Source organism: Protopterus annectens, chromosome 1.part0, assembly GCF_019279795.1.
Source record: "Protopterus annectens isolate FY-2018-M chromosome 1.part0, PAN1.0, whole genome shotgun sequence".
In the NCBI taxonomy this organism is placed as follows: Eukaryota; Metazoa; Chordata; order Ceratodontiformes; family Protopteridae; genus Protopterus; species Protopterus annectens.
In genome coordinates this window covers 944,973,318-945,045,406 of record NC_056725.1, presented here as the reverse complement: position 1 = coordinate 945,045,406, position 72,089 = coordinate 944,973,318, and positions in this window count along the sequence as shown.

The window sequence follows — 72,089 nt, the reverse complement described above, 5'->3', positions numbered from 1 at the left end:
ATAGCAAAAAAGATTATTTCTTTTCCCTGTGGTTGAGCATTTTTTTCTTAATTCATGAGTATGATTGGTGAACCCAAAAGGTGGAACTGCTAAAAGGGTCTTATCCTTGTGTTATCCTATGCTTTACTTAACAGCTGACATTTGTTACCACTTGAATTTATTGCTCTTGATGTGCCTTTGCCATTTTTTTTTCTCAACATAAACACATCTGTTCTGTTTTATGTTCATTAATTTCATTACCTAAGTGAAGTTTCTAATGAGTAATTTCATTTACAGGAAGGATTTGGGTTGTGCAGCAACATTAACCAGAAATCAAAGCACATGACATAGAAGTAAACAAAATTCACAATTCAAAAATCAGAAGTACATTCAGAATATGATCATAGATATTACATAGCAATGCCAGAATGTACACTGATGTGCAGTGATAAAAGACCATAAGCTGAAGTCAGAAGCATGCGTATGGAATTCAGTGTCACTTTTATTTCATAACTAATGTATAAAGCAAATATAAGACTTACACAGTGCAAAACAGTATTAAATGTATGTTATACAGAAAAACAAATAGTTAGAATCCAGTATCCTTCAAGGAGTGTTTAGAACTTGTGAAATATAACCATGATAGTGTTTAATATAGGTATATTTATACAGTTACTAGCATGTCAAATTATGGAAAATGATTCTGGGTGGCATGTGGTTGATTGATAAAGGTACGTGTTTTAGTATGTGTGTTTATGTGTATGTGTATGTGTGTCTGTTTATGTGTTTGCGTGTGTGAGTGTGTGTGTAGGTGTATTTTTGTTATTTGCTAGTAATTACAGGTGTGGGGGTAGTCACATTCTTTGATTTCCTGTCCTTGCCTATTTAAGTGGTACAGTGTGAAATATTTTCTGCTTAAAAACCTCAGATTTGGCCGGCTAAGAACTTGCTATATTCAACTGGACGTATAGGAGAATTTAAGTAACTTTATCTGCTCTTTTTTTTCAAAAAAATACAGTATTTAAATTGATTTTAACTGTGTGGAAGGAATATTAGCTGAACTGGAAGTTTTCACTCTGCTCTTCAGTTAGTCCCACCCTCCCTGTTTTTGTTTTGGTGTTAATCTTAGTGGCCTTGCAACTGCCTGCCCCTCTTGTAAATTTGTGTTTGGATACTCCTTCTGGGCCCATCTCATTTGCTCACTCAACTGAGTGCAGTGAGATCATATTCTGATTTCAGGCACTCCTACTGTGTACAAAGAGAGCATCTGGGAAACAGAAAAAAAAAATAAGCTTGTTTCCTGCCTTTCCTGTTAAGTGGTATAGACTATTTGTAGGCTTCTGAGCCTGCAAGCCCTTCTGTGTTGGAGGGAAGCCTTCTAGCTTAGTTTTTTTTCTCTTATAACTAGCCAGTTTTCTAGTTTCAGCACTCAAATCTGTTTCTTTGATCTCAGCACTTGTTCAGAAAAAAAAAAAAATTAATCTGCTTTTACTGTACTTGTGTTTTTACCTACTTGTTTTACTTTTGCATCATCTTAAAAGTACTCAATTGTATTTATTACTGTTTGGTGTAACTCATTCTAAGCCTTTTGGTTTAAACACTTGGGCTTCGGACCAGTTGTTTTGCATTGAGTGGGTTTGTGGTCTGCACTGTAGTGGCAGAACAGGTAGCTTACATCCTTCTAGGTTGGGAACTGCTGATTGAGGGCTCAGTGTCTGTTATTCTAAAAGTGTATTAATTCTGGTTTAAGCACTTGGGCTTTCAGGCCAGTTATTTTACAATAAGAGGGTTCGTGGTCTGCACTCTTGTGGGAGGAGAGGCTGGACTCTGCCCTTCTGAGCTGGAAATTTCTGGTTGAAGGCTTATAGTGCATGCATATCTGAACTGCTTTTTACTGAAGTTGGTGCGCCTTATTTTCTGTGGCATAGACTGGATTCGGGCCTGCTGGATCTAGCTTTGTTTGTGTAACTTGAGCACTAATCCAGGCATTCTCTAAAGTATTCAATTGTATTTATTACTGCTTGGTAGTAACTTGATTAAAGTGTAGCTATCATTCTAAGTCTTTTGGATTAAGCACTTGGGCTTCAGACCAGTTGTTTTACATTAGGAAGGTTTGTGGCATGCACTGTGGTGGCAGGACAGGTAGCTTTCATCCTTCTAAGTTGGGAACTGCTGATTGAGAGCCCAGTGTCTGTTATTCTTAAAGTGTATTAGTTCTGGTTTAAGCACTTGGGCTTCAGGCCAGTTATTTTACATTAAGAAGGTTTGTGGTCTGCACTCTTGTGGGAGAAGAGGCTGGACTCTGCCTTTCTGAGCTGGGAATTTCTGGTTAAAGGTTTATAGTGCCTGAATATTTGAACTGTATCTTACTGAAATTGGTACACCTTGTTTGCTGTAGCATAGACTAGATCCAGGCCTGCTGAATTTAGCTTTGTTTATATGCTTGTTGTTTGTTTGCTTGTTATTTCCCTGGGACGCTAATTCCACCTAATACGCGGCTTCTCAGAGCTTCTGTGGATCACTAGTGATATCTGCATTGCTTACTGTACTTATTTCCTTGTTTCACTTGAAAGAAAGTTACTGTTTGTCATTTTTGCATTTAAGTTACCTGTAACACATTGCACTTAAGTTACTTGGCACTTGCTCACTAAAGCAATTATATAAGTCAGCACTAAAAATTAAAAGCAATACACCCTCACTCCCCACTGGCCCTGGTTTTCAATTATTAAGGAATTCCCATTATTATTCTAGCATGTCCAAAGGTCAGTTGTCAATCTCCTCTCCGGTCCAGCTAGTGAATCTGGGAATCTTGAGGCAATGTTACAACTGCCTCATGTACACAGACAACCCTCTCCTCCTCCCAACAAATTCCAACACATGTAAGAGATGCAACCATATAGCCAAACTGGAGGCTAAGCTCTCTCAACTCAGTACTGGCATAACCAGTCAGGAGGAGAAGGAAACCACATTCACTACAATTCCAGTCTCACATAGACCTACCACGACAGCAAGCCAAACACATAATCACACAAAAACCTACTCGGAGGCTCTAAATAAAGATCTGCCGAAGCAGCAGAGACCTCCAAAACAGACACCCAAGCAGCAGCTACCCCAAAATGAAACACATGCAACACATATCTCACAAAGCCAGTGTGCCAAACAGTCACAGCCCTTAAGACTAAACAACACACCTGATACACTTGTAATAGGTGACTCTATCGTCAGGCACACTGACGTCCCGCTCACCAGGCTGAACAAGGAGAGGGTCACGGTGAGCAGCCTGTCAGGCACTAGGATCCGCCACAAAACACAAGCACTCAGGTCACTCCAAGGCAAGTACAAATATGACTCAGTCATTGTCCATGCTGGTGTGAATGACCTAAGACGTACCTCCCTGGACTACATGAAAAGAGACATAAAGGAGCTCTCTGAGCATGTAACCCAGGCCGGTATGACCCTGACCTTGAGTAGCATCTTACCCTCACCAAGAATGATGCCACAATATGAAGACAAGATGATCAATTTCAACAATTGGCTTAAGTACTGGTGTCATTCAAAGGGGATCCAATGCCTGTCAGCTTGGGATGATATGCTCGACAAGCCATGATGCTTCGCTAGGGACGGCTTGCACCTGTCACCTCTGGGCTTTCGGATATTGGCAAAGGCTCTTACTATCCCCATAGTGCCTTTTTTAGGCAAGGCTCAAAAGACAAACCCACCTCCATAGGTATCACAAGGGATAAGAAACTAAGAGTAATGCTACTCAACGCCAGAAGTCTAAACCTCAAGATGCACGCACTCAAAACTCTCCTTAGCATGGAGAACATTGATATCTGTGCAGTAACAGAAACCTGGTTCAGGGCTCCCGAGAGCACCCCAGCACTAACAAGTTATACCTTATACCATGCTTTTTGGCCCCAAAACTTGGACTGAACCACAAAAGGAGGGGGAGTATCGATATTCATCAAAGATACCCACACCTCCAGGTTGGTGGCAAAGCACGAAGCATCAGAGACTATCCATGTGCAATTAACAGTGGGTAAAACTGCCTTCCAGTTTATAGCCTGCTACAGACCACCCTCCCAAACCCAGGAACCCCATTCAGCCTTCCTGAGAACACTGGAAAATATGAAGGTCTCTCCAAATACCATTATATTGGGCGACTTCAACTACCCAAACATAGACTGGGAGCATTACTCTAGCTCCAACACCCTAGCCCAAAGGTTCCTAGAATTTATAAACTCAAATGCTATGGAACAACTTGTTACCACTCCCACAAGAGGGGAAAACATACTGGACCTGATCATCACCAACATGGGGACTCTATGCTCCAGACCAGAAGTGTATCCCTCACTGGTAAGATCAGACCATAAACTAATCTCACTGGATATTCACATCCCGACCCCACCCCTGCCCATAAAACCACAGTGAAAAACTTCTCTAAAGCAAATTTCACACTCCTCAAAACTGAGGTGGAATCCTTCAAAGCCCGGGCCTGTGGAAAATACGGCCCAGACCGCAGAATCCTTTATAAACACATTCTATGAACACCTTCAGGAATGCATGGATCATGCGATCCCAAATAAAACCGAGACCCAATCCTCCAAAGGCAGTCGTCTTGTCTGGTGGACCCCAGCCATAAACAAACTTTACAATAGAAGGAGGATGCTACTAAATGTTAGAGCAAAATCCCAAAAGGGAAGGCATCACTGATCAGTATTAGCAAAAACTACGGGCACACATAAAATTGTCTAAGGCTAGCTTGAGAGAAAAATTGCACAGGACACTAAGGATAATCACAAGGCTTTCTTTAGTAATGTTAGGAACCTGGGTGGTAATTCCCAGATATGCTCAGAATTAGTCCAAAATGACAAAAATACACGAACCCACAGACATTGCCAACATCCTAGCTGACAGGTTCAGCGCAAACTTCTCCCACACTCCCCACCAAAAGGGCAAATATCTATCCCAGCAGAGTGCTGCCCCCCTGACATCTCAGATGCTCAGGTAAGAGCCGCCCTCTCCAAAGCAAAAAACACAGCATCAGTGGGACCAGATGGTGTCCCGGGCTGCGTCCTACATGAACTCAAGAAGAGCTAAACCCAAACATAAAACTATTGTTCAATCTCAGCCTTACTACAGGATTTGTGCCCAAAGAGTGGTGTACAGCAACAGTGGTCCCTCTCCATAAAGGCGGCGCCTCAACGGATCCTGGAAACTATCGCCCCATAAGCCTGACTAGCTTGGTCTGCAAAGCTATGGAAAGGATCATCATGGACCTCATAAATAAAGATATTGGGGACCTACAAACACTGGATCCTACCCAGTTCGGCTTTGTTAAGGGCAAATCCTGCCTCTTAAACCTGGTTGATTTCTTTGAAACAGTCACCAAGGCCATTGACGAGGGGAAGGTGGTCCACACAGCCTACCTGGACCTAGCAAAAGCCTTTGATACAATACCCCACTCGGGCATTATAGATAAGCTCACCAGCTTAAATATAAACCCCTATGTCACTAGATGGATTGCAAACTGGCTCAAGGACAGAATCCACATGGTTAGAATTGCTGGAGCCATGTCAGACTAAAAACCAGTTGCAAGTGGTGTCCCACAAGGCTCAGTCCTGGGACCTCTCTTGTTCGGTATATATTTCTTGGAGGTACAGGCCAACACGGAAGAACTGTGGCTGACCAAGTCCGCAGATGACTGCAAACTGGGCACCATAATCGACTCTTCAGTCGACACAAGCATCCTCCAAAAGGGCCTCATAGAAACAGACAACTGGTGCCAGAGCCATGGCCTCAAGCTAAATGCCAAAAAGTGTATAGTCATCCCCTTTGGCAAAAACAAAGTGCCCACAAATTACCACATAGGTGGTAATCCATTAAGTACAGAAGAAGTAATTAGGGACCTGGGGACCCAAGTTGATAGCAATCTCTCATTTGACAACCACGTGGCCAAAGTGGTTAGAAAAACATTTTATATAGCCCACCTAATCATGAAGGGATTCACTTCTAGATCAGGGGACGTCATTGTGCCTCTTTACTCATCCCTCATCAGGCCCATAATTGAGTACAATGCCCCTTTTCGGATGTACCTTACCAGACACCTGCAGCAACTGGAAAGACCCCAAAAGTACCTCACCAAGAGGATCAAAGGGCTCAAACAGATGCCATATGTTGCCCGGTTAAAGAAACTCCAGCTCTACTCAGTGGCATACCGCCTGTTCAGAGGCGATCTGTGCCTGACGTATAAAGCCATGTCCAACCCGGAATTAATGGACATGCTGCACCTCAGAAAATCCAAATCCCATCGAGCTACGCGCTCGAGAGACTTGAACCTCAGCACTGAAATAAATAGGACATGCTGGAGGGACAGATTCATAACCCAGAGGCTCCCTTCACTCTGGAATAAAATCCCAGTCCAGGTTAGGCAGAGCCCCTCACTGACTCTCTTCAAGAGGAATCTTGATGAGTGGATGGGAGATCGTAGGTTTACCCCGGGTATCACTTCTGTGTCACTGTTAGACAGAGGCACAGTATACTAACCTCGAAAAAGGGCATAGCAAAATAAATTTAAAATGGGTGGCGAAAGCCAAACACATTCTGGCTAGGCTTATAAATGCCCTAGGGCAGATAGCCTAGTATGAACCTATGAACCTATGAACCTATGTGAGTGTGTGTGTGTGTGTGTGTGTGTGTGTGTGTGTGTGTGTGTGTGTGTGTGTGTGTCTGTGTGTATGTTGAGTGCTCAATCTGTCTTGTGTAGTGGCAGTGCTATGGAAAGGACTTTTTTATGGTAAGCTATATTTTAGGATTAAGGGCAGGGGGCGTGGTTAGGGGTAGCACACATTACAAAGGTTGAGCAAGGGGCAAAGTCCCCCAGCCTGCCTCATTAATTCTTGGTAACCCTAACCCTGTCTCTGCCTGTAACCCTAATGTGTGTCTTACCTTCAAAAATTTTACAAATATTAACTGAATGTGTGGTAGGGTTATGGGTAGCATTTTGGACAAAGCAATCTGGTTCCTTTTTCAATGCTCTGTCTGTTGCTGTCGATGGTTGATGTGTTTCTGTTGATGCTGTGCCATTCATTTAACATGTCAACCATTCATAATATATTTATGTATAGCTATCTATCTATCTATCTATCTATCTATCTATCTATCTATCTATCTATCTGTCTGTCTATATATATATATATATATATATATATATATATATATATATATATATATATATATATGGGTCCCTATCTAATCGTCGACAATTCATTTCACTGACACTCATTTCGTCGACAGTTCATTTCGTCGACAGAAAGATGTGCACCCTTCCCCAATGTTGTGCAACCCTGGAGTTGATATATATAGTTAGGGGGGGTATGTGTGTGTATGTGTGTGTGTGTGTCTGTGTGATAAATATATATGTTTTTTAATCTATATCTTCAAAGGTATATTCCACAATGTGCCTATAGAGGGAAGTTAAAAAAAAACACTACATACTTGAAAGAGTGTCATAATTCTTTTTCAGTTTCCTTTTTAAAACATTTTGCAGTTGATCTGTCTGGAAGGATTTCATGCAAAGTAGCCAGCTGTTTCTGTCATGAGAGCTAGTTGAATAAATCACAGAGACCGTGGTCAAAGAACAAGGAGTCAGGATTATCGTGTGTTACCTTTTAGGACCCAGTAAGGAGTCAGGATTATCTTGTGTTACCTTCTAGGACCCAGTAAGGGCAAAACTCTCACCTACACTCACAATATAGAAGAACAATGAATGAATTGCAGTTCTGAGCACTACCATGTGGACATGGAATCCAGATGAGAAAGTCATAACTTTGAGGAGGGTGAGAATAGTTTACAGTTTTTATTATCAATAGTTGGGCATGGAAGCAAAAGGGACAGAAAATAAATATACAGAAAAAGAGAAAGAATTATTCCTAGGCAATTTGTTTAGTATGGTGGATTAAGATAGGGTCTTCGTTCATAATTTTGTGTGTTCAAGACATGGAGACCAAGAAATTCACTTTGAAAATGAAGTCAAGAGGTGAATCTTGGTACCCATGTTGAGAATACATAATAATGGGTAATGATCTGTGACCTGATCATAATTCTTTGTAGTGCATAGAGCTTTATCTGCTCCATGTACTGCCAGTTACAGAAAAATGTAGGACTGTGTTTTACTGACTTTCAAAACCTTCGAAAACTAATAAAGCACCTAGCATTGTCAAATAGACAGCAGGCAGAAACAAAATGCCCTATTGTATAACGAAATGCTTTAAAAGCTGTTAAGACACTTTGCTCTGAAGTGATGTTCTAACAATTATTAAAAGCTCATTTACTCTCTGCTGCTGTTCTTTTCTGGGTGATACAATCTGCTATTTATCCTTATAGTGATACCTGATCTTAACAGCACTTAGGGGTGCTTTATTTATTGATTGATTGATTTATTGCTTTATTTACTTATTTATATTTATTTACTAGTGTAGTGCAGTGATCAATATTGACCAATGTCAGGCTCAGCCTGGGTGAAATAAAAAAAATTTCACAAACAAAAAAGGTAGAAATGTAGGCAATAACAGAATAGTTCAGATGAATTACAAAGAAAAAAAAAAAAAAAAATATATATATATATATATATATATATATATATATATATATATATATATATATGTATTCCAGTGAACAAGCATAGTACAATGTACAATAACGTAAAGTGCATACATTAGTGGGTTGATCTTCAGTGAATCTTGAGAGAGGAAAACAGACTCAGAAAGAAGGTAGGTTAAGTGTTATGTCCTGCTTAACAAGCAAGTTTGTCTTTTTCCTGATTTCAGAGGGTAATTATGTTGCTTCATACAGTACAAATAGTTCTGCTGTTGTCTTTTGTGTAGTGAATCATATTAAGTACCATTGCACAGTTCATTTGTCTGCTAAACATGGATAATCTAATAGACTGCAAAGTGCTTATTATCTAATGCTATATATATATATATATATATATATATATATATATATATATATATATATATATACATATATCAAAAAGACAAATATTTTTAATTAAAAGAATATAACCTCTGCTTCAAAATTCTGAATGTCACATCTGAAAGTATAAACTATCAGTTGGGTGAGACCAAGAATGCAACAAGAGCAGAAAATAAAATAAACAAATAAAATAAAAATACACAGGATAGTGTTACAGCTGCTAATATACAACAACGAAGACAAGAAATCTAAAGAAAAGGGTTATATAGTACTACTGAGTTCATGTGATGTTTGACATACTAAAACAAGTTATTTAAATTATGGTGGAATCTTTATATTAGAATAGTTAAGCAGGGATGTATGAGGGTGGGACTAAGGCATGAGCGTGTCTTCTACATCTGTGTGGCTACATTTCCTTTGTATTTCTTACTGTTTCATTCTTCTGCATCAAATATCTGCATTTGCAGCTGTACATCTTTCTTCCATTTTTTCATGTTTTAGATTTGTTTGGCTTCTGAATGAGACATTTGGAAATGTTCATCTTTGTGATTTTAATATCAGAATTTTCAAGATGGGTGACAATGAATATTAAGAGGAACAACTAAAATGCTCGGTAAAAGTCATGCTAACTAATTACATGCCAAAAACAAACTGTTTAAACTGGAGCAGAAAAAATACTTTTCTTTACTATTTTATATATTTTATGGCAGCAAGCTCATCTTTGTAAATCATAAATCTAATATTACCAGTATTGAAATAATTAGGTCCATTTACATTATATATGTGATAAAGGAGCTCATTTTTTGATATATTAATGAATGAATTCATGGGATCTGTAAATTAATATATCATGTCCAAGAAGAATTGCTGGCCAGATCATTTTGATCAATTTCAAATGGGTCTTGAATGGTCTGTTTTAATAAGACACCACATGAATACATCTCAGCAGAAGGTTGTAGTCAAACTTTTCAAAATGTAGATAGTTGATTATACATATTTATTTCCATTGCAGGTTATAGTTCTGTCTGCAAAATACAGACAGACTGAGACATCTGAAACAAATCTTTAGGTTTTAATCATGTCCAACTAACTATTCATTTTGAAGCGAAACAGGCTCTAAAAATTATGACTCCATAGTTCTCTAATGAATTAAAACCTATATAGAACTTCTGTTGGTCTTATGGGCTTACTCGTTACCCCTAGTGAACACTGTTTCATGCATAACCAATTAACTACCATTGACTCATATGTCAGTGTGCTGGAAAATAGCTTGGTTATAGTTGTGCCCCTTCTGAATGTTAAGCAAAAGGCAGAAATCAGCAGTTCTATAGCAGAGAACAGTTTGCAGTTGACTCAATTAAATCTGCATATTATTTCAGTGCCGTCGTAAGATGACAGAAAGAGAATTGTGTATCTGTGCACACGGAAGATGCAATTAAATGACTTATAAACAATGTCAGTGTGCAATTGACATCTAAACCAACAATAAAACTTAAGCAGAGTAGCAGCAAACAGTTATGGCAGCAGAAACTGTAGAGATTTCCTGAGTCACCATATAACTACAGTGCTGTGATCACAAAAAGCTACATTAACCCCTGTGAAGGTCTGATAAATTAATTAACTGTGCTATTGAGAGGCATGCCCTAAGGGTGGTAATGTACTCAAGCAACTCCAAGAGTCATAAATTTAACTATCACAATTTTGCAGAGTAGACCAGAGGGAAAATGGTGGTAACAATCAAATTCACAGTACTGTTATAATGAAAGAGAAAAAGAGGCCGAAGTAAAATGCTTACTAGATTTTTATATTATGACAATAATGAAAGTATTTATAAAATCCATACAATATTACTAACCCATTTAAGTATAAAACAAGCATTTATTGATTCTGATCGTGGTTTTCATTTAATGTAGAGTGCAGCAGTAGTGAATAAAGATATATATTAAACAAAATAAGAATATACAAAGCTGAAAAAACATTGAAAATATGATGTCATTTATAAACTATACAAGTATCCTCCCCAAGGTTTTGTTAGATATTATTTATAAAGAGATGAGATTTAGCTGTGTCACTACCAATACGATTTTCTCAACCTTTGTGAATGTATATATTTTTCCTATAAGATGAAATGCTAGGACAGCTTCACTGGTGAATTAATTCAGTAGGGGGAAACTGCTTTGCTTAAAAATGGATGTTTGGACATGTGATGAATTTAAAGTGGTGTGACATATGTCTTCATATTTGTGTGCCTTAACCACTATTGCTCAAGTAAATTATTAAAAGCGATAATACACGACTCAGAAAATGATTGCTGAGGGCAAATAATCATATTATTTCTAATAAACTGTTCTTGGGTTTCAGGGAATTTCTCTCGACCTGTGCTAATCACCCAAAGTGGGTTAGTCAATTAGGCTAACAGGGAGGAGTTCTAATTCAGAACTGAATTATTACACTGAGAAAAATCTCATTAACAGATTGGGCACAGCATTGTCAGACCCGAAAACAATAGCGGTCTCACAAGCAGCATACACATCATGTTAGCAAAGGCATCTCTTACACACACACACACACACACACACACACACACACACACACACATTCATACACATACAGACATTAAAACCCTCACATCTCCATGGCTTTGATGAGGCTCCCTACTGAAATGTCAGCACTCAAAATTATTTTTTTTTGGGGGGGGGGGGCAATTCAGTCTCTGTGTTTTGGGAATCACTCTAGTGGGGCCTGACATTTCAAATGGTTACCTTTTGCTGAACTTGCTTATACTGCAGATACTCCCATAGAACTGAACAGATGAACACCATTTTTTGACAGTTTTCACTTTTTCCTCCTGGAGCAAGTTAAGAACGATAACATTTCCAGATGACAACACATGGCTAATTAACATTAACCTCTCCGAAGATTGCTGCATTAGTATGCAACTTCACCTGCTACAGAGCTCCACATAGAGACCTGCATGAACTGAAAATTGCAGTGGTAGAACAGTCTATGAATTGGAAAGGTTAGTCATGATGCAGAAACCTTCCCAAATAAGGCTTTTGCATCAGATAAGCCTTTCTGAATCTCATAGTATTCCTACAATGGAAAAATGGAAAACTGCCATATTCATTGTATTCTGTAGAAAAGACCTGTGTTGTCACATACCATAGTTAAAATGTTGTGTTCACCAGAATAAATGGTGAGTTGACAGTTTGGAAGTGTGCCATGTACTTGTCTTACAATTTTAGCACAATCACTTTGTTAATAAACATCATACACCTGTTATTTACTTGTATCTGAGAGGTAACACTGCTCACAGCATGAAGATATTGACATAACCAAAAAAAGATTGCATACTATATTATCAGCAACCGTACTAAAAATGACAAGGCTATAGTAAAAAGTTTGGTTTTACTACACCTCATTTCTGGCTTTCAATGTTTTAGGGAGAATGGGTTTCCATTTTTCTGGGAAAATATACTGAGAAATTCTAAAATGATGACTGTAGATATTTAATGGAATTTGTCATTTTAAGCTGTTGTACACATTCACCATAACTTGCATTTATTCCTGTAGTTATTGCCTATAAAGCTGCCCGTTTGCTTCACTTGTTCTTTTGCACACAAAGGTAGTGATACCTACTGAGGCTGCAGAGAAGTAAGAAAACACAGTATAGTGAGGTCATGTGACATTGCTGCTAGGTGATGAGAGTGTGCCATGCAGTATAGAGAGGTCATGTGATATTGCTGCTAGGTGATGAGAGTGTGCTATGCAGGAAAGCAAGGGGAGAGTCACCTCAGGAAGAAATTAGTGACTTTGGGGAATTTTATAGACTATTAGTTTCCCAAGATAGTAGATTTCTGTCTTCCCAAGTTAAGGATCAAGGAAGAAATTCCAAAGGAGTTTCACAGGAAGTCACGTATAAAGGATGAAACCATACTGTAAGCTATCTTTTCAGTAGAAAGCCTGGAGTTGGGTGTAGCTAGACATACTCGGTATACTCAAATCAGGACATTTGTCAGCATCATTCATAAACTTCAAGGAACAAAGAACAAGGAAGGTTTACAACTGTCTTAACTAGTGGCTACTTCACTGAGCTATATAAAACATGCTTATCTTATAGAAGTGTATCTCTAAAACCTATGGTTGTTGGATGCAAAGGCTGAAAATAGTATGTCTTTTTTAGAAGTGTATAAGGCAACATTTTCAGGACTGAATAAATTTTTATAAATGATAAGAGGGTGGTGAGGTCAACAGCATGAAATTATGTATAAATATACATTTCTATTGATAGATATGGACTAATGTGGTTTTGTGGAGGTGAGACAAATGTTTGAAAACATTAATAGAAAAATGGTGATACAGACGAAAGCACAATGTAAGAAAATACTGCTGTTGTGGAGGGGGGTGGTCTTCATGCAGAAAAAGCATTCAATAGAGTAAGCTGTGATTTTATGAGTAGGGCAATGGGAGCATTTGCATTCCCTGACAAAATTATAAGTCTGTTTAGGAGGACAGAGAGATCAGAGGCAAAAATTAAAGTAACCAGAGGAACCAGGCAGGGGTGTCCTCTTTTCCCTTTGTTATTTGCATTATATTTAGAACCATTGGTAAAGAAAATAAGGGATTCAGAAATTCAAGCACATAATTGCTATGGTAGTCAAGAAAAGATGGCTTTATTTGCAGATGATATTATTTTGTACCTGATAAAACCATAAAAGGACATTTCAGTGTTGTGGAACATTCTGAGGCAGTTTGAGGTCTTTTCGGGATACAAAATTAATAAAGATAAAACAAAGACAATAGCTGTAAAATATGCATCCACACACAAAGTGGTTCGGCAATACCAATATTTATGAGGACATGATAAAATTAAGTACTTAAAGTTATGGATTAAAAGGATTCTGTTATGACAGCTAAGGATATGTTGGAAGACAGTAAACAAAAGATAATACAAAAACTGAGAAATTAGAAACTCTGTTTTATGGATACAGATAGCAACATAAAAGCAGTGAAAAAGCTTTTAGTCCCTTTAGTTTTATACACAGGTCAGGTATATTTTTATTAACCAGAGAAGAAGTTGTGGATAACAATTAATAAATAGTTGAAGGATTTTTTTTTCTGGGAGGAGAACACAGCAAGAGTCAACTGGGATAAGCCGATCCTTCAATAGATCAAGGTGGTTTGAGATTACCTGATTTGAAGGGGTATTTCAGAGCTACACAGCTAAGGCTCTTATACACAACACAAGTAGAAAGCTATAATTCAAAGTGGAAAGGGATGATGATGAAATGGGGGAGGGCTGAAAAAAATAAGGAGAGACTGGGATTTTGGATGCATATCCTTAAGGAGAATAAAAATAACCATAAAGAATATTATATTCATAAGTAGCAGAAAGTATTCTAAAAGCTAAGCCAATACGGAGATGGAGAAAGGAGACTCTACCATTAGAGATGACTGCAATTAGGGGTACAGTGAATAGGCAAAAGGGGGCTGGAATTTGCTGGGAAAAATGGCAAAGTAACCAAGGTATTGGGAAAAAATAATTAGAGAGGGAAAGGTAATAGAATGGGAAGAGGTCAAGAATTTATTTAGACAGCAGGCTAGAAATTACCTTTCCTGTCAAGAATTGATATCAGAGTATTGGCAAAGAAAAAGAAATGGGGGATCCTAAGTGAAAGACCAACACTGGTTGAGTTGTTAGTAGAATCCAGAATAGAAGGTGCTGATAAAAAAGGGATAATTAGTAGGGCAAACAAAATATTTCATGATAACTATAGGAGTTAATCACAGGAGGTTAGAAAGGATTGGGAAGAGAGACTGGATAAATAATTCACAAATAAACAATGGGGGATATGTGTATGGTTCCCAAATATGCAACAAAGTCTAGGAGATTTAGGATATTTGTTTGGAAGTGTTTGCATAGGTATTTTTATACCCCAAGCAAACTTCAAAGAATTTTACCTCAGGTAGATAGGTAGATTGCAAATGGTGGAGGTGGGATGGGGAGATGTAAATGGGAACATATTTCAGGGGAGTGTAATGAGCTGGCAGACTACAAATTCCCTGCAGACTACTCTGTCAAAAATATTGGGTGAGCAAATTGGTGTAACTAAGGAAATTATTTTTTGAGCTGTGATACTGTATCAGAATTGTCTAGACATAGGCCTTGCTGAGTCTAATTATGGTGGCTGCCAAAAAAGCAGTTACTAGAACATGGAAATCAAAATATAAATAACTGTACTAGAAGTAATGAATATAGTAACAGAGATAAACAACTGGAATTCAGATCTTTAGGAAAGAGTAGGAGCAAATTGCAAAGAAAGAAATGGGAAATGAAGAAAAAATAAATGCAGAATAATGTTTTGGAGGAGGAATGATGTTTAAGGGAAGATAGGAACTGAATGAGCTATGTAATATTTGACTGACAGATTATACTGATTATAAGTGATATATAATATTTACAGATTAAAATGTGTCAGTATGATTTGTTTTCATTTATACAAATGTATGATTACCTATGACATAAGCGATAATTTAATAAAGATGTTTCTTGTTTAAAAAATACATAAATGTCTGGTTTCACCCTCTGCTTCTTGTGTTTGGGACTTACTTTGTTTGTGGAACCAAGAAGGTATAGACACATTTTAGAGCAATGGTTGGCTGTGTTTTAAGCAAAAGCTGCACACTGCACAGATGAACCTGTGAAGGTGACATCCTATCTTGTCAGATTACTTACTGAAGTAAGACTGTACTTTCGTTTCTATGTTCCCCATTTTGCAAGACTGCACTATTCTTTTGTTTGAACCCTGTAAATAAACCTTGCTTATACTTCATGTTGGTGTCTGTAGACTGCTCTGATGCTTTGAACTGCAAACTATATATATATATATATATATATATATATAATATGTATGTGTGTGTGTGTGTATGTGTGTGTGTGTGTGTTTGTGTATAGTATATATATATATATATATATATATATATATATATATATATACACACACACACACACACACACACATATATATATATATATATATATATATATATATATATATATATATATATATATATATATATTATAGAGTTCTGTTCAGAATTTCAAAGCTCAAAACTTCGAATTTCATATGATCGAAGATCATATGTTCAAAGTTTCAAAACTATAAAATCCTGAATGAAGATTGGCATACAGCGTGGACAGGGAGATTTCCCTTGTCCTCGCTGCAGTGCAATTTTGGAGTTGGTATATTTAAGTTGTGGGGGTGTGGGGGGCTGCATACACATGTTTTAGTGTGTTGGGTGGTTTTTTGGGGGGGGGGGTCACAATTCCGAGATTCCAAGATATCGAGATTCTGAAGATGATATTCTGAAATTCGAGATTTTGGGATTTTGAAATTTCATTGTGAATCCATATTTTATATATATATATATATATATATATATATATATATATATATATATATGTATATATATATATATATATATATATATATATATATATATATATATATATATATAGGGTTTACGTAAAAACAGCAAAGGACTTGAATGTTGATGTGCATAACATCAACTAAAAATCATAACAAAAAACAAATCAGCATCCTAATGCACATGATCAGAGATATAATCTTGGTTCATGCAACTTTAAAACAATCCTTTTTGAAGGGGGAATAAATCCCCCTGCACCCAACACACTTTGCTACTTTTATATTCTAAGTCTGAGATTGCGCAGTACCAGTGAAAGGGGATATTCCCATGTCAACCATTTGTTTTGTTGACCTAGAAGTGTTGACAAAACAGATGTTAAACTTATGACACTTGACAGTATTCAAAAAACTGATGTGTGTGTGTGTGTGTGTGTGTGTGTGTATATGTATATATATATATATATATATATATATATATATATATATATATATATATATATATATATAGTTATCTATTTATATATATATATATATATATATATATATATAAAATATATATGTATATGCATTACAAAATTGTAACGATCATAAGAACAGCAGAAAACCTCTTACAATCATTGTTGCAATATTAAATATTTCATCTGATGAAAATGGAATGCCTTTATTTTAAAAAACTGTAAATCAGTGTCCCTAAATATCTTCTGTCTAAATGTATAGAACAGCACCGTGATTGTCATACAACACTAATATGGACACCAAAAATAACGCTCATCATACTGATCACCGCTAGTCCATCAGTGATCATATTTATTACTGTGCGAGTACTGTAAGCTATATGAGTTATATCCTGCTTAGGATATAATACCCAGTTAGCTTGAAAAGCTTCAGGGCACCTTCCACATGCCCAAACATTCAGTCAGTTTGAGGTAAGATGACTAAAAAGAGAGGTTTGGACAGCAACCTTTCAAATCATTCCTGCTACCAAAGAGAGCGCTCCACTGCGTGCTTTCAAGGATTGATGGCTGGCTTGTGCTGTTTCATTGCATCCCGCTCATTTGATAGCAGCTCTTCCTTATGGTGAAATTTTATGTTTGTCCAGAATATGCAATGATGAGACATTTTGAGTCAAGAAATCAAGAGATCAGCTGATATATTTTTAAGAAGGGAATATGCTCCCATTATGGTGAGTGAGGCAGAACTTAAGAGTATACGATGACTTTGGGAAACATAAAAGAAATCTGATTGGGAAGAAAGGAGGTACTGTACAATTTTGAGGTACTATAGATAAACAGCACAAAAAAGAGCAAGTGTACGTTGTGTCTATGTACAATATTAGAAGTGAAGAAATTATAAACATGGTTAAATATTAGTGGAAGTTTTTATTACAAGACAAACTTCTGGCAAGCATATTACCTGTATACCCCTCTCTGTCTTATGTAAGGGGTAAAAGTACAAAAGACATGTTAGTTTCACCTAGGATAGATATAACAACACTCCCAAAAAGTTTAGGCACTTTTAAATGTGCTAAGTTCTTAGTTTGTGCACATATTATAAACTCCTTTGGGTTTATTAATAATGTCAAATTTATGTCTAAGGGTTCATTTACATGTGAGACCAAGGGGTTGTGTATGCTTTACATTGCCCCTGTAATTTGTTTTATATTGGAGAAATGAAAAGAATGTTCTGAATTAGAGTTATGGAACACTTAAGGACAGAAAACCCCAAAGGGAGGAGAAAGTGATTTCTGCACAATTTGAAATCGCACATGATAGTAATTATTTACTGCTGCAGGAAAGTATTTTGGAACAAATTAACTGTTTTTGTGAAAATGAAAAACTGTTGAAGGAAAAGTTTCTGTATAAGGAATGTATTTATATTTTAAAGTATAATACATTAATCCCTATGGGACTTTATAATAAACTAAACTGGAAATGCTTGCTTTAAGTATAAGTCTTGTTTTAATTGTATAATTGGATAATGGCATGTGTTTATTGATGGTTAGGATGTATAAAAGAAGTGTAAGGTGGTTAACCCAAGGCATTAGAAGTGAATAAAATACTTGTTATTTTATAGCTTGGCTGTATGAGTGGGTCATAGCTTTTGGATCTATTAGTTGTACAAATTTGCAGTGTGGTGGTGTAGTTGCAATCTTGTTATGGCTTCTGATCCAAATGTGGATGTTCCTTGTTTGTTTAGAGACGAGTCCACCTCTGCCTTAGGAGTGATTGTGGTGTAGGGTCCCTGGTAGGGTCCCAGAGAACATTGGAGCAGTGGCTGAATGGTTCACAGAGTATTTCTGCATTAGCAAACCAGTCATAATGCGGGACAGCTTTTTGATGTTTTTGTCAACGAGAGATTTAAATGTGCACCTAATCCTTTTATGTCTGTGGGACAAACTTTAAACACCATACCGACAGACAAAAGAGAGTTGTGTGAAAAAATTGAGAAACTGTTGGAAAAAAAGAAATGAGAGTTTATTTTAATATATTGGGGTTACAACATTATATTGAACTTAATATTACCCTAGAGGTTCATAAAAAACCCGAGTACTCCGTTTGATGAGAGCTGCCCTTTAAACAAACAGTTTAGATAGCATGGGATAGCTGCATCTCATAAGTGTGTGATGGACTGGTTGCACATTTTATTAGGGAGAGATCAAATAAAACACAAGAAATTAAAACAGGAATTGGCAACTCTGTCAAGTACAATCACAAACTCTTTAGGTGCACTTAATGTAAATAATTTAATGGACAAAATGAACACCAAATTGACTGCTTTGAAAGTTGAACTGGTACAGTATAAAAAACGAAATTGGTGAGAAATGTTGGCGATTACAAAGGGGCCGAGCCTTTGTGGCATTGTCTAATCACCAGCAGAGAAATCAACAGAGAAGAAACGGAAGTTTGAAGAGGTTGCATTCAGTGTCATTTGCTTCCTTGGAGGGAGTTAATCAGAGTGACTCACAAGATAATGTGGATGGGGAATTTCCACGTCTTCCCCCTCCACAACAAGCCGAGGATTATCAACGGCATTTTTGGAGTGGTGGTGAACAACAGCAACAAGGACAGAAACTGGGTAGGAACAATACAAATGGCTCCTACAGAAGGGACTTTAAAAATGGACAGTATAACAATAAGAAATTTAAATGGTAATAGGGGCAGTGAGTTTGAAACTGTAAATTTTGCTGTAAATTAGTCTAATTGTGATTTGACACAAGAGCAATTTACAGTATTGAATTTAGGCCTTACATTTTTTCCAACTGTTATTCCTAGGGCCTATATAGTCAAGCAAGAAATTTTTAAACTTGTACGGAAGCTACATCTTAAGTGTTATTTTTCCAATAATATGGATTTTAGTATTTCTTGTTTAGAAAACCAAATGTCTGATGATAGTTTTTATTCATGTTGTGAAGAAATGGAAGAAGCTTTTGCTGATTGTGTTAAGACAAATGCATATTGTGCACTAGATACATCAAAGATTCCTGTTTTGAATTAGTTTATTCCCCCTTTCCAAAACGAAAGTATCTCACACTTTAGTTCAACGACTAATTTTGGTGGGGAGAACATCTACAAGAAGGTTTTGGGTGATAAGGGAAATATCAAATATAATTTAACATTTAGAGAGTGGGAGTCTTTATAAGAACTAAAGAATAGAAAGGATTTAGTGATTAAACCGGCCGACAAAGGCAATAAAATTGTAGTAATGAATGCGGCACAATATCATAAGATGTGTATGGACCATCTGATGAATCAGGAAGTCTATGAAGTTAGTGAGAGAAAATCATTCGAAAAGCTATGGTTGAATATGAAAATTTGTTGGAAAACGTTACTAGAAAAGATGTAAAAGAGAAATTGTCCAATAAAAGTAGTGAAATGGTCATCTTTTTTTGTTTGCCAAAAATACATGTATGATCCACCAGACAGACCTATTATTTCTGCACGCAGATATTTTTCCCATAACATAGGTTTGTTATTACACAGGTTACTACTTCCCTATGTACAAAAACGTCCTCATATATACAAGATAGTTTTGATTTTTGAATAAAATTTCCCTAGCTGTGTGGAATAAAGAAATGTACTGGGTGGTTTTGGATGTGAAAAGTTTGTACACTTCAATTAAACATGCTATATATGCTATTTCCCATTTTTTTGGGAGATAACCCACTTTCCACCTTTATAGTTGATTTAGTGGATTTTTCTTTGAAAAATAACTATTTTTCTTCTAATAATCAGATGTTCAGACAAAAACAACTGACAGCCATGGGGGCAACATTTGCCCCCATGTATGCTAATTTATTTATGGCATTTTTTGAGATTATATATTTGTTCAGACAGGACTTTGTGAAAAAAAATGTAAGTTTTTATTTTAGATACACAGATGATTTAATTTTCATCTGTGAAGGTGGGCAGGATAAAGTAAGTAATTTTGTTGCTGATTTGCACTGCAACCCATTTGGTCTTTCCTTTGATTGTTTGCAACAAGGCAATAGAGTGGTCTTTTTGGGTCTTGTTTTAGAGGTTAGATAGGATGGTTCCATTGTTTTTGGAGTGTATAGGAAGTTTGTAGATGGCAGTCAATACATCCGTGCCCCCAGCTGTCATCCTTCTCATTTGATAGCAGCTCTTTCTTCTGGTGAATTTTTACGTTTGTCCAGAATATGCAATGATGAGAACTTTTTGAGACAAGAAATCAATAGATCAGCTAATATGTTTATAAGAAGGGGATATGATCCCGTTATGGTGATTGAGGCAGAACTTAGAGTATACCATGGCTTTGGGAAATATAAAGGAAATCTGATTTGGAAGAAAGGAGGTACCGTACAATTTTGAGGTACTATAGATGAACAGCGCAAAAAAGAGCAAGTGTACTTTGTGTCTATGTACAATATGAGAAGTGAAGACATTGGAAATATGGTTAAATATTTTGCTTAGGATAGATATACAAAGACTTCCAAAAAGTTTAGGCACTTTTAAATGTGGTAAGTGCTTAGTTTGTGCACATATTATAAACTCCTTTGGGTTTATTAATAATGTCAAATTTATGTCTAAGACCAAGGGGTTGTGTATGCTTTACATTGCCCCTGTAATTTGTTTTATATTGGGGAAATGAAAAGAATGTTCTGAATTAGAGTTATGGAACACTTAAGGACATAAAACACCAAAAGGGAGGAGAAAGTGATTTCTGCACACTTTAAAATCGCACATGATAGTAATCATTTATTGCTGCAGGGAAGTATTTTGGAACAAATTAATGTTTTTGTGAAAATTAAATACTGTTGAAGGAAATTCTTCTGTATAAGGAATGTATTTATATTTTAAAGTATAATACATGAATCCCTATGGGACTTTATAATGAACTAAACTGGAAATGCTTGCTTTAAGTATAAGTCTTGTTTTAATTGTTTAATTGGATAATGGCATGTGTTTATTGATGGTTAGGATATATAAAAGAAGTGTTTTTCATTTTATAACTTGTATTTCAAGAAGGTGGTTACACCGAGGCACAAGAAGTGAATAAAATACTGGTTATTTTACAGCTTGGCTGTTTGATTTGGTCATCACTTTTGGATCTATTAGTTGTTATACAAATTTGGAGTGTGGTGGTGTTGTTGCAACCTTATAATACTCAGTTAGCTTGCAAAGCTTCAGGTCAAGCATTTTGTTAACTCTATAATCTTTCTACTTCTGACAAGGATGGCAAAACAATTGATAAGTTTGTGGAAAAAAGTCTATGCTTCTGCAAATTACATTTTTACAACTTTGAATTGTCAGTCTCCTATGTTTAAGTTTAACCCAGCCACTGAGGATGCACAAGCCAGTGCATTTCTTTGTGCCGGTCCCAAGCCCGGATAAATGGGGAGGGTTCATCAGGAAGGCTATCCGGCAAAAAACCTCTGCCAAATTATTTATGGGAGAACATTTCATATTTCCATACTGGATCAGTCAAGGCCAGGGCTAACAATGACTGCCACCAGTACTGTTAGCCAACACGGTGCTGGCAGAAATTGGGCTACTGTTGACCAAAGGAGAAGAGGAGGAGGAAGCATGCCTGAAGGCAGGAAGAGAGGAGGAAGGTTAGGAGTATAGTAGTGTGGGTAGAAACTTTGAATGTTGGCAGTATGACTGATATAGGGCGAGAGCTAGCTGATATGATGGAGAGAAGGAAGGTTGATATATTGTGTGTGCAAGAGACCAGATGGAAGGGAAGTAAGGCCAGGTGTAGAGGAGGCAGGTTAAAATTGTTCTATCATGGTGAGGATGGCAGGAGAAATGGGGTAAGGGTTATCCTAAATGAACAGTATGCCAAGAGTGTTTTGGAGGTGAAGAGAGTGTCTGGTAGAGTGATGTTTATGAAGCTTGAAATTGATGGTGCAATGATGAATGTTGTTAGTGCATATGCTCCACAAGTTGGGTGTGCGATGGATGAGAAAGAAAAATTTTGGAGTGAGTTGGATGAAGTGGTGGTGAGTGTACCCAAGGGTGAGAGACTAGTGATTGGAGCGGACTTCAATGGGCATGTTGGTGAAGCGTACAGAAGGGATGAGGAAGTGATGGGTAGGTATGGTGTTAAGGAGAGGAATACAGAACCTCAGATGATTGTGGATTTTGCGAAAAGGATGGACATGGCTGTGGTGAATACATGTTTTAAGAAGAGAGAGGAGCATAGGGTGACGTACAAGAGTGGAGGAAGATGCACACAGGTGGATTATATCCTATGTAGGAGGGCCAGTCTGAAGGAGATTGGAGACTGTAAAGTGGTGGCAGGGGAAAGTGTAGTTAAGCAGCATAGAATGGTGGTCTGTAGGTTGACATTGGTGATCAAGAAGAGTAGGAGGAGTGTGAAAGCAGTGCCAAGGATTAAATGGTGGAAGTTAAAAAAGGGTGATTTGAGGTGGATTTCAGGGAAGAGTTAAGACAGGCACTGAGAGGCAGTGAAGAGTTACTGAATAGCTGGGTAACTACAGCAGAGCTAGTAAGGGAGACTGCTAGAAAGGTGCTTGGTGTGACATCTGGACAGAGGAAGGAGGATAAGTAGACCTGGTGATGGAATGAGGAAGTACAGGAGAGTATACAGAGGAAGTGGCTGGTGAAGAAGAAGTGGGATTGTCAAAGAGATGAAGAAAGTAGACATGAGTATAAGGAGATGAGCCACATGGCAAAGAGAGAGGTGGCGAAGACTAAGGATAAGGCATATGGAGAGTTGTATGAGAGATTGGACACTAAAGAGGGAGAAAAGGACCTGTACCAATTGGCTAGACAGAGGGACAGAGCTGGGAAAGATGTGTAGCAGGTAAGGGTGATAAAGGATAGTGAGGGAAATGAACTCACAAGTGAGTAGAGTGTGTTAAGTAGATGGAAAGAGTACTTTGAAGGGCTGATGAATGAAGAGAATGAGAGAGATTGAAGGTTGGATGATGTGGGGATAGTAAATCAGGAAGTAAAACAGATTAGCCAGGAGGAAGTAAGGACAGCTATGAAGAAGATGAAGAATGGAAAGGCTGTTGGCCCAGATGACATATCAGTGGAAGCATGGAGGTGCTTAGGAGAAATGGCAGTGGAATGTTTAACCAGATTGTTTAATGAAATTTTGGAAAGTCAGAGGATGCCTGAGGAGTGGAGAAAAAGTGTTTTGGTACCTATCTTTAAGAATAAGGGTGATGTGCAGAGCTGCAGTACCTACAGAGGGATAAAATTTATCAGTCACAGCTTGAAGTTATGGGAAAGAGTTGTGGAAACTAGGTTAAGAAGGGAGGTGATGATTAGTGATCAGCAGTATGGTTTCATGCCAGGAAAGAGCACTACAGATGCAATTTTTGCTCTGAGAGTGCTGTTGGAGAAATACAGAGAATGTCAGAAAGAGTTGCATTGTGTCTTTGTGGACTTAGAGAAAGCATGTGATAGGGTGCCTAGAGAGGAATTGTGGTATTGTATGAGGAAGTCGGGAGTGGCAGAGAAGTATGTAAGAGTAGTACAGGATATGTACGAGGGTAGTGTGACATTGATGAGGACTGCAGTGGGAGTGACAGATATGTTTAAGGTGGAGGTGGGATTACATCAAGGATCAGCTCTGAGCCCTTTCTTATTTGAAGTGGTGATGGACAGGTTGACAGATGAGATCAGACAGGAGGCCCCTTGTACTATGATGATTGCAGATGACATTGTGATATGTAGTGAGAGTAGGGACCAGGTTGAGGAGACCCTGGAGAGGTGGAAATTTGCTTTAGAGAGGAGAAGAATGAAGGTCAGCAGTGCTAAAACAGAATATATGTGTGTAAATGAGAGGGAGGGAAGAGGAATGGTGAGGATGCAGGAAGTAGAGTTGGTAAAGGTGGATGAGTTTAAGTACTTGGGATCAACAGTTGATTAATGGTGAGTGTGGAACAGAGTTGAAGAAGAGAGTACAGGCATAGTGGAATGGGTGGAGAAGAGTGTCAGGAGTGATTTGTGATAGACGGGTACCAGTAAGAGTGAAAGGGAAGGTCTATAAGAGGGTAGTAAGACCAACTATGTTATATCGGTTGGAGACTGTGGCACTGACAAAAAGGCAGGAGTCAGAGCTGGATGTGGCAGAGTTAAAGAGATTTGCACTGGGTGTAACTAGGATGGACAGAATTAAGAATCAGTATATTAGAGGGTCAGCTCAAGTTGGACAGTTTGGAGACAAAGCAAGAGAGGCGAGATTGCATTGGTTTGGACATGTGCTGAGGAGGGATGCTGGGTATATTGGGAAAAGGATGCTAAGGATAGAGCTGCCAGGTAAAAGGAAAAGAGGAAGGCCCAAGATAAAGTTTATGGATGTGGTGAGAGAGGACATGCAGGCAGTTGATGTGAAAGAGCATGTTGCAGAGGACAGTAAGAAATGGAAACAGATGATCCACTGTGGCTATCCCTAACGGGAACAGCTGAAAGAAGATGATGATGAGTCTCCTATGTTTAAGTTTATTCAGACTAATTGTGAAAAGTGTGAGGAATGTTTTAACTGAAGTTCCCTCTTGTCAGGAAAAGTGTGCTCTGGGTGATTTAGTTTCTTCAATTTCTCAGCTCATCACTAGTTCCTTAAAGTGTGTATTTGATTCTAAAGATACTACATCCAGGATTGCTTCCATTTGTACTGTTGAGGTTTTGCCATGCTGTGTGCTCAGAATCTTCCAGAAGGTGCACAAAATGAGATTTTAAATTCCCCATTGGATCCAGTTTTAGTTGTTGGTCCCTCTCCTGCAGATGAAATGAGAGTGGTATGCTGATACAGGGACTCTGTCAGATTTTCAGCACTCCTTCTCCCAAATTTCCAAGGGATTTCTGCTCCCTTTTTCATGGCAGCTTGACACACAGGACCTTCGACCCTGGCAGATGGTTGGATTGTCAGGCTGGGGGGGGGCTGGGTCTGCAACAAAAGCCAACCTCTGTATATTAAGCTAGCATGTAAATCAGCTCTCTGACTCTGGTCTAATTTATATATATATATAAATGTGATGAAATGAATGTAAATAATGCACTGAAAGGCTTTTTTTTTTTGGAAAAACCTGTTTGCTGTCTTTTTGCACATCAAAAGAATTTTATATTCTACACATCTCCTTGGTGCTGGACTATTTTGTGTGTTAGATTACATTTTGGTTTGGTCCGTGTACCATTGCATCTCTCTAAGGTTGCAGCACCGTTATTTGCATATATCCCATTTGCCTCTGATTTAAGAGGTTTGAGTGGTCACTCATTTGAAGATCCACCTTGGCTGGAGTTGTCCTTTAGTTTTTACAGATTGATTCTCTGTTCCCTCCTCTCTTGCAAAACATGCTTTCTCAAGGGGGTGTTTGAAACAGTTCTTGTTTTCCAATTAGGAAAAGGGTTTTATTCAAGAAAATTTTTGCCACCAAAGAAAGAAAATGCTTTGAGATCAGTTCTCCATTTTCCTTCCTAAACCAACAAGTGTCAGTGGCCAAGTTTAAAATGCTTTCACTTCACAACCTAACATATTAATCCCCCTTCCTAATTTTATTTTCTTGGTAACCTTAGAATTAAAAGTTGCTTATCACCACATTCTAGCCATCCAGACTTCAGACAATTCTTAAGGTTTTTATATGTCTGGATCACATTGCAAGTTCTTTACCTTACCCTTTGGGTTATCCACTGCTCCAAGTGTGTTCACAAAGTGGTTTGTTCCAGTCATAGTCCATTTCAGGCTGCACGGTATCCACATTTTTCCATATTTAGATGATATGCCTAATCTTGAAGACTTTTTTCAAAGTTTCAAGAATCACTGACTTGGGTGAGAGATCTCCTATATAGTCTGTGATTCAAAGAAAACATTCAAAAGTCTTTTTTGACTCAGTTACACAGGATTGTGTTTCTGGGGTAACTGCTAGACACTTCAGTACAAAGAGGTTTTCTTCCAAAGAATAAATAGATCTACTGTATATTTAAATCTATTTCATAAGTTTTCCACTCAGACTTTGGTAACTGCGGGGGAATACTTCAGGATTCAGAGTGTCTTGGCAACTATGATTCTCATGATACCGCTGTTAAGACTCCACACAAGAATAATACAGTGTTACCTTAAGTCTCTTTGATCCCGGCACCAACACATATTATCTTTTCAGATTCTTGTTATGGGATTTGTGAGAAGAGAAATCTCTTTGTGAAGACATCAAATATTCCTGAATCCAGGACTCCACTTCTCCCGCCCTGCTTCAAAGCAGTCAGTCACCACAGACAGTTTGGACTTTGCTTGGGAGGCAGTGTCTAGGGGGTTAAAAGTGAAAGGTATCTGGGACAACAAAGACAGGCACAAGCGCATAGACATAAAAGAGATATTTGCCCTTATCAATGCACTCAACTCTCTGTGTCACCTTTGGTCCCCAGGACTTCTTCAAGCTGTTACAGATGCCACAGTGATTTGGTATACAAACAAGAAGGGGACCCAGATCTTACCTCCTATGCAGACTAGCCATGTTAGCATGGGATATAGCTTTACAGGATGATCTCAGTTTACAGCCATTCTACATTCTATCAGAGAAAACATGCGCAACAGACAAACTGAGCAGAACAAAAGTAGACCATCATGGATGAAAAATGGACTAGGGGACCTCCCAAGTTTTTATCCATCTGTAGGGAGTTCCTCAAGAAGACCTTTTTGCCTCCTCTCTGAACAATCATCTGGCAAAACTCTACTCCAGAACTCCATGCAAGTAGACCTGGAAGACAGATGCCTTTTCTTTTCCTAATACAGGAATGTTCCTGCACACTTTTACACTCTTTCCACTGATATCCCAGGTACTGCTGAAGATTCAGAAGGAACACTCCTAGATCATTGTGTGACTCTTTTCTGCTACAGACAACAGTGGTTCTTCCTTCTTTTGGAATTGGCTAGGGGCAATTACCACAAGCTTCCTCACAGACTGGATCTACTCACAGAAGAACAGAGGTTTTTGAAACATTTCAACCCCAAACTATTTCAACTGACTGCTTGGATATGTGCAACAGGTACTAATGAAGGCAAGAAAGCTTGCTACTAGAAATTTATATATTAGCAAATGAAAAAGGTTTTCTAGTTGGTGGCAGCAGCATAACTAGAACCCAGTCAGAGGTCTTGTTTCTCTGGTTTTACAATATTTATGTGAGCTACTTTCCTATCGCCTGTCTTACCCCTCTGTCAAGGTTCACTTTTTATCCATTTCAGCATGTCTGTCCATGGAACCTGCTCTTTCAAGACATTATTATTTCAAAATGTTCTTGAAATGTGTATTGCATAACAGAGATCCAAGAAAACTGGTGGCCCCTCCTCGTGATCTTAATTTTGTATTAGAAAAGCTAACACATTTTACATTTGAACCATCTCATCTGGTTGACTTGAGGCTCTTAACATGGAAAACAGTTTTAATGATTGGTATGACCTCTGCAAAATGGGTATCTGAGATGCAATCTCTTATAGTGGGTCAACTTTATCTATTTTTTTTCAGAGACAGTCAGGGTTTCTTTGAGGAATAATCCTTATTTTATACCTAAAGTGTTATCTGAGTTTTCTTTAAGTCAAATTCTGTTTCTTCTCTGAACTCAAAACTGAGGGAGAAAGGTCCATTTCTTATATTTGGAGTTAGGGTCAGGCATCTCCAGTATACATGCATGCTCTACAGCCCATTCATTTCAGCCCAGGAAGCTTCATCATCCTATTCTTCCTCCCTCTGGCAAGAGTCATGTTGTATAGAGCAGGTCAGTTTCTGGTCCTGAGGGATGGCCTACCCATCCTTCTTTCAGGTGACTTACTGAGTCATATGTTTTGCTTGGTTAGGTGGAAGAGGAGGCTTGCATGCACGTCTACATGCCTTCTACTTTCCCTGGCTCTAATGATCATTGCTCCTCATTAACACTATGACCCAACCCGTTTTTTACAAGTAGACTATACTCCCAGGCACCATCAGGTATCTCCAAGTTCACAGGTCGAAGAGCACCCCTCTGACCAAGGATGAATATCATCTTCCTCTGCCTGGCATCTCAGATGCAAATGTCACTTATAAGACATTAGCTGTCTGGGCTATGGTCAAGGTTTTATTCCTATATACTATGGGGCTTGAGAAGATGATCCTTTGTCTTGTCAACTTTCATGGCTCTCCCATAATTATATGAGACAAACTTTACATTACCTTGTCCTCACACCCGACAGAAGAGTTTGTACTGGTCAGTCAGTGAGAAGGGATGGACACTATCATTTCTTGATTGCTACTGATAGAGATGCTGCTGTTGGATTTTCACCCCATCATTCCTCAGCATACTGAGCATCATCAGTCAGGTCAGTGTGCAATGGGTATAGTGAGGGAGACATGCTGTCCCTGCAGTGATGGATCTCAAATGTCTTGCCCACATTATTGGATGGTGTGTGCCATGTTACCAATCTGGTCCTTATTGAAACTGTGATGTCAGACAGGCCTCAGCATATTCCTCATCCTACCCCATTTGGGAGGCAAACAGATGAATGCCCCATCCATCGTTTTGCTCCCTAGTTGGTTCCTCAGGAACCTGAGCTGCTAATCAAACCCAGATGCAAACAGCCACAGTCAAGGTTTCATCCCTCTGTGTCATGGACCGGATTTCAAATGTGAATGTATTCGAGGTGCTAATAATACATTTTGACTCACTCTAGTAAATGAAAGCTGTCAACATATATTGAAAGCTCCAGACAAATGAGTACATTTGTGCATCTCCGTGGACGCTATCATATATTGCTCATGAAGCTGTGTTTGTTATTGTTCAGATAAGGTTTAGTTTTCTAAGTTGTTTAGCTATCACTTTTCCTCCAAGCAACATTCATATATATGAATAATTGAAAGAATTATATAAACTACTATTGTTATATCTCTGTGTAAGATTAGGAATCAAAATGTAACTTTGTTATTCAATTTTCTATTGTAATATGACACCTCTAGAATAAAATGTATGAATCTAACATTGGAAAGGGGCCAAGGACATTGCTGCACTCTAATACAATCTATAAAATTATATAAAACAATATGGAAATAAACAGAGTGCAACCTGCAAACACAGAGATTTAAATTATAACCATTTATGTTGTGTGATTTTTAAAATACTGACAATTCTGCAAATTAACTCTGTGTAAACTGTTGTTATCTGCAAACCATAACAAACTGTAGATTTGCTCTACTGTATAAATTAGCATAATGTACCCTGTTATGGCTGAAAAGAGACTTTGGACCAGGTTACCCACTTGGATAGCAAACAAAATAAGTAAATGAATAATAAAATTACTCACAATATCTTCAGTACATTGCTGGCATGACAATATCTTATAAATACAAGTAACAGAAATTTCATGTTGCTTTGAAATAAAAATTTGAACTAATGGGATTAATGAACAATTTTTACATTTTGATAAACATACTGAAAATTGCCTTTGAGAAGACACTTTTTTCATTTAAAGACAATGGAGAGTAATACTTCTGACAGTTTTCAGTAGGTAGTTTTATGGTTATATTTTACTATTGTAAAAAAAGGTGCAGAATGATATTCTAGTTTTGTGGTTTACTTATAAATTTAGTTAGTTTAGCCTTATTTAGTATAGATTATTAGATTCTGATTCATTTTTTCCTTATGATGTCACTTGATCATCTGGTGTCTTCTAATTTAGGCAAATTTCAGTTCTAGAGAAGTAGTTATATGTCAGAATCTATGTTGTGTGAATGGGTAATTGGTCATATGGCTAGACTTCAGTGGAATGGTGAATGATGCACAGAGTGGTGATAAGTGCATGCTGGTGAAGGTGGTGATAAATAAAAGTATGAAACATTTTCTGGACACTCAGTTTCAAGTGTGTGTGTGTGTGTGTGTGTGTGTGTGTGTGTGTGTGTGTGTGTGTGTGTGTGTGTGTGTGTGTGTGTGTGTGTGTGTGTGTGTGTGTGTATAAACACACACACACACACACACACACACACACACACACACACACACACACAGAAAGAGGGACAGATATACAGATAGGCAGCTAACATATACATATATATATATATATATATATATATATATATATATATATATATATATATATATATAAGTGTGTGTATATTTTTAAAGGTAGAGAGTCTCTGCCCATCTGCTGATGCTGGATGCCAGGATAGACTGTTAAGGATAAGAGTAGGTTGGAAAGGACACACAGCTGTCATGTTATGTGTATGTGTACATTATTTTGGCATACATTCATGTTTCAGTCTACATTCCCACAAGACATCTCTCCTTACCTGCACACCAAAGTCCTTTTGTCTGTCAACTGATGCTCTTCTACCTTTCTTCAGAACACATTTGATCAATGGCAAAAAACAAAACTCCAGTGACCCCCCCCCCCCATACACAAACACAAACAACAAATGACACTTTTCCATCCACTCAGACCTAACCTTTCAGCTTGTCACTATGCACTGATATCATGAGTATTCCACAGGGAAATGCATACAGTGTTCATCATTTGTGCTTCAAATCTACTGGCTGTTCTCTTCTGTTCTAGTAAAGGAGCTACACGCATCCATTTAGCCCTGTCAGCTAACTAAGTAACAAAAAATAAATTCAAATCCATCATATACAAGTGAAGTCTGCTCCCAGCTCACCAAGTTAGCATTTTTTGCAAAGAGTGGAAAGATGTGTTTTGAGTATTTCATAGCCAAAAGATCACAAGGTGAGATGTGAGTGAATTAAATTGGAATTACCGGAAACATGGTCCAGAAGTTTTTCACTCAACATGCCATTATACATTCAAGACAGTGCTAAAAATGACTCCCCACTGAAATGCTGAAACTCACAATGCTAAGCCCCAAAATGTAAAAAAAAAAAAATAAGCGTGTTGTATATTGAACATTGTTTTTCTCATTTAAACTTGATTTTGGAGTTGGGAAGTCCCCCTGCACCTCCTGTGTGTGAAGGCAAGGCCTTCCCAAACACTGATATATATATATATATATATATATATATATATATATATATATATATATATATATATATATATATATATATATATATATCAGCCTTGAGATTAACATATCATGGAGAAATGAGACTATTATGAGAACGGCCAATCTTGGACTTAGTATATATAAATCCAAAATTTTGGTAATTCAGTCTGGGATTCACACTATCATGTACCATCCATTGATCTAGGTTGCTTTTAAAGAGGGTCAGGGAGGGGCTCTGTTTCACATGAATTGGAAGTTTGTTCCAGAGAAGTGGAAGCCTCTGGGAACTGTATCTATATCTATAGTATGATTTGTTCATGTCAGAGGCTATGTTAAGATCACTGCAGTTAATGACCGTTGTATAGTTTGATTTACAAAAATGTAGCATTTCCATCAGAACCGGATCAGAGACTGCCCTATAAACCAGGCACAGGTCACCCCTTATCAATCTGTAGGAGACAGAATATAGTGACAGGGCTTTCAGACTTTCTGCACAAGACTTGTTTTTTGTACCCTGTAATTTCTTGGTGAGAAACCTCTGTGGTCTCCCCAATTTTTGGATGTGTCTGGTGAGGTACATGCAAAAGGGAGCATTGTACTCAATATTATTCTCAACATCCTTAGATCTTGATGTGATGTGTTTACTTATGAAATGTGCCACATAGAAGGATTTCCTTATTACTGTGGATATGCGGTAGTCAAAGATCTGGTTGCTATCAATCTGAGTATCCAGATCGTGTACCACTGGGTCTACACTTAGGGGTTTTCCATCTGTGATGTAATTAACAGGCTGTTAGCATTCCCAAATGGAATAATAATGCATTTTTTTGCATTTAACTGTAATCTGTGGCTTTGGCACCAATCATTTGTCTGCATTAACCCTGTCTGCAGTATATTAACATCATTGGGGGACTCAGTGCTTGGTTCCAGTTTGCTATCAAAATAAATTCCAAGCAGTAAGGGGTCCAGCACAGAACCATGAGGTACGCCACTAGTGACTGGTTGCCATCTGTGATGTAATTAGCAGGATTTTAGCATTCCCCAAAGGAATAATAATGCATTTTTTTGCATTTACCTTTAATCTGTGGCTTTGGCACCAGTCATTTGTCTGTGTTAACCCTGTCTGCAGTATATTAACATCGTTGGGGGACTCAGTGATTGCTCCCAGTTTGCAATCATCAGTGAACTTGGTTAGCCACAAGCTGTTCAAGTTTGCCTGGACTTCTGAGAAATAAATTCCAAACAGTAAGGGGCCAGGCACAGAACCATGTGGTACACCACTAATGACTGGTATTTTGCTAAAGGTGAAGTCACCCTCTTTGACAGTATGTGTCCTTTTAGTGAGTCAGTTGGCTACTCATCTGGTAATGTAGGAGTTAATTCCCAATTGAGAGAGTTTCTATATGAAATCTGAGTGGGGGATTGTGTTTGTCAAATGCCTTGGCTAGGTCAAGATAGGTGGTATGCACTGTCTTTCCCTCATCCAGAGCCTTGGTATCTTTCTCGAAGAAGTCAACCATGTTTTACAGACATGATCTACCTTTAACGAATCCAAACTGGATTAGGTCTAGAATTTGGAGATTAACTATGTCCTTGTTAATAAGGTCTATAATGATTCTTTCTATGGCCTTGTGGATGAGGCTAGTCAAGCTTATGGGCCTATAAGTCCCAGAGTTGGTTGATGGTCCCCCCTTGTGCAGAGGAATTATTGTTGCTGTCCTCATTCTGCCGAAACATAGCCAATTCACAGGCTGTGGTCAAACAGGGATCCAAGTGGATCTGTTAGGTCATGTGTAAGTTGTTTAAAAGGCAACCTGTGATGCCATCTGGTCCCAAGGAGAGCACATAGATGACCTGCTTTTTTGAGAGATAAAAATTGTTTCAAATTTGCCAGCTAGCAGGTTGAGTATGGGTGGTGCCATCCACAACCAGTTCAGCTCATAGCTGGGTATTCCCATTTAGATTTTTGATGTAGTTAAAGAATGCCTTATGATTATCCTTAGCTAGGGAGGCTACTTTTGCTTTGTAATTAGCTTTGGAGGACTTAACAGGATCTCTGATTTGTTTGTTTACGCTAGAGAGGGATTTTTTCCTCTGATGAGCCAGTCCTCTCATGTTCTTGGACATTAGTTTCTTTTTCTTGTTGTATAGCTTGTTTATACTAGGAGTCCACCAGGGTGGTTTGTTTTTTCAGCAAAACCTGGTTTTAATCCTGTCAGGTACAGCCAATTCTATCCAACGCTTGAGTAGTTATACAGGGCATTGGTATACACCTCTGCAGAGGAGTCTGTGTTATCTACATTTGAGGGGACTTTGAAACTTCTTATACCATCACTTAGTAGGAGGTATTTTGTCTTTGAAATATTCTTACACATTTTTTGAACTTGATGGGGTATTTGGTCTTATAATTACATCGAATTAGATTTATTTATGGTCTGATCTTACCAGGGAGGGAATCACATAGGGGGGGGGGTGCAATGTTCTTCCATATTAGTCAGTACCATGTCCAGAACATTTGAGCCTATTGTGAGTGTGCTAACTAGCTGTTCCATAGCATTTGCACTGACAAAGTCCAAGAACCACTGAGCCAGCATGTTTGTGATTGTGTATGTTTCCCAGTTGATGGTAGGATAATTAAAAACACCCATGAGTAAGGTGTTGGGCTGTATGGCAAGTGACTCCTGTAGGTCAAGGTGTGTGGTACGCTTTTCCTGTTTCATGGTGAGGGACCTATCGCTAGCTGTGATGTGGTAGGAAGCTTTGCCTACAGTTAATTGGACATGGAATAGCTCAAGAGAATCATACATTCTGACCAGTGTCGAGGTGTACTTATCCTTAATGATAATAGATACACCTCCTCCTTTTGTTCATTTACATGTAACGTGGAAGGTGTAACAGAAAGCCAGTAAATAATTGTGTTGATGAAAATAAGAGAGAAATAGTTGAACACATACATACATACATACATACATACATACAAATATTTTAAGCACAGGCATTAAAAGCCCTTCTAACTTGCCAGTATACAGTAACACTTGTTTCCATAGTAAGTGTCAGGGCTGTTCTTAAAAATATTTAAACTTGTACTTGCTTTAATGTAATTTGGTAATCTGTTCCATGCATCATCTACTCTGTCAGAGAACCAATTAGCACACTTCTCATTTCTCTAGAATCTTCTACATAGATTGTCTGATGATTCTCTAGTACTTTTTCATAACCCAAACATTCCCAGAGGTAGCTGTCCCTAAATGCCCTATATACTTATTACTTGAATAAGATCTCCTCTTAGATATCTGTAAGAGACACTACAAGTTCAGATATTTTAGTCTTTCATAATAACTTAAATTTTTACATCCATGCATGCCCTTGCTATATTTTCACTGTAGTCTTTCCAGTTTACTCCTGCTTGTTTTCTTTTAGGGTTTCCATATTGTTATTCTATACTCATGTTTGGGTCTAATATAACTAACAAACAATGACTTCAAAATTTTTGATTTTCTAGACTTCATAAATCTTTTTATACAGCCTATAGTTCTGTAACTATCATTAACCAATTGGTTGATATGATTAGAAAAACTCATAGGTGAATCTACCCATATACCCAGGTCCTTAAATGAGTCTACTACCATTTCAATCACTGTGTGCTGTAGTACATATTCACCTTTCAATTTATGTTTCCAAATCTCATATGCTTCATTTTTGATGTATTTATCAGCATGTTATTCTCCTTTGCCCAAATTGTCAAGTTATTTTGCAGACATGCCTTATCTGTTTACCCAATTTCAGGTCATGTGCAAATAGACAGTAGAACACCTCAGATGAAAAAGTTAGGTCTGAAAGATACAATATAAACAAGTAAGGGCCTAGGACAACCCTGTGGGACACCCTGACTGTAACCAAGGATTTTACCTGTCCAGTTGCTGCATGATACTTGCCATGTCCTATTTGTAAGTCATGCAGCTATGCATCTTATCAAGAGTACAGCAATACCTAGTTGTACTAATGTATTGATCAGTGTTTTGTGTATGATCCTGTCAAATGCTGAAGTTAAGTCTATATAAATTACATCACAGCACAATTTTTCATTCATATCTGTTATTATATTGTTACAAAACACCATGTTACAGGTGGTAATAGATCTCTTTTCAGCATATGCATGTTGATATATGGTTTAAAGTCCCAACTTATCCAGTTCTGACAATAACTTATCCAATACTACCTTGCCTATTATTTTCCACAACATGAAAGTACACTTAAGGGTATATATGACTCTGGGTTTGTCCTACTCCCCTTTCCCTTGAAGACAGGTTTAATTAGTGCATGTCTCCAATCTTGAGGACTCTCCCCATATTTGTATTACCTAGCGAATAATAGATATAATGTTACCATAAGTTCTTGCTGAAGTGTTCTCAGGTCATTGTTTCTAATTCAGTCTCCTCACTGTGCTTTGTTTGGATCCAGTTTGTGCAGTTCTTTATCGATATAGTCTAAACTGATTACAGTATCTGGTCTTACCTGGATGTCGTTAGGACAACTTATTAGCCCTTTTGTAGGGCCAAACTGTTTTGCATAAGATTTTGTAAATGTATCTATAATCTGTTGTGTCAGAGAATAAATTTTAGAATCTGCACACAGTTTACCAATTTGCGTGTCTTTACTCCTTCCACTTCTATAAAAAGGTTTCCTATCATGCTCAATATCTTTATATAAATTTTCTTCAAATTTTTCTTGATCTTGTCTAACACTATGCTTAATCTGTTTGTCTAGCTAATTTTTTTCAGTTTTCAAAGTTGCAGATTGACCTCTCTTCCATTTCTTATATTTTTTGTTTCTCATCTTAATCAGATATCTATCTTGTCCTTATGGAAATATATCCCCCTGATGTTGTATGCCTAGATCCTGATGTTAAACATTGATTTTTTTTGCACACAAACAATTTCTCTTTCAAAACTTTCCACATTCCATCTGCAGTTTTTCCACCAAACACCTCACTCCAGTTAGTTTTACATAGTGATTGTTTTGCTTCCATATAATCTGTAATTAACCTTCTGTGCATTGGTTTAGATTTCAGTTTGGCAGAATTATCCAGCAACAAAGTAACCTTTATAACCCCATGATCACTGCACATCAATGGTGGTAAAACTTGACTTGAAGCAACAGTAATTTTTTTAGGAACACAAACAATGTCTAGTATGCTCCGTCCCCTGGTAGTTTCTTTTACAATCTGAACCAATTGTTGTTCCTCAATATACGTTGTGAATAATTTCCTTACTAGCATTGTTGAATCATCATTATTTCAGTCTGTTTCTGGTAAATGTAAGTCCCCAGCTAATATTATTTTTCCCTCCTGTATTTCATGCAAGAAATGTATGAATTCCTCTAGGTCATCTTCACTTGACTTTGGTGGTCTATACACTCCAACAATTGCTATATGTCCCAGGGTTGTCTTTATTGTCACAGTTACACAGTCTATAATATCGGTGTTATTATTGAACATGTAATAATCACAGGTCTCATAATTATCTTTAATCCCTATCATAACACCTCTACCTGATTTTTTTGTTAGAATGTCTGTTACAATAAAAAAATTTATATCCTGACAGAACTGATTTCCAGTCATTGTTCTTTAACCATGTTTCACAAACAATAATAAAATCAGTCTTGTGGGAAGATAGTACATTTTCCAATATAAAACTTTATAATTAATGCTTCTAGCATTAACATTCTTCAGGGATGCATCAAATGTTGCTATCTGTGAACTGTTAAAATTTTGACCTGGCAAAAATCCTGCTTAGTGTTTGTCAAATATTGCAAAATATCTGCTGCAAAAATTCTCTTCTCTGATCTTGACAAATGCACGCCATTCTTTCTGAATGCGTGTGCCCAAAACTAGGCTTGGATACTCTACACATTTCCATTTTTTAAAGCAAGACATGTTTTCCATGTAGGTATTTACCCAAAAAATAATTTCATTCACAGTGACCTAACAATGTTTTCTATATGTGATTTGTGAAAAATATGTCCTAACATCAGTACAAGCTATACTATCTAAGAAGTCTGCCAGTTCCCTTCTAGCAATCAGAGAATCCTTTTGGATGACATAATTTGTACCAACATGAATAAAACCTGATGGGTACTTCCGTTCACTAAGGTATTCCAAGGCTTATCTCCTATCTTGTATTTTTCCTCCTGGCAAGCATAATGCTATTCAATGTTCATTATCTTCTCTGCAAATATAAGTAAAGGTTCCTCTAATAATTGAATTTCCAATTACAAGAATATTTGTACTGGCTAGCTCTGCAGATTCTTCAGCTTCTAATACACTAATATCTGCTCTGTCAATTGCCAGAACTCAATAGGTATCCCGTGCCTATCAACCCATTTATACAACACTGTTGTGCTGGTACTGCAAGGCTCATGTAGCCGTTAGAGAGATGAGCATAACAGGGTATATGTAATGTCAGATACAGCAGCAGCCACATCTTACTATGGCAATGGGTGTTGCGGTGGTTGTGAAGGCCCTCATGGTATTCCCATCTACATGTGTACTAACACACAGACACTGCTATCCTCAGTAATGAACATGTACACATGTGTCAACACTGGGGTGCATCGGTGTAGGTGGTCATAGGTGTGTACCTGGCTATTGTCCATGGAGAGATGGGTAGTGTAGGGGATGTGTTGTACAGTGGTATCATGCCATGTGCCAGCAGGCAATCTATCAACAGACACCACTGTGGTGACCCTCAGGGTGAGAGTGACATGCATCTGACAATCCTCTGGGTGCCTCCTGCAAAATGGCCACTGAGGTGATCCAGTTGACATGTATGCAACATGCATTACAACACATGATTAGTGACTGTGATGGAGACCTGTACCCAAGCATGTTCTGTTGACTGTGGTAGTATAGTGGAGGTACCCATAGCATGTGGTGCGTACAGGGTGTTGTCTTCTATATTTGCCAGTTATAATACAGCTGGGCAGACATGTCAGTGTCAGTCAAGCATAGGTTGCCTGTACATATCTAAGCTGGATACCTGCCATCTCCACAACTGCACAGGGACTGACAGACATCAGCTTGGCAAGTAGCTATGCAGTAGGATGAATGTGTTGACAGATAGACATTTGACAACAATATGTATGCCATTACTACATGTTGGAAGCCCTCACTGACATGTGATATACAGACAGTAGTCTACAGTTACATTCCATATGTCAGATCATTATCCAGTAGGGGATATATACTGTGACACAGCTCACACACCAGGGACACGACAGTGTAGCCTCAGAGTCCAGCTATATCTGCAGGTGTGCTTGTTGACAGTACTACATTTAGCACTCTACTCTTGACTGGGAAAGCACTGTCAACAGTAGTACCACCATGATACACTACATGCAAGTGTGACAGCACATAACCTGGGTTATTACCCTTGTATGTAACACAGTCACATGGATAACAGTGCTGTACAGGTCTTATATACTTGTGTGTCCCAGACATGACACTCACACCCCTTGTTACTGTAATGACAGCACATAGACACATGTATTGTACATGGCATTACATACACATTACAGATGTCATTACCCTACTATGTTATCAGACTGGGATGTGAGCACTGGTTACCAGGGCTGAGCCATGCTTAGCAGGTATCAGCATTGCTGCAATTTAACAGCTAAGAATATTTGGGCACTGGTAAGTGAAGCCTACATGGTGTAAGTGCCCGTAAGTTTAACCATAGCTTAGCACCGCTTAGCTTCATGCAAACCTGCACAAACGTGCTCAAAACTGCCTTAACCACTCTGTATTCAGCAGCCCTTGTTCTGTCCAGCAACAAAATAAATAGCCCTTGCAGGTATTGAACCCAAGACCCTTTCCACTATGGTCACGACAGTTAACCACTACGCCATGATTGCTGTGAAGACTGTTGTTGTTTTCCAATATATCTGTCACTACACATATTGAATAGTATTGAACAATTGCTTTAACTTCCACAATTGTGCAGTACTTGTTATTGATATTACTGTTGCATCACATATGTTGTTATATCTAAATATACACATATCAGATACATAAGGTGAGATACATCTGGGAAGGCATATACAACCTTGATGTTTACACATGACAGGAATATGGGTATATGCATATACATATGTTGATATATGTCGACATGCACATACACATATATATTCATGCATATGTATGTCTACACATCTGTATAGTGCATAATATATATGGCCATTTGGAGAGCTCTTTGTATATACATACATATATATATGTGTATATATATATATATATATATATATATATATATATATATATATATATATATATATATATATATATATATATATATATATATATATATATATATATATTATATATATGTGTGTGTGTGTGTGTGCATCTATCTATCTATATATATATATATATATATATATATATATATATATATATATATATATAGATATATATGTATATTGGTCCCCTTCTAATGGTCAACATTTCAAAATGTCGACATTCATATGGCCGAGACCATATGATCAACATTTGAAATGTCAACCATGGGAAACTGGCATCACGCTACAGTGCAGAATGGAAATATTTCCACTTCCGCACTGTAGTGCAATCTCAGAGTTGGTATATTAAAGTTATGGGGGATGTGGGGGGCAGAGCCCCCCCACAGGGGTGCAGGGGGGGCTAGCAGCATTAAGATAAGCTTGTGTATGTGTTTTGTGTTTTGTGTTTTACTTGAATGGTTGAGATTTCAAATGTCTCGATCATATGAAAGTCGACATTTCGAAATTTCGGCCATATCAAGTAGACACATCTAGATATAGATATAGACATAGATATAGATATAGATATAGATATAGATATAGATATAGATATAGATATAGATATAGATATATATGTATGCACATCCCATGTTTACAGATACACCTATTTATGTTGATATATATGCAGATAGCTATAACTATATGTGCATACATATCTAATCAGATATACCTATTTATGTCGCTATATATGTAGATATCCATAACTATATGTGCATATGTACCTATCTGTATATGTGTAGACATATATTGCTGTGTATATGTATATATATTTGAGTGTTTATATATATATATATATATATATATATATACACACACACACACACATATATATATATATATATATATATATATGTAGATATGTGTATGTATATATATCTATATAGATATATGGATATATATATATATATATATATATATATATATATATATATATGTTTACCATATGTCCAGAACTTGGAGTGGAGTCCTACCTCAACACCAATAGTCCCAACCTCTTAGTGCAAGGGGATGTCGTGTATGTATTGCAGGTATATATTTAGACTGTTGCTACTGTAACAGGGGTTGTCTTAACAAATATGTTGTGTGTGGGAGGTTGCATCTGCTTTTGACATGTGCACCATTGACTACTGACAGACATCCTACGTCATAGTATAGTACCACTGCTAGCACAGTAATGATCCTATGGACTACAGCAGTGATATGACCAATATATGTGGACAGTCTGGCACTCTGTGGTCAGTCCAGCGGTGTACACAAATCCCTTTCATGCGAGACATGTAGACCACACCTCACAATGTGGATGTTAATAGCCATGTACATGGGTATATCACGTAAATACTGGACTACATATGCCCACACAGTTTATGCATTCACACACTGACACATAATAACTGATGGTGCAGAGGTTACATGGCCACATACTACCCAGTAGTTAGTGAAATACATCTGTACAGAATCCCACTGCTTTGTAAGAAATACACAACACTTATGGTGGCCTGGCAGCAGTATGTCTTGCAAATAACTGGACATAACAGCACACTGTGTAATTACACTAGGCTGTTAGGCATGTCACAAAGCACTGTGCAAACTACAGGCAGACTGCCACAACACTGGACTACATTTTGTATGGGAGACTACACATGTACCTGCAGGCTCTACACGCATGTCACAGCACAGAGTAACAGACACCTGTGAAAAAGTGCATGCCCACAACCAGTGTGAACACAGCCACAGCCACATATGGTATGCAACCTTAATATCACACTATATGGACTGTCTGATAAACACCATCCCCATATGTGCCACTCACCCACTAACCCTGTATACACTGGGTCATGACACAGTGTGGTCCAATGCCTGTCTGTGGTATGGGACATGTGTGTCTGGCCCTACAGACATGTGAGCCTATAGGGTACCATACACTGGAGCAGCATGTGACATCCGATAGAACAAGACCAAGAACAATGGCATCTACCACAGTCTGTGCCCAGCCCAAGGTACATATGCGCAATATACATACTGTCAACAATCACCATAAGTACACAGACCACAGTACTGTACACACAACCACAGAATGCCCAAGTTATGTCCTCAGAAACAATCTCTACTATACATAACATGTCTAACAGTTTGATATCTGACTGGCTTGTTATCAGGTATGATGTCAATAAATAATGGTGTACAGAACATATGCACCTCTTACTGCATGACATATGTTTATTTTTTTTATTTTTATTTAACATTTGTTGACCGGGAATGTCCGACTAGGTTCCACAGATCCTGTTTTCAGCAGAGGCCCGGGGAGAAATGCTCCAAATTTCCAAATGTACAAAGATTGACAGACTTGTGACTGGAATTACAAACACTGGCCCCAATATTGGCATGTTGCTGTGATAACCTCATACATTTACTGTCGTACCAGGGTTTGTTGTGACATATGTCCTATGAGCAATATGAAGTCAGTAACTCTCATGGCTGTCACCATGTACTGACTGCAATCCTCACACTATGCTTCTGCAGTTCTCAGATAGGTGTTCTGTGAGTAACACAAGAAAAAAAAGGCTCCATACACTGCCCAGTCTGCAGATAACCCTACATATGGGAGTTTCCTCAAACACATAACACTATCATGACAGGTATTAAATCATGTAGACCAGCCATATCCACACACACACTCTGTTAAACCGACATTACTCCAAATACAGAATAGCAGCACTTACATTCTGCAGTCATGTCTGGCACATCCCCCTCCTGTCTGTTGGCCTGTTTCCACAGTGTATGTTGTTAGAGGTAAATCCCAATAACATATGTGATGCTGCTTGCCAAACACCAAATTTAGGTCCTGTTCACAAGAATGAAAAGGCCCAACACCAGCATGACATCCCTAGACACTGGAGTGTGTTTCCATGCAACTGGCTATGGGAATTCTACCACAGCTGTTACACATGCAATCAGCTAGAGGGGTACTGAAATTTGTGCATAGGCCATCAGCTGATCATGGGCATCACTTACAAAACACAAGCTGCTGCCTAAGCAAAGCAGGTGTACTTCTCCACATCCACAGAGAGGGAGTGAGAGAGGCAGACAGAGACAAAGTAAGTCAGGGAGGGGGTAGAAGAGTAAAACCTAAGCATGTTTGTGTCACACACCTACCAGTACATGGTTTCAAACCCCTGACTGACTATGTACTGCTATCATATGTCGATGCAGGTATTGCATGCACCACATAGCTTACATGTTGGGAAGCTGTCCAAAAGTAAATCTTATGATGAGTGACATCTGCAACAGTGAGACAGTAGCGATAAGGTAGGTGTAGTGCACATGCCTGTCCACATGAACAGGTGTCAACATCAACACAGCCACACTCTTTCAGGGACTCACACACACTGACACACTTGGCAGGGTCAGGAATAGACTTTCTAACTAGCTAGTTTGCTACAGTACAGTAATGTGCAGGTATCACATGCACCATAGAGGTTATCTGGATGGTATATGGGCAAAGTGTATATGAAGGTGTCTGACATCCAACAGCATGCTTCAGTAGGCCAATGGGAGTTGCAGTGAGTGTGAATGTGGTTGAAAGTATCATACTCCATACACACAGACACAGGGTGCCAGTACTGACATGTATGGGTGCATTGCTTCACTGGTTTGTAGTTGTTGACTGTGCCAGAAGGCAGTACAAGCCTAGGTGAAGGGTATACCTTGGCATCAGACCACATGACAATTGTCTGCAGTGTGGCTCAAGGGTGTAGTGTCTTGATTGGCCCACACAAATGGGTATTGCATTCACCATCCTGTCACCTGTGTTACTATTGTGTGTAGCCAGTGCGGTGCAATGCTTGCCATGTATGTGTTCTATAGTCCATGACATGGACAGTGTTTGGGATGTGCACACATCCCACATGCATGTTCAGTGACATGTGGAACTGTATCTGGGGTGTCTGGCCCATGTTGTGTACACAGATTGTTATCATCAGATGTGCCAGTCCTGGTCTCATGTGGCGGGAACTGGTAATGGACACCAGGTTGACCCTGCGCCTACATTGATAGCATGATACAGGTATTCCTGGTGTCAGTGGCATCTGTCCATACAGGGTATGTGTTTAAGGCATGGTATGTCCTTTGTGGGTCACACTTGATGGCACCACAGTTGTTGCAGCCATCCAGTGGGGAACATAGTGAAGGCAAAATAGAAACAAAAAAGAAATGACTGCAGGTAAAACCAAGGTGCAAAACAATAAGTACAAATATAAACACAATGCACCAAGGTAACACACAATAACGTTTACGAAAACAGTAAAGACAGAGGCGCTTTCACAACAATAGTTGCTTCATCAGACTTCTGATGAAGCAACTATTGTTATGAAAGCGCTCACCTCTGTCTTTTACTTTTTGTTTTCATTAAACGTTATTGTGTGTTACCTTGGTGCATTGTGTTTATATTTTTAACATAGTGAAGGCACACTGTCTGCAATTATGCACCTGTTGTAGTGATGGAACACACCATGGTTACTATCTGTGGGCAATATGCAGGGTATTACCAACAAAGCAGTTGTTGCCTAGGCAAGTGTGTTTATGTATGACACATGGGTTAGCGTTGCTTACTTTATTCAATAGGCCTTGATGTCACATGTAGGAGTATGGATTGGCACCCCAGCCTCTTGGCTATTTGACATTTGTTATCCTTGTAAGGTGGACATTGTGACATATTATAGGCCCACCATATAAGAAATTTGTGAAATCCACTTCACAATGAGTCCATTTGTTACACACTCACAGCCACTTCCACATAGGATGTGAATAACACACACACACATAGTTGCCATGCTTTGGATTAGAACTCCTACCTTACTAGTTTATTACACTACATCATTACGCAGTTACAGGATGCACCACAGAGATTACTGGACTACTCCTTCTCCATAGGTGTATTTCATTGGGAATGACATCAGCAAGCTTGCCAAAGAAGGGCAGTGGAGGTTGTAGTGACTATGAATGGCTTCAAAAGCATTGCTACCTACACAGACAAACAAAAACACACAAAGATCCACATTTGCCATGTCTTGGAATAGAATCCCTACCAATCGACTATATCACACTACAGCACTATGCTGTTATAAGACACACAACAGAGATTACTGGAACACTTCTTTCTCAAAGGTATATTTCACTGGGAATGACATAAACAGGCTTGTCAAAGAAGGCCAGTGGAGGTTGGATTGACTGTGAATTGCCTCAAAAACATTGCTGCCTACACAGACAAACAAACATCCACATTTCCCATGTCTGGGAATAGAATTCCTACCTAACTAGTTTATCACACTACAGCATTACACAGTTATAGGACATGCCACAGAGATTACTGGACTACTCCTTCCCCAAATGTTTATTTCAAAGTGAATGACATCAGTAGGCTTGCCAAAGTAGGGCATTTGAATTATAGTGAGTGTGATTAGCCTAAAAAGCATTGCTCCTTACATAGACACACACACACACAGTTGCCATGTCTGGGATTAGATCTCCTACCTAACTAGCTTGTTATACTACAGCATTATGCAGTTATAGGACGTGCCACAGAAATTACTGGACTACTTTTTCCCCAAAGGTGTATTTCACTGGGAATGACATCAGCAGGCTTGCCAAGGAAGGGCAATGGAGGTTGTAGCAACTGTGAATGGCCTCAAAAGCATTACCCCCTACACAGACAAACAAACACACACAAAAACACACAAAAATCCACACTTCCCATGTCTAGGAATAGGACTTCTACCGAATGACTATATATATCACTACTACATTATGCTGTTATAAGACACGCCACAGAGATTACTGGACTACTTCTTTCCCAAAGGTGTATATCACTGGGAATGACAAAAGCAGGCTTGCCAAAGAAAGGAAATGGAGGCTGTAGTGACTGCGAATTGCCTCAAAAGCATTGCTCCCTACACAGACAAACACTTGCCATGTCCGGGAAGAGAACGCCTATCCGACTATTATATCACACTACAACATTATACTGTTATAGGATGCACCATGGAGATTAATGGACTATTCTTTCCCCAAAGGTGTATTTCACTGGGAATGACATTAGCAGGCTTGCCAAAGAAAGCCAGTGGAGGTTGTAGTGACTGTGAATGGCTTCAAAAGCATTGCTCCCTACACAGACAAAAAAGCACCCGCACTTGCCATATCTGTGAATAGAACACCTACCGAACTACTATATCACACTGCAGTATTACACTGCTATAGGACTCACCACAGAGATTAGTGGACTACTTCTTCCCCAAAGGTGTATTTTACTGGGAATGACATCAGCAGGCTTACCAAAGAAGGGCAATGGAGGTTGTAGTGACTGTGAATGGCCTCAAAAGCATTGCTCCCTACACAGACAAACAAATACAAAAACATCCACACTTGCTATGTGTGGGAATAGAACTTGTACTAAACTAGTTTATCACACAGCTATAGGACACACCACAGAGATTACTGAGCTACTCCTTCCACAAAAGTGAATGACATCAGCAGACTTGCCAAAGTAGGGCATTTGAATTGTAGTGAGTGTGCCTAGCCTAAAAAGAATTGCTTCCTAAACAGACAGGCATACACCGACAGTTGTCATGTCTGAAATTAGAACTCCTACTTAAGTTGTTTATCACATTACAGCATTACACAGTTATAGGACATGCCACAGAGATTAGTGGACTACTTCTTTCCCAAAGGTGTATTTCAAAGTGAATGACATCAGCACACTTGCCAAAGTAGGGCGTTTGAATTGTAGTGGGTATGACTAGCCTAAAAAGAATTGCTCCCTACACAGACAAACACACACAGTTGCCATGTCTGGGATTAGAATGCCTACTTAACTAGTTTATCACATTACAGCATTATGCAGTTACAGGACACGCCACAGAGATTACTGGGTTTGTTTTTCCCCACAGGTGTATTTCAAAGTGAATGACATCAGCAGGCTTGCCATAGTGGGGTTATGAGGAGGGCAGTGTGTGTGCATGGGCCATAACCCATTCATCTAGAGGTAGAGACACCACACGCAGGCACACACAGGTTTATATTCCGTAGGTACTTGTATACAACTGCTAGATGACTACTGCATTGTACAGTCATGTTACACAGTTAGCATGACCACCACAGAGTCTATAATACTGAGTGATGCCAGTGGCTAATTTCTATGGTGAGTGACATTTACACATCATGTGGTTGTAGCCATTTGGCTGTGTGCTGGGTGGGACAGGCCTCATGATGGAAGGCCCTTTGTCACTGTCACTCTCTTCCACACATCTATGTATGTGTACTTTTGGCATATTATAGTGTGTTGCCCTTGGATATATGTGTGTATTCCTATCCAATGTGTGTGCAAAGCATGACTGATGCATACTGAGGAGTGTAGGCACTAACATCTGCAACTTTCAGATATGTATGGTCCACTGTTGTTGCCAGACATGGGCTTCATTTCTTTAAGTGTGGGAGAATGCCCAGTATGCCCTTCTGTATTGAATGTGTGGATCCATTCCAGGTAGATTGTACTCCAGTGCAGACTTTTGTGTTCTATACCTACAACTAGCAAACTGTTTCTGCAGGATATCTGTAGATCAGTTGGCAATATGGGGTCAAACTGGACAAGGAATAGTGGGTACTGTAGGTAACTGTGTCTGTGCTGCTTCTTCTGCACAGTCCTGGTGTTAGCAGAGATATTCCGACATGTGTAGTGTTATACACTGTGATGTTTTATGTCCTCAAGTACTGTCAAAAAAGACATTTTTGCTCGCAGTGATGTTCTGGGGAACACAGGTGAATGCAGCTGTGCCCAGTATTGTGGTCACTACATATTCCTGCAAACTAATGCCATTCTGGAGGGGGAGCTGCAGACACATGCTGCTGGGTCTGTGTAACTGGTTCAGCAGCTTGGTACAGTGGTGGCAGAGGATTCCATACTTCTACATCCATTGACGTGACAGTATGGCCTTATCTTGTTGTGGCAATACCTTACAGCTGTACAGATTCACACTGGTTATCCAGAGGCAGGGGTCATAAGTCAGGACATTACACCTATTGTGGTGTTGTGGTGTATGGGCATATTTGTAGCCACCCATTGTTGGGTTTGCAGCCAGGGATAGTATGTGCACATGGCTGTGTTTCGGACTTCACACATTCCATGCTGCCCATGCTCCCACCCCCCCCCTCTATTATTCTATCCTCTTCCATACATTATGCAAACATTCTCTGATACTTTCCCTATAGTTATCACCTTATCACAGCAGTGTATTGGTGTTGGTCAACAGTTCATGCAGTACGACATGGTAGACATGTTACTGTGGTTTGTCCACATGGACTTGCAAGTGGATTCTGTGGACTGTGTTATGTTGTTTTTTGGGAGTCCATGATATAACATACACTGGCAGTATGGGTGAGACACAGGCCTTTGGCAGAGGACTGTAGACCATTTGTTAGTGATGCAGGCCATTGCATTCTGTCAGTCCTACAGTACCAGATTGACATACAGTATATTCTCCTGGGGTGAAAGGGTAGGTGTGCTAGGTGTTCATGCCAATACTTTCTGTCAGTATTGATCAGGTGGTGTGGATGCTGGCAGGGTGCTGCTTACAGCTGGGGACACACCTGTATGGGACACCTGCACTTCTTGCACCATTCTTTCGCTATTTCCATACACAGGTGGGGGTCATATTGTACCCATTCCCAACAGCAGGGATAAAACCGGAGAGGTACCTGTGGGTGGTAGTTGGGTGAGCTGGGTGCATGTGTGCTATGTTCACTACTTGAATCTGACTCACAGATATGCATGGGGCATTCCACTTATGCTGGCTTATGCAGGCACATCAGTTGTTTCTCAATACATCATTCCTATGACCTTTGTCATCTACGAGTGTTTGGCCAGATGACATCAGTATTCCCTACTACAAGCCCAGATAATGTGATGCAAACCTGTATGTACAATTCCAATGGTGTGTCCATTTCATGGTTACACATTATGCACTGTCTGTCTAGGGTACTTTTCCCTCTGTAGTGCTTGTATATCTGGCCCAACAGTCATGCCATGTCCATCTTTCAGATGGTGACACATATTACATCCATACATTTACAATGGCTTACTGCTAGAATGTGTTATACTGGGGAGCATTGTGTTTGGCCCTGCAGTTGTGAGTACTTGGCCATGTTATTGGTAGTACTGGACAATGGCCACCAGGTCAAACCTTGCTATGCATACATATTGACCACTCTCACACAATATGAAACACACACCAACCTAACAGACGTGTACCTGCATATTGTGCAAATTCTATAATCTAACCTGCTACCTTGGCCACCTCAGTCATCTGTGCTCCACTGGTATTATACCTACACATATATGTTACTACATTTCTACATCAGATTGGGGGGCACACCTGACTGTTACAACATTTCTACATAGAATTGGGGGGGCACACCTGACTGTTACAACGTGTCTACATTGCATTGGGGGGGGGCATACCAGACTGTTACTATGTGTTTACATAGCATGGGAGGGGCACCTGACTGTTTCTACATTTCTACATAGGATTAGGGGAGCACACCTGACTGTTTCTACATTTCTACATAGGATTGGGGTGGCACACCTGACTGCTTCTACATTTCTACATAGGATTGGGGGAGGCACACCTAACTGTTTCTACATAGGATTGGGGGGCACACCTGCCTGTTTCTACATTTCTACATAGGATTGGGGGGCACACCTAACTATTTCTACATTTCTACATAGGATTGGGGGGGCACACCTGACTGTTTCTACATTTCTACATAGGATTGGGGGGGGCACACCTGACACTTGTACACATTTGCTATGATTGTACTGGTACGTCAGTACTCCATTTCATTCTGTATTCTAACCTATCATGCTGACTAGAGGCATATCAGTGTACTACAGGTCTTAGGTTTGATTGACCTACATATCAATTTCTAACTTCTTACCCTTCAGAAGTAACATCCCACTGCCTGACCTGATGTAGTCTGTCTGTGTAGGCCAAGGGGGGAGGTTACCCATAGCCATCATTCAGAGGCCTTAGCACAGCCTTTGTTTGTGTTTGTCTACACCTGTCCCACTGGCTGAGACTGTTGTTGGGTATGTGAACCTCCTTGACTGGCATGTGTGTGTCATATGGACACACGTGACCCAGCACATTTCCTGCAGTGGGTTTTGTCACCATGTGTACTACTGGCTACTATGGTGACACCAGTATTTGTTATAGATCTCATGCTGCAACTATAGGTGTCTACTATCTGCTGGCATCCCATTCAGCCACCCGATTCCCTTTCATGCTCACATCCATAACATAGATACAAGTAACAACACATACTATTCCATTCGGCAATTGGTAAGAAGAGTAACTTACCTTGTGGGTGTGCCACTATTGATGATGGCGCTGGTGTCCGCCATGACATCTCCAAATAAAGAGTGTATATAATGAGTAAAGCATGCCAATGGCCAAATATATGGCCATTGGCATGGAGAACTGTTTAAAAAAAAGAAAAAAATAACTTTTTTTATCCAATTTCGGCTGTTTAAGCATAGGGCAGTGGTGCGCGAATGGGATTGGGCGAAAAATAAAAAAAAATAACCTGAAATAAGCATTCAAACCAAAATCACTATTTTGCCATTATACTCAATGGCAGTCAGAAGACAACATGACCAGTGAATAGTGGTTGCTAAGGGGGTAGGCTCACTGTGGGATCTGTAACCATGCATTAGCAGGCAATCCTATGCAAATGAGGGGAATAATGCTGAATCCCAGATTTCCCCTCAATGGTAGTCAGCACCCAACAGTGTAAGTGCAGGAATAGCTTGGTGCAAGCCTAGGAGTTAGCTGACATCATGGGGGGGGGGGTGTCAGGCATACTGTAAGCAAACTGGAGCCCTGTGTCTCAGGTTTGCTTTTAGATTAGCAAGGGTGTGTGTCTGAGGCTTCTTAGCACTCTTTACGTTGCCTAAGCAGGTGGGCGTGCCACGCACCGGGTTTTAAAGGAAAAAAAAAGTAAACCAGGAAATAGCCGCTCTGTGCACATTTGAGCAGTGGGTTTGCGTGGCGTGCCTCAGGGCTTAAACAGGAAGGCAATGGGAAGGGAAAACAGCAGTAGGAAGCTAATCAAGGAGAACTAGCATAGCTGGCAGGTGAAATGTATTAGAATCAGGAAATTATGCAGACAGCAGAACAGCCCAGCCCAAAACACTTCTATAAACTATGCAAACACCTTTCCCTCTGGTTTTTCCCACATACTCTATCTACTCCACCGGTGTATACAAGCGGGGGAATTTTAACAAACAAAAACAACAAAATGATAGGGGCTGCAGTAGCTATCATACATCAACAAGTGGAAGAGGTTGAGGGTGGTGAAGATGAGAATGATGTCAACCAATCCACACTGAGGAGACGGAAAAGAGTGTACAGACCCAGGGTAACCTACCAGAGGCTACATGAGCTGGAGATAGTGGAGCACTATAGGGTGGACAGGGACTTCCTACAGCAAAGTTTTGAGCTGTGCTGGCCATGCCTGACACACAGAACTAACAGAGGGGAACCCATCCCAGTGGATACCAAGGTATGTATAGGCTTAAGAATACTAGCCACAGGTACCTTCCAAAGGCCAACTGGGGATATCATGGGGATCTCACAGGCATCAGCATCCACGGTACTCCACCAGTGCCTGGATGGCATGTCAGCACATGCCGGTGAGCACATATATTTCCTCAACACCAGTGAGGTGTTGACCAGCAATATGTGTCTCTTCCACCAAATAGCAGAATACCCTGAGGTAGCAGGTGCTATAGACTGCACGCACATAGTCATAAAAGCACCAACCGGCGAGTGGGGTCATTTCTAGATAAACTGCAAGGAATTCCCCTCTATCAACTTCCAGGTCATGTAATGAATGTGTGTGCTGGCAGCCCTGAAACTATCACGACTCCTGCATCTGGCATATGACACAGCTGTACCAGAAAATTTGCCAATGGGGACATCCCATATGGACACCTAGTGGGGGATACTGGTTATGCACTGGAGCCATGGCTGATGACACTCATCAGAAATGCACACTGTAAGAAAAATATGTATTTGAACACATATAAAGTGTTAGTTAAAATGCAAAAAGTATATAATGCATTTTATTCTATTAACAATATGGCAATAAGAATGATTTTACATGTAATTGCTTGAAGCTTTGGAGCTGCAGTGTATTTGAACTCTGACCCTGGCAGTAGCCATAGGTTCATAGGTTCATAGGTTCATACTAGGCTATCTGCCCAAGGGCATTTATAAGCCTAGCCCATAGTTATGTGGCTTTCGCCACCCCTTTAGTTTGAATAAAAACTATGCCTATCATTTTGCTGTGCCTCTGTCAAGCAGTGACACTGAAGTAATCCCTGGGGTATATCTGCAATCTCCCATCCATTGGTCAAGATTCCTCTTGAACAAGGCCAGCGAGGTGCTCTGCCTCACATGTACCGGGATTTTGTTCCACAGCATAGGGAGTCTCTGGGTGATGAATCTGTCCCTCCAGCACGTTCTATTTATAACCGTGTCAAGGTTTAAGTCTCCCGCCTTGTGGTTCTGAGGGATCTAGATTTATTGAGGTGAAGCATATTCATCAAATCTGGGTTTGACATGGCCTTATATGTCAGGCACAGGTCACCTCTGAGCAAGCGGTATGAGACTGAATAGAGCTGGAGTTCTTTCAGTCGGGCAGCATAAGACATATTTTTGAGACCCTTTATCCTTTTGGTGAGGAACTTTTGGGGCCTTTCAAGCTGCAGCAGGTGTCTGGTCATATACATTCCGAACGGGGCATTGTACTCAATCATAGGTCTAATGAGTGATGAGTACAGGGGGACGATGACCTCCCTTGATCTAGATGTGAATCCCTTCATGATCAGGTGGGCGATATAGAAGGTTTTCCTAACTACTTTAGCAACATGAGTGTCAAACAAAAGGCTACTGTCAACCTGGGTCCCCAGATCCCTGATGACTTTTTCTGTGCTCAGTGGATTGCCACCTATATGGTAGCTGGGGGTAACCTTGTTTTTCCCGAAGGGTATGGCTATGCATTTTTTGGCGTTTAACTTCAGGCCATGGCTCTGGCACCAGTTATCCGTTTCTGTGAGGCCCTTCTGGAGGAGCTTATGTTTTTCACTAATGATTATCTGCTGGGTCAGGAAATTAAATGTATAAAGCATTGAAAATCTTCTTCCTTCCTCTGGGACAATTGGCCTTGTGAATGTTACCAAGATAAGACACAGCTGCTGAGGTAATGTTGCAAGAAGAACAAAGAAGTGTATTACAAGACTGAACCAACTATTGTATTCAAGCAGGCCTGAAACCTTGAAGGAGTAACATTTACAGAAAGACATTATAACTGACCAGGTGCTTTGCAAGGCTGTATTATTCCCATGGGAAAACTTTTAAAATGTATAACATCAGCTTTTCTTATGAACAGAATATTGTAAACCATAGTGATGTAGGTGCCCTGTGACTAACCTCGTCAGTAAGGTAGGCACAGCTTGAATGTTAAACCTATATAAAATTGTGTACTTCCTGCATCATGTCAGACAACATTCTGTACTTGTACGCTTTTTGCCTCCTGGTGTACACTAGTAAACTTTTGCATCTGAGCCTCCTGTGTTGTTGTGGCATTACTAAGCTTGGAGCTCTATCTGGCAGACACAAAACCGGAAGTTACACTTCGGATGGAAGGAAGGGAAGTTAAATTCCTGTGTGACTCAGGAGCGTCACGGACTTTGATACACCCCTCAAAATTACCAGGATATTCCAAATCACCTGATTATATATTAGTGAAAGCAGCAAATGGACAGCTATATAGGGAGCCACTCTCCCATGATATAGCAATAACTGACCCTGTTTCAGGCATGACTCAGAAAAGTAAAATTGTAGTTTCTGCAAAATGTCCAGTAAACTTACTGGGAAGAGATCTTATGCAGATATTTGGCATAGCGGTAGTTCCCACTATGCAGGGTATGGAAGCACAAAGACAAATGGATACTTTTGTGGTGCGACCGGAGGGTGAAACTTTTTACCGGTACAGCCAGTACCTAGTTACGACTGGTCCAGGGGCAGTAACCGAGGAACTGATGAATGTAGCCATCAGTAAGGCCCCCTCCCTTGACACTGACCAACAGCATTTGTTACATTGTACTCTATACTACTGTAGCATGCCAGGACCTGATAAAGAATATGAGCAAGAGTTATTCAAAAATCCTGCTACCAGATTAGTATTACGATCCTTGTATTGGGATACTGAGGGAAACAGTGTGGTAAGCTGTTCACTACCTCTGGAATTCATGACACTGTACAAATCTAATAGACTGCCACATGTCAGCTTGACAAAGAGCAAAGATGTGAGATGGGCAGATTTAGGAGAAAAAGTAACAAAATGGGAAAAACAAACTGATTTAGAATTATCAGAGCAGGGAATACAAAAACAGAAATTGAATTGGCTAACACAGACACATCCAGCTGTACACTTACAAACTAGTGAAGACAGCTGATTAGCATTCTTATTAGAAGAAGAAGAAAAAGCTTTGTGTGACATACCAAACATTCTTTGGTCAACAGGCAAATCAGATGTAGGACTTATTCAAACAGCAGGACCAGTAACTATTACACCAAAATCAGCATTTAGACCACAGAAAAGACAATATCCCTTGAGTAAAGATGCGGAGCAAGGAATCAAGCCTATAATAGCAGCATTACTCAAGGAAGGAGTACTGGTAGAATCTTTTGATTCACCATGTAACACCCCTCTATTTCCTGTTAAAAAAGCAAATGGGGAATGGCGGATAGTACAGGATTTACAAGCTGTAAACAATGCAATAATACCTAGAGCACCTACGGTGCCAGACTCACACACCTTGTTGAATGATTTGAAGCCACAACAAAAATATTTCACTGTGGTAGATATAAGCAATGCTTTCTTTTCAATACCTATACATCCTGATAGCCAGTATTGGTTTGCATTCACATTTCAGGGTAAAAGGTATACCTATACTCGGCTACCACAGGGATATTGTGAAAGTTCAATGATATTTGCACAAGAAATGGCTAGCAACCTGTCAGGGTTTACCCCACCAGGAGGTAGTCAGATTCTACTTTATGTAGATGACATTTTGCTAGCAGCCCCCACCCAGCATCAATGCAGGGAGGACATGATAGCATTATTGAAATTTTTAGCAGAACAGGGACACAAAGTAAACAAAAATAAGTTACAACTTTGGAGAAAACAGGTTAGATACCTAGGATATGTAATATCCAATGAAGGTAGAATATTAGACGAAGACAGAAAAACAGCAATTTTACAGGCACCTAAACCAGCAACCAAGAAGGAAATGATGTCCTTCTTGGGAACGACTAATTTTTGTCGAAGCTGGATATCAAACTATGCTTTAGAATCTGCTCCACTGGCTGATTTAATATATAAAACACCAATGGCAGCACAAGATGTATTACAATGGACACCTGAAGCAGAAACAGCTTTCTGCAGACTAAAACAATTGATAGCTTCATCATTAGTTTTAGGACTTCCAAATTACCACAAAAGATTTTTTCAGACCGTAGATTGTAAACAGGGATACATGACGTCAGTTCTGATGCAACAGCATGGGGATAAGCAATGCCCCATAGCTTACTATTCATCACAGTTAGACCCAGTGGCACGATCGTTGCCTCACTGTGTGCAAGCAGTAGTCGCAGCTGCAATGGCAGTACAGGCTTCGGCCTCAGTGGTATTATTCCACCCTCTCACATTGAGAGTGTCTCATGCAGTCGCGATAATTTTACTGCAACAAAAAATAGCATATCTATCTCCTGCTAGACATCTTTCATGTATGACCATACTGCTGAGCCAACCTCATATGGTAATTGAATGTTGTACAACATTAAATCCATCAACGTTACTTCCGACTCCTGTGGATGGCACACCACACAGCTGCCTGCAGGAAATTGAGCAAATAACTTTGCCCAGACAAGACCTCACTGATATGCCCTTGGATGATGCCGAGGTGACATTTTACGTGGATGGTTAATGCACAAAGGGTCCTACAGGGAAAAATCTAGTAGGATATGCAGTAGTCACAGATACAGAGATCTTAGAAGCCCAACCCTTACAGCATAACCTGTCTGCTCAAGCAGCAGAACTGATAGCCTTAACACGGGCTTGCACTCTAGTGAAAGATAAATGTGTGAACATATATACTGACAGTCAGTATGCTTTCTCTACAGTGCATGTTTTTGCACAACAATGGAAAAATAGGGGAATGATAACATCTAATGATAAACCGATTAATCATGCGCAACTTATTTTCAACTTATTAGATTCCATTCAGTTACCTACTAAAGTAGCTATTTGTAAATATTTACCTCATACAAAACAACAGGATAGAATTTCAAAAGGAAATGCAAAAGCTGATGCAGCTGCAAAGCAAGCAGCCTCAGACTCAGAAACTTTACTTTTAACCAAGGAATTACAGCCCTCTGAGATTTTAGATCTAGAAATGTTAAAAACAATGCAGACATTAACTACAAAAGCAGAGAAACAGAAATGGGAGAAACGAGGTGCAATCCTCGAAAATGGACTGTATGTCTCCAAAGAGAAAAAAACAATATTGCCGTCTAATTTATTTAGATATGCAGCTTTGTTGAGCCATGGGCAGTGCCATGTCTCAACAGGGGGGATGGTACAGTTAGTAAATCGAATATTCCAAACATATGGATTCACAAACTATACACAAAAATTTTGTGCAGCATGTCATATCTGTAACAAACATCATGCACAAGGGGCATTCAAACCCAAGCAAGGGAGTTTTCCTATACCACCATATCCATTCCATACTATTTGTATGGATTTCATAGAATTAAATAAATGTGAAGGGAAAAAATACTGTTTAGTAATTATAGAGATGTTTTCTAAATGGGTAGAAGCTTTTCCAACTAAAAAACTGGATGCAGCAACAGTGGCAAAGGCCCTAATAAAAGAAATAATTCCTGGATTTGGCATACCGGAAAGAATCTATAGTGACAATGGGACACATTTTGTTAATCAGACGATTCACCAGCTTGGGAGATTCTTTGGGATCTCCTTGAAGAATCATTGTGCTTACCACCCACAGTCTGCAGGACTGGTGGAAAGGTACAATGGAATCTTAAAAAGCAATTTGAGAAAGTTAGTGAGCGAAACACAGAAAAACTGGATTTGCTGTTTGTCTTTGGCACTGCTGAACATGAGAACAGTTCTAAACGTAAAGGGTTTGACCCCCTTTGAATTGATATTTGAAAGGGCATATTATGTGCCACAGTGGAAAGCTCTCATGCCTGCAGAACTAGAGGCTGACAGCTCATTAGCTAGCTATATGAGGAAACTGTTAACAAATAAAACTGTTTTGCAGTTGAACTCTTTTTCAGATAAAAGACAGACCAGACCGTTGGAAGCAGTGCTGACTCCGGGGTCCTGGGTGTGTTGAAGGTTACGAAGAGGAAGAATTGGGCGAGTCCAAAGTGGGAAGGACCGTACCAGGTACTGTTGGTGACGCCTACTGCAGTCAAAGTTGCTGAGAGGTCGTCCTGGGTCCATCTGATGCACTGTAAACCGGTAAAGAATTTTCAACTTGATAAACATTTTGTGACTGACACACAACAAAGGCAGGATGGCCAAGAGCAAAACGAGTAAAAATACAGATCAACCCCAAAGATGTTGTTTAATCATCTTGTTGACTATGCATTTATTGACTATGATTGTGATGACCTTCCTTTTGTTGTGTTTTTTCCTACATGTAACCACACAATTGAAAGTGGAGAGACGTGATGAACTGTCTATAGACTGGCATCCAAACTTTAACACATACCTAGCTATGAAGAGTGTATATGTAGAGACTATGAACATTTCAAATTGCTGGGTTTGTACTGCTATACCAACAGCATATGGAGGACTGTTGATGTCCACTGTCCCCTTGGGGATAAATGAGACTTGGGAGAATTTACTTTTTGATACAGGATCTGTAAGATCACAGGACAAAATTGCATTGTATTTGCCTATTACACAGAAGGGAATTGTATGTTTTTACAAAAATGATACACTTCAAGTGGGTTGGAGTAACTGTAATATAACTATATCTTACAAATGCTATATTAAAGCTAAAGATAAAGGCACTGTTTGTAACACAAATTATGATTCATATTTGAGTTTAATGAAAACAACATTAAGTGATGTGTAGAGAAATCCTGTTTTACATAAAGAACTGTCTGTTATAGACAAGAAAATGTTTCATTCAGAATTAACCCGCATCAGTACTAAAGTAGAAAACTGTTATTTTGTTTGTGGGAAAAAGGCATACAAATGGCTACCTGAGAATTGGTCCGGCAGTTGTTTTTTGGGTTATCTGGTTCCGGCCATAAGGCATACTGCAGAATTACCTCTAGGTAAGATACGAAATGTGAGAGATGTAGCCCGGAAACCTGAAGGTCCAATCGGAAAACCTGTGAACCCAGTGGGGAAAATCGAAGCTGGTTGGAAGGACCATCATTCCGTAAAAGATAAAGAAAAATTGACTCATATGGACTTGAGTGACAGTGTTATATCCTGGGCTGGAATACTTCCAGCATATGGAGCAGTCAAATCAATCTGGGAGTTGAGAAAGCTGTCGAAACTTCTCAAAGTAATGAGTAACACAACTTTTTCTGCTCTCGAATTAGTGACTGATTAACTGAATGCAATGAGAACTGTTGTGCTACAAATTCGAATGGCTCTTGACTTCACCCTAGCAGCGAGAGGTGGTACGTGCGCACTTATCAAAGAAGAATGCTGTGTGTTTATACCAGACAATCGACATGAAATTAATGATCACCTAGAGGTAATACAGCAAGTATCGGCCATGACTGAACCAGGCCCAAACCCACTGATGAACTTTTTCCAGAGTCTGTTTGGTGGGTGGGGTTCTATCCTAATGAACATCTTGATTGCTATTTGTGTTGGTCTGCTCCTATTGGGAGCATGTGTCTGTTGTGGGATCCCCTGCATGAAAAGATTAATCAAAGATTTTATTGATATATCTGTAACTGAAACTTTGTACCAAGACATTGAATTGGAACAATTAATTTCAGATGAAACTCTTTCCGAAGTATAAACTAAATGACTTGCCTAGTTGAAAGTCCTTAAGTGAGAAGGCTAGTGGATGATATAACAGTGTTTATATTTCAGAATAGAATAAAAAGTATTAAAAGGGAGGAAAATGTTAGAAAAATATGTATTTGAACACATGTAAAGTGTTAGTTAAAAAGCAAAAAGTATATAATGCATTTTATTCTATTAACAATATGGCAATAAGAATGATTTTACATGTAATTGCTTGAAGTTTTGGAGCTGCAGTGTATTTGAACTCTGACCTTGGCAGTAGCCAGCTCAGCAAGCTTATGTTTTTCACTAATGATTATCTGCTGGGTCAGGAAATTAAATGTATAAAACATTGAAAATCTTCTTCCTTCCTCTGGGACAATTGGCCTTGTGAATGTTACCAAGATAAGACACAGCTGCTGAGGTAATGTTGCAAGAAGAACAAAGAAGTGTATTACAAGACTGAATCAACTATTGTATTCGAGCAGGCCTGAAACCTTGAAGGAGTAACATTTACAGAAAGACATTATAACTGACCAGGTGCTTTGCAAGGCTGTATTATTCCCATGGGAAAACTTTTAAAATGTATAACATCAGCTTTTCTTATGAATAGAATATTGTAAACCATAGTGATGTAGGTGCCCTGTGACTAACCACGTCAGTAAGGTGGGCACAGCTTGAATGTTAAACCTATATAAAATTGTGTACTTCCTGCATCATGTCAGACAAAATTCTGTACTTGTACGTTTTTTGCCTCCTGGTGTACACTTGTAAACTTTTGCATCTGAGCCTCCTGTGTTGTTATCTTTGTTTTTATTTAACACACACATACCTGAACAAGAACTCCATAATGAGGTACATGCACAGACCAGAATCATAACAGAGCATTTGTTTGGGATGCTCAAGTCAGGATTCCGGTGCCTGGTCATATCCGGTGGAGCCTTGCAGTACTCACCAACTACATGTACCCAAATTGTCATTATATGTGCCATGCTACACAATATGATCCTGCAGAAACAGTTGCAGCAGGAAGAGCATGGGGAAGGGCCACACAGTCCCCCACCATTGCTAAGGCCAGCACAGGCACAGAGTGTCTCAGAGGAGGAACAACCTGAGCCTGCCCCAGTAGGCAGAAGGAGGCGTACCCAGTATGCCCAGGCCTTGGCAAAGAGGCAACGCATAGCACATACACTGACATGGTAGGAACCCAGGGAATGACACCTCTCTCTGACTCACACATACAGTAAAATGGATGTCAGACATGACACTACCTGTGCTTAACCATGTATAGGGAGTGTACTATGTGCATCCAACATAGTCAGCCCTCGAGCACCATCCTCAATACTGGCACAGCCACAAGGTAAGTCATGGTCACTATAAATTGCTGAATGTAGTAGTATGTTCTGCTATCTGTATCTATGGTATGGATATGAGCATGTTAGGGAATCGAGTGGCTGAATGGTATGCAAACAGATAGTAGACACCAATATCGTCAGCATTAAATCCTTAACAAATACTGGTGCCAACATAGTAGGCAGTATTGACAAGGTGACAAAACTCACTGCAGGACATGTGGTGGGCCAAATGTGTCTCCATAGGCCACAAACATGCATGTCAGTGAGGCTCACATACCCAACAACAGTCTCAGCCAGCAGGACAGGTGTAGACAAGCACCAAGAAAGGCTGTGCTAAGTCCTCTGATTGATGGCTATGGAGGACAGCCCCCCCCTCTCTCCAGATCTACACAGACAGACTACAACAGATCAGGCAGTGGGATGTTAGTTCTGAAGGGTAAGCAGTCTGAAACTGAAATGTAGGTCAATAAAACCTAAGAAATGTAGTATACTGATATGCCTCAGGTCTGCCTGATAGGTTAGAATACAGAATGAAATGGAGTACCTGATATATCAGTACAGTCATATCAAATGTTTACAGTTGTCAGGTGTGCCCCTACCCACATTCCTATGTAGAAATGTAGTAACATGTACATGTTGGTATAATAACAGTGGAGCACAGATTACCTGAGCTGGCCAAAGTAGCAGGATAGGATTGTAGCACGTGTACAATATGCAGAGCTCTGTGTGTTAGGTTGTTGTGTGTTGTATATTGTGTGAAAGTAGTCAGCATGTAGGCATGGAGAGTTGTTTACTGGTAGCCAATGGCCAGTACTGTTGATGACAGAGCCAAGTTCTCACAACTGCAGTGCCAAACACAATGCATCCCAGCAAAACACAATACAGCAGTAATCCATACTAATTGTTCGGATGTAATTTCTGTCACCATCTGAAAGATGGACATGTAATGAATATGGGCCCAAACATACAAACAGTACACAGGTGGAAGTACCCTAGACAGAGAGTGCATAAAATGTTACTGTCAAATGGACACACCTTTGGAATTGTACATACAGGTTAGCAACACATTAGTTGGCTGTGTAGTATGGAATACTGATGTAGTCTGTCCAAACACTGGCAGACCACAAAAGGCACAGGTGTGAAGTACTGAGAAACTGCTGATGTCCCTGCACAAGCCAGCATAAGTGTAATGCCCTACGTATATATGTGAGTCAGCTGCAAGTAGCTTTAATAGCACAAATGCACCCAGCTCACCCCACCATCAGTCAAAGGTACCTCACAGGTCTTATCCCTGCTGTTGGGAATGAGTACAATATGACCCCAACCTCTGTATGGGAATAGTAGCAGAATGCAGAATGTTGAAGAGGTGTCCCATGCAGGTGTGTGCCTAACTGTAAGCAGCACCCTGTCAGCATCTACTCCAATGGAGCAATAAAGACAGATACTATTGACATTAAGACCTTGCACACCTACCCTGTCACACCAGGGGAATATATAGGCTGGCAGCCTGGGACTGTAGGAGTAACACAATGCACCGGCCAGCTACAGATGGCTTGCATCACTACCAAATGCCCTACAGTCTTCTGTCAAAAGCCTGTGTCTCACCCGTACTGCCAATGTACATTATCAGATGGATTCCCAAATAACAACATAACACAGTCCTCAGAACACAAATACAAGGCCATGTTGACAAATCCCAGTAGCATATCCACCATGTCCTACTGCATGAACTGTGGACTAACTCCTAAATACTGCTGGGATGAAGTGATAACTATAGGGATACTTATCAGATAAAGTCTGCATAATGTTCGGAAGAGGATATAATAATGGGGGGGGGTGGGTAGAAGCATGGACGCCATGGAGTGTGTGAAGTCTGAAACTCAGATGTGTGCACATACTATCCCTGCCTGCAAACACAGGAATAGGTGGCTACAAACTTGCTGGTAAACCATAATGTGAAGGGGTAATGACCAGAAACATGAGCCCTGCCTCTGGGTAACCTGTGTGAATCTGTACAGCTGGGAGGTATGGCCACAGCAGGATACGGCCATACTGTCACATCAATGGATGTACAAGCAAGGGATCCTCAGCCAGCACAGTACCAATGTGCTGAACCATTTACACAGATCCATCAGCAAGTGTCTGCAGCTCCCCCTCCATAATGGCATGATTGTGCAAGAATATGTAGGCTGCACACCACAATAGTGGACACAGCTTCATTAATCTTATGTTCCCCAGGAAATTACTACAAGCACATATGTATACCTATCAGTAGCTGATAACATAAAACATTGCAGTGTAAAACAGTACATACGTCTGAATATCTCTGTAAACACCAAAACCATGTAGCAGAAGCAGCACAGACACAATTAGTAATAGTATCCCACTATCCTTTGCCCATTGTGATCCCATATTGTCAACCAATCTACAGATATCCTGCAAAAACAGGTTGCTAGCTGTAGGTGTAGAACACAAAAGCCTGTACCGAAGTACAACCTACCAGGAATGGATTCACACATTCAGTACAGAAGGTCATTGCTTCACGAGTGTGTAGTGGTTGACTGTGAAAGAAAGCAGTACAAGGCTAGGTGAAGGGTATACCTTGGCAACCGGCCACATGACAATGGTCTGCAGTGTGGCTCAAAGGAGTAGTGTCTGGATTGGCCCACACAGGTGGGTACTGTATTCATCATCCTGTCACCTGGGTTACTATTGCGTGTGGCCAGTGCTGTGCAATGCTTGCCATGTATGTGTTCTATAGTCCATGACATGGATGGTGTCTGGGATGTGCACACATCCCACATGCATGTTCATTGACATGTGGAACTGTACCTGGGGTGTCTGGCCCATGTTGTGTACACAGATTGTTATCATCAGATGTGCCAGTCCTAGCCTCATGTGGTGGGAACTGATAATGGACACCAGGTTGACCCTGCACCTGCATTGATAGCATGATACAGGTATTCCCTCATGTCACTGTCATCTGTCCATACAGGGATTGTGTTTCAGGCATGGTATGTCCTTTGTGGGTCACACTTAAGGGCACCAGAGTTGTTGCAGCCATCCAGTGGGGAACATAGTGAAGGTGCACTGTCTGCAATTATGTGCCTATTGTAGTGATGGGACAGGGTGCCATGACCTCTGTAGTCCACTGCAATCACACCATGGTTACTATCTGTGGGTAATATGCAGGGTTCTACCAACAAAGCGGTTGTTGCCTAGGCAAATGTGTTTGTGTATGACACATGGGTTGAGAGTGTTCTCTGGGTAATACAAGGGTTGCTTACTTTGTTCACCAGGCATTTATGTCACATGTAGGGGTATGGATTGGCACCCCAACCTCTCGGCTATTTGACACCTGTTATCCTTGTAAGGAGGACATTGTGACATATAATAGGCCCACCATATAAGAAATTTGCAAAACCTTCTCCACAATGAGTCCATTTGTTACACACTCACAGCCACCTCCATACAGAATATGAATGACACACACACACACACACACACACACACACACACACACACACACACACACACACACACACAGTTGCCATGTCTCGGATTAGAACTCCTACCTAACTAGTTTATCACACTACAGCATTACACAGTTATAGGACACGCCACAGAGATTACTGGATTACTCCTTCCCCAAAGGTGTATTTCAAAGTGAATGACAACAGCAGGCTTTCTAAAGTAGGGCATTTGAATTATAGTGAGTGTGAGTAGCCTATAAAGCATTGCTCCCTACACAGACACACAGTTACCATGTTTGGAATTAGATCTCCTACCTACCTAGTTTGCTATACTACAGCTTTACGCAGTTATAGGACGCGCTATGGAGATTACTGGACTACTTCTTCACCAAAGGTGTATTTCACTGGGAATGACATCAGCAGGCTTGCCAAGGGAGGGCAATGGAGGTTGTATTGACTGTGAATGGTCTCAAAATCATTGCTACCTACACAGACAAACAAACATACAAAAAACATACAAAAATCCACACTTTCCATGTCTGGGAATAGGACCCCTACTGAACAACGATATCATACTACAACATTATGCTGTTATAGGATGCACCACAGAGATTACTAGACTACTCCTTCCCCAAAGGTGAATTTCACTGGGAATGACATCAGCAGGCTTGCCAAAGAAGGGAAATGGAGGTTGTAGTGACTTTGAAAGGCATCAAAAGCATTGCTCCCTACAGAGACAAATAAATATACACACAAACATCTACACTTGCCACGTCCAGGAAGAGAACCCCTACCCAACTACTATATCACACAGCAACATTACACTGTTATAGGATGCACCATGGAGATTAGTGGATTATTCTTTCCTCAAAGGTGTATTTCACTGGTTATGACATCAGCAGGCTTGCCAAAGAAGGCCAATGGAGGTTGTAGTGACTGTGAATGGCCTCAACAGCATTGCTCCCTACACAGACAAACAAACACCTACACTTGCCATATCTAGGAATAGAACCCCTGCCAAACTACTATATCACACTACAGCATTACACTGTTATAGGACGCATCCTGGAGATTAGTGGACAACTCCTTCTTCAAAGGTGTATTTCACTGGGAATGACATCAGCAGGCTTACCAAAGAAGGGCAATGGAGGTTGTGACTGTGTATGGCCTCAAAAGCATTGCTCCCTGCACAGACAAAGGCACAAACATTCACACTTGCTATGTCTGGGAATAGAACTCATACCTAACTAGTTTATCACAATACAGCATTACACAGCTATAGGATGTGCCACGGAGATTACTGGGATATTCCTTACACAAAGGTGTATTTCAAAGTGAATGACATCAGCAGGCTTGCCAAAGTAGGGTATTTTAATTGTAGTGAGTGTGACTAGCCAAAAAAGCATTGCTTCCTACACAGACAGACACATACCCACAGTTGCCATGTTTGGAATTAGAACTCTTACTTAAGTTGTTTATTACACTACAGCATTACGCAGTCATAGGATATGCCACAGAGATTACAGGACTACTTTTTTCTCAAAGGTGTATTTCAAAGTGAATGACATCAGCGGGCTTGCCATAGTAATGCTATGGGGAGGGCAGTGTGTGTGCATGTGCCATAACCCATTCATCTAGAGGTAGACACACCACATGCAGGCACGCACAGGTTTATATTCTGCAGGTACGTGTATACAACTGCTAGATGACTACTGCATTGTACAGTCATGTTTTACAGTTAGCACTAGCACCACAGAGTCTATAATGCTGAGGGATACCAGTGGCTAATTTCTACGGTGAGTGACATTTACACATCGTGTGGTTGTAGCCATTTGGCTGTCTGCTGGGTGGCACATGCCTCATGATGGAAGGCTCTTTGTCATTGTTACTCTTCCACACATCCATGTATGTGTATTTTTGGCATATTATAGTGTGTTGTCCTTGGATATATGTGTGTATTCCTATCCAATGTGTGTGCAAAGCATGACTGATGCATACTGAGGAGTGTATGCACTAACATCTGCAACTGTCAGATATGTATGGTCCACTGTTGTTGCCAGACATGGGCTTCATTTCTTAAGTGTGGGAGCATGCCCAGTAGGCCCTTCTGTAATGAATGTCTGGATCCATTCCAGATAGATTGTACTCCAGTGCAGACTTTTGTGTTCTACACCTAAAGCTAGCAAACTGTTTCTTCAGGATATCTGTAGATCAGTTGGCAATACGGGCTCAAACTGGGCAAGGGATAGTGGGTACTGTAGGTAATTGTGTCTGTGTTGCTTCTGATAAATGGTCCTGGTGTTAGCAGAGATATTCAGACTTGTGTAGTGTTATACACTGTGATGTTTTATGTCCTCAAGTACTGTCAGGTGGACATTTTTGCTCGCTGTGATGTCCTGGGGAACACAGGGTGAATACATCTGTGTCCAGTATTGAGGTCAAATGCCTACATATTCCTGCAAACTAATGCCATTCTGGAGGGGGAGCTGCAGACACTTGCTGCTGGGTCTGTGTAACTGGTTCATCACCTTGGTACAGTGGTGGCAGAGGATCCCATACTTGTACATCCATCGACGTGATAGTATGGCCTTATCTTGTTGTGGCAATACCTCACAGCTATACAGATTCACACAGGTTACCTAGAGGCAGGGGTCATAAGTCAGAATAGTACACCTATTGTGGTGTATGGGCAGATTTGTAGCCACCCATTGATGGGTTTGCAGCCAGGGATAGTATGTGCCCATGTCTGTGTTTTGGACTTCGCACATTCCATGCAGCCCATGCTCCCACCCCCCCTCTATTATTCTAGCCTCTTCCATACATTATGAAACCATTCTCTGATACTTTCCCTATAGTTATCACCTCATCATAGCAGTGTATTGGTGTTGGTCCACAGATCATGCAGTGGGACATGGTGGACATATTACTATGGTTTGTCCACATGGCCTTGCATAGGGGTTCTGTGGACTGTGTTATGTTGTTATTTGAGAGTCCATGACATTACATACATTGGCAGTATGGGTGAGACACAGGCCTTTGGCAGAGGACTGTAGGCCATTTTTTAGTGATGCAGACAATGCATTCTGTCAGTCCTACAGCACCAGACTGCCATACAGTATATTCCCCTGGGGTGACCGGGTAGGTGTGCTAGGTGTTCATGCTGATACTTTCTGTCAGTATTGATCAGGTGGTGTGGATGCTGGCATGATGCTTCTTACAGCTAGGGACACACCTAATGGGACACCTGCACTGCATGCACCATTATTTCACTATTGCCATACACAGGTGGGGGTCATATTGTACCTATTCAAACAGCAGGGATAAAACTGGAGAGGTACCTGTGGGTGATGGTTGAGTGAGCTGGGTGCAGGTGTGCTATGAACACTACTTGCATCTGACTCACAGATATGCATGGGACATTCCACTTATGCTGGCTTGTGCAGGAATATCAGCTGTTTCTCAATACAACATTCCTATGACCTTTGTGATCTGCGAGTGTTTGGCCAGACGTTATCATTATTCCCTACTACAAGCCCAGATAATGTGATGCAAACCTGTATGTACAATTCCAAGGGTAAGTCCATTTCATGGTTACACATTATACACTGTCTATCTGGGGTACTTTCCCCTGTGTACTGCTTGTATATCTGGCCCAACAGTCATGCCATGTCCGTCTTTCAGATGGTGACACATATTACCTCCATACTCTATAAGCTCCATGGTGTGTGCTATAACTGTGTAGTGTGATGTACTAGTTAGGTAGGAGTTCTAATCCTAGACATGGAGCCTGTATGTGTGTGTAAGGATCCATGCTTTTGAGGCCATTCACAGCCACTACACTTTCCATTACCCTAGTTTGACAAGCCTGCTGATGTCATTCACCTTGAAATATACCTTTGCAGAAGGGCCAAGCTACAAGCTCCATGGCACATACTATAAGTGTGTAATGCTATAGTATAATGTACTAGTTAGGTAGGGGTTCAAATCCCGAACATGGCAATTATGAGACTATGTGTGTGGTTGTAAGGATCAATGCTTTTGTGGCCATTCACAGTCACTGCACTTTCCATTGCCCTACTTTGGCAAGCCTGCTGATGTCATTCACCTTGAAATATACCTTTGCAGTAGAGCTAGTCCTATAAGCTCTGTGGTGCATGCTAGAACCGTATAATGCTATAACATGATGTACTAGTAAGGTAGGAGTTTTAATCTCAGACATGGCAACTGTGAGACTGTGTGTGTATAAGCGTCAATGCTCTTAAGACCATTCACAATCACTACACTTTTCATTGCCCTACTTTGGTAAGCCTGCTGATGTTATTCACCTTAAATACACCTTTGGGGAATGAGTAGTCCTATAAGCTCCCTGGCACATGCTGTAACTGCATAATGCTGTAGTATGTTGTACTAGTTAGGTTGGAGTTCTAATTACAGAGACAGCAATTATGAAACTGTGTGTGTTTGTTTGTGTATGGAGCAATGCTTTTGAGGCCATTCACACTCACTACACTTTCCATTGTCCTACTTTGGCAAACCTGCTGATGTCATTCACCTTGAAATACACCTTTGAGGAAGAAGTGGACCAATAAGTCCTGTGGCATGTGCCAGAACTGCATAATGCTGTAGTGTGATGTACTAGTCAGGTAGGAGTTCTAATCCCTGGCTTGGCAATGGTGAAATGCTGTGTGTGTGTTTTTGTCTGTGTAGGGATCAATGTTTTTGAGGCCATTCACAGTCACTACACTTTCCATTGCCCTACTTTGGCAAACCTCCTGATGTCATTCATCTTGAAGTATACATTTGGGGAAAGACTAGTCCTAGAAGCTCCGTGGTGTATGCGATAAATGCAGTATGCTGTAAGAGCACTACATAGCTTGATAGGGGTTTGAATCTCAGCACTGTCCAGTGTGTTCGTCATCAGTATCCTGTATGGAGGCAGCTGTGATTGTGTAATAACAGGACTCATTGTGGGGTGGGTTTGCAAATATCTTATATTGAGGACCTATTATATGTCACAATGTCCACCTTACAAGGACAACAGATGTCAAACATCAGAGAGGCTGTTGTAGACAATCCATACCACTGCATGTGACATTATGGATTGGGGAACAATATAGGCAACCCTTGTATTACCCAGTGAACCCTCTCCACCCATGTCTCATACACAAACACACTTGGCTAGGCAACAACCACTATGTTGGTAATTCCCCTATATTGCCCACAGATAGTAACTGTGGTGTGATTGGAGTGGACTAACAGTGGACATGGCACCCTGTTCCATCCATAAAATAGGCAAATAATTGCTTACAGTGGTCCTTTGCTATGTTCCCCATTGGACACCTGCAACAACTGTAGAGTCAGCAAATGTAACCCAGAAAGGAAATACCATGCCTTATACACATGCCCTGTCTAGACATATGCCACTAACACCAGTGAATACTTGTATCATGCTGTCAATGTAGGTGCAGGATCAACCTCAGTTCCATTGCCAGTTCTCACCACTTCAGGTCAGGAATGCCACATCAGATGATAATCTGTCCACACAGCATGCCCCAGACACAACAGGTACACTTCCACATGTCACATAACATGCATGTGGGACATGTGCACATCCCAGATACCGTCCATGTTATGTAATACAGAACACATACATGGCAAGCATTGCACAGTATTGGCCACCCACAATAGTAACCCAGATGAGTGGATGGTGAATACAATACCCACCTGTGTGGGCCAATCCAGGGACTACATCCCTAAACCACACTGCAGACCATTGGCATGTGCCCTGATGCCAAGGTATACACTTTTCCTAGCCTTGTACAGCCTTCTGGAACAATCACTACACACCTATGAAGCAATGAACCCATGCATGCCAGTACTGGAAAATCTGTGTCTGTGTGTGTGGAGATTAATGAGTTAGAAGCCATTCACACTCACTACACCTGCCATTGCCCTAATAAAGCATGCCTTCTTATGTCAGTCACCTTGACATACCCTTTGCCCATATATCAGCCTGATAACCTCTGTGGTGCATGTGATATCTGCATAAGACTGTAGTGTAGCAAACTCGTTAGTTAGGAATTCTAATCCTGACCCTGCCAACTGTGATAATGTGTGAGTCCCTGAGAGAGTGTGGTTGTGTTTTCCTTGGCACCTGCGTTTGTGAATAGGCACATGTACTACACCTACATTATCCCTCCTTTATCACTGTTGCTGATGTCACTCACCTTCAAATATACCTTTGGACAGCTCGCCAACATGTAAGGTCTGTGGAGCATGCAATAACTCCATAAGAATGTAATAGCAATACATATTCAGGCAGGTGTTTGAAACCCCATACTGGTAAGTGTGTGGCACAAACATGCTTACTTCTTACTCTCCTACCCCCTTCCTTTCTTACTTTGTCTCTGTCTTTCTCTCTCACTCCCTCTGTGGTGGATGTGGAAAAGTGCACCTGCTTTACTTAGGCAGCAGTTTGTGTTTTGTAAGTGATGCTCATGATCAGCTGATGGCCTGTGCATGAATTGCAGTCCCCCACTAGCTGATTACATGTGGAGCAGCTGTGGTAACATTCCTATAGCCAATTGCATGGAAACACACTCCTATAACTAAGAATATCATGTGGGTGCTGGCCCTTTTCATTCTCTGTGAGCAGGACTTCATGTCAGTGTTTGGCAAACAGCATCATAATGGGTAGTGGGATATACCTCTTATAACATACACTGTGGAGACAGGCCAACAAACAGGAGCGTGATGTTCCAGACATGAGGACAGAATGTAAGTCTTGCTCTTCTACATTTGAAGTAATGTTGGTTTAACAGGGTTTGTGTGGATATGGCTGGTCTACATGATTTAATATCTGTCATGACAGTGTTATGTGGTTGAGGAATCTCTCACCTGTAGTGTTATCTGCAGACTGGCCAGTGCTTGGAGTCTTACATGTGTTGTGTTACTCACAGATGACCTATCTTTAGAAATGCAATAAAATAGTCTGTGGATTTCAGTCTGTACATGGTGACAGCCATGAGAGTTACTGACTTCATATCCCTCAGTAGACATATGTCACAACAAACCCTGTAACACCAGTAAATGTATGGGATTTTCACAGTAACATGTCAATATTGGCCCTGTGTTTGTGCCTCCAGCCACAACTCTGTCAACCTTTGTACATATGTTATGCAGTAAGAGGTGCATATGTTCAGTACACCATTATTTATTGACATTATACCTGATAACAAGCCAGTGAGATATCAGACTGCCAGACATGTTATGTATAATAGGGCTTATATTTGAGGACAAAACCTGGGCATTCTGTTGTAATGTGTACAGTAGTAAGGTCTGTGTACTTAAGGTGATTGTCAACAGAGTGTGTATTGCGAATATGTACCTTGGCCTGTGTACAGACTGTGGTAGATGTCATTGTTCTTGGTCCTGTTCTATCTGATGTTGCATGCTGCTCCAGTGTATGGTACCCTACTGGCATACATGTTTGTTGGGCCAAACCTACACATGTCCCATACCACAGTCAGGCATCAGAATACACTGTGTATTGGCCATGTATATGTAGGGTTAGTGTGTGAGTGGCACATACGAGGATAGTGCTGATCACACAGTCCATATACTGTAATATTAACCATGCTTACCATATGTGGCTGAGGCTGTGTTTAGATTGGTTGTGGGTATGTGCTTTCACAAAGGTGTCTATTACTCCATGCTGCTCATGCCTGTAAAGCCTGCTATATTTGCAGGTACATATGTAGTCCCCCATAGGAAATGTAGTTCAGTCTTGTAGCAGTCTACCTGTAGTTTGCACAGTGCTTTGTGACATGCCTAGCAGCTCAGCGTACTTACCCAGTCTGATGTTATGTCCAGATACATGTCAGATGTACTGTTGCTGGGCCACCATAACTGT